Consider the following 72,089-nt stretch of genomic DNA (forward strand, 5'->3'; position numbering starts at 1 on the left):
CTCCACTCTATAACTGGCTCATTAGGAAACTTGAACTTGACAACTCGAGTTCTACAATCAATGGAGGCATAACAAGCATGAAGCCAGTCCATACCCATAATGATATCAAAATAAACCATGTCTAACTCAACTAAATCAGCCATGGTGCTCTTGTGATTGATGAAAATGGTACAATCACGATAGACTCACTCAGCTAGAATAGACACCCTAACAGGTTTAGAAACACAAAAGGGCTCACAAAATTTCTCAGGAAGAACATCAAATTTGATTGCAACACAAGGAGTCACAAAGTTAAACTTGCTCCTGGGTCTAGCAAAGCATATACATAAAGAGTAAAGACTTTAATCATACCAGTGACAACATATGGAGAATTCTCTTACTCTTGACGACTCGTGACAACATATAGGTAGTTTTCTTTTCCACCTACCCCTGAAGTAGCTCCTCTAGATGCAGCTCTGTCTGGTGGAGCAACTGATGAATATTTGGCTCTATTGCCCTGATTCCCATTACATTGTTGGTTCTTAGGGCACTGTTTAATGAATTGACCCTCTTGACCACACTTGAAAGGACCAGTGGAGCCATCACAAAACTTACCCGAGTGGTTCCTACCACACTTACCAAATGCAGGAGCCCAGTTACCTCCTTTTGCTACACTACCTTGAGACTATACAGGTCTAGCTCTGAAGTGCTATGATTTCTAACTATTGTACTCACCTTTTTTTCTGGGTGCAGGTGCACTAGCAGATGATGGAGCAGGTCCCTTTTGCTTTTGTTTAAAGGAAGAACGGTTCACATTACTCATTTGCTTCCCAGACTCATTCCCTATCTTAGCTTTCTTATTTCTAAGCTCTTTCCTATCCCTCGGCTTCTCTTACTCAACCTGCTGCACATAAACAATCAACCTTGTTATATCCATGTCCCCTATTAACATAGATGTCTTACCCTCTTTGCTTGACAGACGGGACAACCCCAACAATAAATATACTTATCGTGCTCCTCATATCTGCTGCCATATCCGGAGCTAAAGTAATGATACAACGTCTTGCCCACGCTGCCAGAACTGTCCTATACCTTGCCATGATATAAAATGCCTCAACTAAGCGGATCCACTAGTCTATGCTAAAAAGTACTAAGGAATCATCTAAAAAGTATGACCTTTTGTTACCAACGATGGCTTCATGGTTTATGAAAACTTGAGTTATTATGAACTTTTCCCCATATCGGTGCTCAATACTATTCCCATCATATACTCAGCTAATATGTTTTAAAAACAAAAACTATTTCAGTGGTTTGAGGTAATTAATCAAAACTAGCTTAAAAGCTCTCTTGGAAATCGGTGTTTCCTTTCTAGTTTAAAAGTGAAAACATTTCAACTCTTGGGAATACTTAGTTCCCATATAATCTTTTGAAGAAATAAACTTTACTCTTACTCTTTACTCAACTCAAAACTCAATCCTTAAAACAAAGTTAAAACATTTGTAAAAGACTTTTGGAAGACTCTATGAACTTCTCTTGACTCGACTCTAAACTTTCATTGAATTGAATTATGGATTCAAGGCTCATGATCTCATGTTTATGGATGATTTCATAATGTTTAGACCTACCTTAGAGTGTAGAAATAAACTAGAAAACTTAGGTACATTTCTAGGGAACTCAAATGGAAAGAAGTGGGAAAAGGTGGAAGACATGGCATCCCTGGTGCTCTAAGTGGCACGGGGTGCCAGAGGGCAAACTTCAGAAGATGGGTTGGGGCAAACTTACAAGCGCGACGCCCCTGCCCAAACTTTAGAGGTCCCTTTGGGCAGCTCTGAGTGGTGCGGCGCCCAATCCCCCTCTCCAGGTTTTTTGATGAATTTTCTTGCTCATTTTTCAACTGTAAACCCTCTAGCTTCAATTGGTTCCTTTCCCAAACACTTAGGTTCGACTATATAACCAAAGTACGTAAGAATATACTCAAAACAACATCTAATCTCATGAATCAAACTCAAGAAACTTCTCAACAACTCCAACAACAACAACACACAAGAATTTAAACAAATTTCCTCAAGAACTCATAATCTTTTCTTTCAAGAACACAATTATGCTGAATTGAATCATGATTGGAGTGTGGGTGAACTAACCCAATGCTATGTGATCTTACATACCTCGTAGGGATCACCCCTTGATGTAATCCACGATCTTAGCTTCAAGAACTTGAGGATTCCTTGTCTCTTCTCCTCTTTTCTCCTCTTCTTTTCTCTTCTCTCAAAACCCGAACTCTTTTTTATTAAACGTAAATTGAACCAAATCAGTATAGACCCCATCTTAATTACCAAAAATGAAATTTATTAATTGGGTATGGAAAAGACCAAAATACCTTTCTAAAATCCAGTTTTGACTTTTCTTATCTAGAAAGTGTTGGAAAGATATTTCAAAGATCTTTCCTACGGTATATGGTAGCACAACTAACTCATTTTGAGCTAGGAGTTATGGTCGTTTGAAGTTGACCCAAAACTCAAACTTAACATAACTTAACCAATTTTCCAAATTTTTCATTCTTTCCAAAAATGACTTTTTCTAATTCTAGCTCTTTCTAGTTCTTTCAAATAGCAATGTGTTACAAGATTATTCTTTGGTCAAATTCAAACAACCATAACGTTCAACACATTAAGAGTTAGGTGGCCCATGAGCTATCAAATTGAAGATCTCTAAGTCCTCTTTCCAATGCCGCTTATTTTGGTAAATTCCAAATTAGAATGAAGGAAATATGCTTGTTTGAGTGCAGCCTGTCTAGTTAAGGCAATCCATCTATTTTAAGAAGGGGTATTTTTGTCTTTTCCTTACTCCCACTAGCCCAGCTCATTTTTCTAAATTGTTTAGTGTTCAAAAGTGATTAGAATCAGTTTTAGTCATTCCTACACATGCTTAGGGTTTTTGAGAGGAGTTCAAGAAGAGAAAAGAAGAGTGTTCATGATTCTTGCGCGGTTTGAGGATTTTCGTCAATAATTTAAATCTTTCAAGGTATGTAAGTTCTCATAGTGTTGGGTTCGTTCACCCACATGACAATCATGTAATTTTGTCCCTAATTTAGTTATTGAGGTTTAATGATTTGAGTTCTTGAGGTTTTGGCTTCATCTTTGTCAACGGAGTCTTATTGAGTTCTTAAGGAGAGGGTCTTGCAAACGAGTGATTGTTTTGGTATGTTTTGAGTGGGTTTTTGATCTAAGTGTGTTTATTAAATTAATCTAAGAGAATTTTGGAGGAAATCATTTGAATCTAGATGAGTTAGGGATGGAAAATTGAGAAGAAATTTTTTGGGTTTTTTGGGAACTGCTTGGGGCGACGCACCACTAAGGCACAAAGGGGGCTAGCGCCCCTCCCCTGCAGTTTGCCAAAAATGAGGTGCTTTAGTTTAGGGGATGGCGCCCTGCGCTAGGGTCGCCTACCTTCATCCCTCTTCCGTCGTTCTTTCTGTCTGAGTTATTTTAAAACACATATTTGCTCTCTTCTTGATTTTAACTATTCAAACTACATCTAATCATCGATAAATCCTATATATCATAATCATGATCCTTGAATTCATAATTCAAATTTGTGGTAGAGTTATAAGTAAAGTTTGAGAATTGAGTCTTTTCGAGGAGTCTTCTACAATTACATATAATTTATTTCAAGACTCAAGTATGTGAGTATGAAAATTAGAAGAGTGTATTCATGAGTCTACATTATTATTGAGTTGAGGTTTTCATCCCCATATTTCCGTATGAACCATATGAGTCGAGCACTCCCGAAATGAGTAGTATCATTAAGTCCTTGAGTTCTGGAGTTGTTGAATTCTGAGTATAGCTTGAGTTCTGGAGTTGTTGAATTCTGAGTATAGAGTTCTATATATCGCTATTGAAAACCTTAAATTAAGTCGTTCACGTCCATAATTAGGCATGAACCATATTTTGAGAAGTCTTTTACAATTATTTTAAATTTCTTTTATGACTTGAGTAAATGAGGATGAGGAGAGTTCAATTTCATATTTTAAAATGAGTATAAGGGAACTAACTATTCCCAAGCATGTAACACTTTTACATTTAAAACAAGAGAAACACTGATTTCTACGTGAGTTTATGAGGAACATTGAGTATCACATCTTTTAAGAGGATCTTTTGAGTAATTATCTCAAATTGAGGAAGACTTATGTTTTTAAAAATATGAGTATATATTATTAGGAGTAGTATTGAGCACCGTTATGGGGATGAGTTCAGACGACTTAAAATCCTCATAAGCCATGTCTGCCAACATGAGTAAAGGATCATATTTTTTAGATTATTCCTTATAGCTTATAAAGAATTCCTTAGTGGATCCACTTAATTGAGGATGTCCAATACTGTGGTAAGGTATTGGGCAGTTTTGGCAGCGTGGGCAAGACGTTGTATCTTCATGTTGCTCATATTGATGGTTATTTTTTAGAGAATCTCACAAATAAGAGTAATGATCTTATTATTGTATTTTCATATACATTTGAGTTAATATCTATTGTTTTAAAAGTTTTATGTATATAGCATCTTTTTTTGTTTCTTTCTTATTGAATTGAGTATTCTTGAGTTGACTTCAACATTCCTGGAGTTTGAGTTGAGTTGAGTTGAGTATTTCTTGAGTCATATTGAGTTAAAACGAGGTGTGTATGTATTTCTTATTATCAGTTCAAGCTTATACTTATGTTGCAGAGTTCCTCTTACATGCTCGTACATTCCATATATTGACGACATTTGGCATGAATTGTTTCATGATGCAGATACAAGTATTCAGGATCATCAACAGGCGTTTCATTGTGGTCAAGTGATATTCCAATCAGCTTTCGTGAGCCTTTTTATATTCCGGAGGACTTCACCTTTACCTTAAATTTAGTAGTTTTGAGATGTCCTAGGTCTTGTCCTGGTATCCTTCTATAATAGTAGAGGCTTCATAAATAGACATAATTGAGGAGTTTTCTGTATTTACTTTCGTTTTGAGTATTGTACAGACTTTCTAAAAGGTTGAATATTTAATTTCAATGAAATTTTAGGTTTAAGCTTATCTATGCTTGAGTTAGTCTTCCGCTTGTAGTCATCCAGGATGAAGGTTTTTTTGGGGACTAGAAATGGTTCTCGAGTACCGGCCACATCCAGGATTTAAACTCGGGTTGTGACAAACTTGGTATCAGAGCACAAAGTTCAAGTGTCCTAGGGTGTTTATGAAGTCGTGTCAATAGGATCTTGTTTATAGTTGTGAGGTTCCCACTTCTATAAATGAGGGACTACAGACATTTAAAAAAAGTTTCCATTCTTACGTACTCTAAATCGTGTAGTAGAATTGTGTCATAAGGAGCTTATTCAAACTCGTGTGTTTCTTAGATTCATTCGACTACCTCTCATACTCGAGATGGTTTAAAATCAAAGTTAGTTTTTTATCGATGAGGTTCTCTCAACAAAAGTCTTGAGGATTCATAAGATTGCATATGGGCTTGAGAGAAGCCTATGAGTGAGTTTAACAGTTGAGATTCGAAAGGATGCACTCATATTAATGTGAATCGTATGTTTGAGCTAAAAGCGAGTTGTGCTCTCTTCTCTAAGCCTTGTTTTAGCTAAGATCTTTATGAGGAAGTATGTTTAGTTCTTAGGTAGTATTTTCACCCAGAAAGGTAGTATTAGTTAGGAGATTATGAGAAGTAGTAGTGAAAGTCCCCAAAGTTAAAGGAAGGTATGCAGATGTTAAGTTATCCAAGAAAGGGAGATAGTGATTAGGTAAGTTATGTTACTATAGTCCTACACCTAGTCAATTATTAATGAGGAGTTTTCCCCTTATTGGTATAGACTAGGAAATGATGAGTTGTGCAGATCTCATGACAGGAAGCAGAGTAAAAGTTGCAAGTTAGGATGAGTTAGACTATGCTTTAACTAGAAATGAGCATATGATGAGGTTCCATTGTGTTTGTATCGACCAAGTGTAGGTGTTGAAATAGAAGAGCAGAAGTATTCATTAGGTGTTAGATTTAAGCATGGCTTAATATTTTAGGGGAGAGCCCATAATATTGAATGTGTCATAGAATTAATTAGGCGATGATGTGTGATGAATTAGTAAATAGGACTTAAGTTATGAAGTGGAATGTGATGGTAATTTGTGAGTATGGAGACTGCGAGGTAGGGATTGACTACCTGTCATGAGGTCTTAGTGGATGAGTGTTACTTAATATGTATCTATTAGTTGTAAGTTAGCATAGTAAGCAAGTAGTAAAATTGATATCCAGGATTCGTAATAAACATGAAGCTTGAATTGAGATAAGTGTTGTGATCAAAAGAATGGAAACATGAGGGTGATGATGTTCCTCTTGAGATTTGATCTGGTAGACTTGACATAGAATAGGTGAGGAATTGAGACATTAGCTACAATAAATATGAATGGTACAAGTGAGTGATCCTAACCTTTAGATAAGGGCAGTGAAGTGTGGCTAAGTCACAAGAGTAACAAGAGCATTAATCGATGTACCGAGATGGTATGTAATCAGACGATGTTCCAATTAAGTTATGATATTTCATGTGTGCCCAGATAATATAATTGAGTTGTCAATGTGGAATAGGATGATGTAAGCAATGTTTTTCTCTAAGAGTTAGATGAGGTGGCCTTATAAGCCAATGATAAGAAGTTAAGAGAAGCATCTTAGAAGGAGGTCTTAAGAAGGAGTCTTAGTATCTTCTTATGGAGAGTTTAGTAGCCATGAGATAAGTTTTTTCTGGAGTATTAGAGTAAGGCGATTGTAGACCAGTTTAGAGATGATGGAATAGATCTATAACTTTCAAGCATCAGTGTTAGACCTAAGGGGGAGATGATAAGATGAGGAATCAAGTCAAGTGTTGAGAATGAGATAGTTATGTCTTCAGAAAGAGTTAAGGAAGAACATCAATCCATTCATACTCTAGCGTATTCCTCAGAGTTCAGTCATTACAACATCATGATGATGTTTCTTATATAAGAATGGTTTCTATGACCTATGCTCATAGTCTTTAGAGAGATTCACATCTAAGCTCAGTTTCCATAATGAGGGGCAAAGACTTTAGCCCATTAACCTCAAGCTTAATCCATGAAGTTATGGATATCACCCTCATGATATGAACCTATGCATATAAGCATTCATGTCTCATAGTATGTTCAATATTGCAAATTCATGACTTACTCTCAATGGCTAGCAACATAATGTTATGCCATACATATTCTTATATCATATATCTCGAATGAATTGTGCTTATGATCTTTCACCCTAAATCTCCTTCAGATACCCTTTTAGTTTTGAGGATGGGGTTGATAGTAGTGGTGTGATGATAGAGAAGATGATTGTTGTTTCTTATTGTGATACTAATGGTGTGTTTATTGCATCTAAGGTTATGAATGCGGAGGGAGAAGGAGATAAGGTTTTACGATAAGTAGTAAGTCAGATTCCTGGTAATAATTAATGCATGAATTTTTTGTTAGTAGAGAAATGAGAGGATGAGTAATTCTTGTAAGAAGTGGTTAGTAGGAGTCTATGGAGTGGTTAAGGTTCTACGCTTGAATGTAGTGTTCTTGGGATGAGATTTCCTACAGAAATATAGAACCCGAATCTTGTGATCTAGATCAAGAATAATCACCTTAACTTGGTGATTTTGAGATAGGCTTGATTATAGTAAAAGTAACCCCTTTCCATTCTCAGTCCAGCCGTCATTCGAGGATGAATGATCCCAAAGAGGGAGATATTGTAACATCCCAAATTTCTAAGTTGAGACTCGAGTCATTCTTTATGGTGAATTAGTTTTTTTTCTGAGTGATTCAAAATTTTCATAGATATTAATGTTGCTAAATCTTCGTAGCATAAAATTGAGTTGGAAATTTTCCTTCCAATTGAATTCCTCTATGAGATTATTCTTTGGTCAACTTCAAACGACCATAACTTTATGCACATAAAGAGTTGGGTGGCCCATGAGATATCAAATCGAAGATCTCTAACCCTTCTTTCCAACGCCGCTGAGTTTGCTAAACTCTGAGTATGGATGATGAAGATATGACCATTTGAGTGAAGCCTTTCTAGTTAAGAGAATCCATCTGTTTAAAGGAGGGGAATTTCGGTCGTTTCCTTACCCCCACTAGCCCAACTCATTTTTGTAAATATTTTAGGGGTCTAAACTGATTAGAATCAGTTTTGGTCATTCCTAAATACGCTTAGGGTTTCTGATAGGAGTTCAAGAGGAGAAAAGAAGAGCGTTCAAGATTCTTGTGAGCTTAAGGAATTTCGCCAAAGAATTTAGTTATGTCGAGGTATGTAAGTTCAAATAGTGTTGGGTTCGTTCACCCACACGCCAATCATGTGGTTTTTATCCGTAATTTCATTTTTGAGGTTGAATGATTTGAGTTCTTGAAAAGTTCAGGTTTTGGCTTCATCTAGGTCAATGAAGTCTTGTTAAGTTCTTGAGGTGAGGGTCTTGTGAATGAGTGATTGTTTTGGTAGGTTTTGAGTGGGCTTTCTATCAAAGTGTGTTTAGTATATGAATCTAACCTAATTTAGAGGAAATCATTCGAATATAGATTAGGTAGGGCTGGAAAATTAAGAAGAAAGTTCATCGGGTTTTCTGGGCATTGCCTGGGGCTGCGCGCCACTAAGGCACCATAGGGGATGGCGCCCCGCGCCTGCAGTGCACCAGAAATAGGGTGATGTAGTTAAGAGGTTGGCCCCCTGTGTCAGGGTCTCCTTCCTCATTCCCCCTTCTGTAGTTCGTTCTGTCTGAGTTCTTTTAAAACATATATTCACTGTCTCCTTGATTTTAACTATCTAAACTACATCTAATCATCAAGAAACCCTATATATCATAATCATGATCCTTGAATTCATAATTCAAATTCTAGGTAGAGTTAAGAATAAAGTTTGAGAAAGTCCCTTTGTGTCTTTTCAAGGAGTCTTCTATAATTACTTATAATTTGTTTCAAGAATCGAATAAGTGAGTATGAGAATGAGAATAATGTATTCATGAGTCTACATTATTATTGAGATCCTTGAGTCAAGTCGAGTCGAGTCGTTCATGCCCTTAATTCCGCTTGAACTCCATAAATTGAGTATCTTTGTGAGGAGTAGTATCTTTGAGTTCTAAGTTCTTGAGTATTGAATTCCTAATCCTTTTGAGATTATATTCCTAATTATGGGACCACCATATGTTATACATGAAGGTCCTTGAGTTGAGTTGTTCATGCCCATAATTTCGCATGAAACCTATAAGTCGAGCATTCTTGAGATAAGTAGTATCATTGAGTCCTTGAGTTACGGAGTTGTTGAGTTTCGAGTATTGATTTCTATATATGGTTATTGAAAACCTTGAATTGATTAATTCACATCCATAATTCGGCATGAGCCCTATTTTGAAAAGTGTTTTACAATTATTCATAATTTGTTTTAATACTTGAGTAAATGAGGATGATGATGAGAAGAGTTGAGTTTCATATTTCAAATTGAGTATAAGGGAACTAAGTACTCCCAAGCATGTAACACTTTTACATTTAAAATGAGAGAAACAGTGATTTCTACATGAGTTTTGAGGAGCATTGAGTATCACCTCTTTTAATAGGATATTTTGAGTAATTATCTCTAATTGAGGAAGGGTTATGTTTTTAAACATATGAGCATGAGTATATATTATTGGGAGCAGTATTGAGCAACGACATGGGGATGAGTTCAGACAACTCAAAATCCTCATAAACCATGTCTGCCAACAACGGTAAAGGGTCATACTTTTAGATGATTCTTTATTGCTTTTCAAGCATATCTTAGTGGATCTACTATGTCCTATAATCCAGCAACGTATAGGACAGTTGGCAGCGTGGGCGAGACGTTGTATCATCACATTTCTCATAGTGATGGTTGTCGGTTAGAGATTCTCCCAAATAAGAGTAATGAGTTTATTATTGTATTTTCATATACATTTCAGTTAATATCTACTGTTTTAATAGTTTCATGTATATAACATCTTTTATTGTTGCTTTCATATCGAATTGAGTATTCTTAAGTTGAGTTGAACATTCCTTGAGTTTGAGTTGATTTGAGTACCCTTTAGTTCAGTTGTGTATTTCTTGAGTCATATTGAGTTGAGATAAGGTGAGTATGTCTTCCTTATTATCAGTTCAAGCTTATAATTATGTTGCAGAGTTCCCCTTACACGCTCGTACATTCCCTGTACTGGCGTCATTTTGCCTGCATCATTTCATGATGCAGCTACAAGTATTCAGGATCATCAACAGGCGTTTCACTGAGGTCATGAGATAATCTAGTCAGTTTTGGCGAACCTTTTTATAGTTCGGAGGACTTCACATTTACCTTACAGTTGGTAGTTTTGAGATGTCGTGGGCCTTGTCTGAATATCCTTCTGTAATAGTAGAGGCTTCATAGATAGATAGGGTTGAGGAGTTTTCTGTATTTACTTTCTTTTGTGTAGTGTACAAACTTTTTAAAAGGTTGAGTATTTGAGTTTAATTAAATTTAATTTTGTTTTGAGCTTAAGTATGGTTGAGTTAGTCTTCAACTTGTAGTCCGCTAGGATGAGGGTTCGCTAGGGGACCAACAATGATTATCGAGTGTCGGCTACGTCCAGGGTGTAGACTCGGGCCGTGACAGTCCGCGATTTAGTAAACACTCTTGATTCGTAGATCTACTAAAAATTTATTCGAAAGTTGACTTCTTGGTATTCATTCTTAATCAACTAGTCCTAAGGTGAGTTCACTTGGAGAGATGAACACGACTCTGGAAATCATACCTCGGGCTATTGGTATGGTTGAGTATTCTACTTTATTTTACTTTATGATCGAGGACAAAAATTGTTTATAGAGGTGGATATTTTAATGTCCCAAAAGTTAATATTTGGATATTTTTTTTGTAAAATTGTCATTTTACCCTCCCGATAGTTGTCAAAAGTATATTTAGATCAGTCGTTGATAATAGTTTGATTTTTTAACTATTCAGTTATTACAAATATTTAATTGACAGGTCATTTTTTGATAATTAATTTCAATGATAGTTAATGGGCCAAATCCATTATTTATTAAATATTTGATGTGTTGTGTCCCTGTACAAAATGAACTAAATTTTATAGGGTTGAGTATTGACTCTTTCGGTTACTAAAAAACAATATAAAATGTCGAGATGACCCCATGCTGCTATGGCGGCAATCTATATCAATAATTGAGTGCTTCAGGTAAGAACCTAGCAAAATCTCAAATATGACACATATCTTTGGCATCAAATGACATCAAATATTGTAATGTTGTTAATGTTGGTTTTTCTAAGCTAGGGGACAAGAGATGGTAGGTCATTTATGGCATTATGATGAGCCAATTAATAAGCTTAAATAATAAATGGGTGGGGTGCATAATTCCTATGTAATTGCTATAGTTTCTGTGTTTTAGCTTCAGTTTGGTAATATACCTTATGAATATCGTGTTGTACCTTCAATTTTTTTAAAATATATATTAAGTGTGTGTAATTAAATACTTGTTGTATTGAATCATATGAATACCATTATAATAATGTCAATTAGAAGCATAGAGACTTAACTCTAACCATGAATGTTTGGAAAATATGATACTTGATATGTTAATTGGCATCAAGATTAGGAACTTAATTATCCATTTAGGGTAAGTCTTTGGGTCTAGGCTAGACACATAGTAATATGGATGTTATTAGTTTCGAAATGTTATTCTGTTTATTTATTTGAATAGATTTCATTGATTTGGAAGCCTAAAAAAAGGGGAAGGCCCAAGTTCTAGAGTGAATTGTTAATTAATTGAGGTAAGTGGATTTTTCGACCCTTGTTAAGTGTATAGAATCGTGTGTTTCCTTGTGGTATGTGTTGGGGAGTAATGGAACTTGGTGATGAGTTGACTTGTCCATATTAAATAATTCTAATGATGAAAAAGAGGTTAAAAAAGGCATTGTGATTAAATATAGGTGAGCGATGTGCTGAGAATGGTTTGAAATTCTTATTGACACAATGTTGATGTTGTATCACGATTGTGTTGTTGCGAATTGTGCATTGTTATGGAAATGGTCATCTCCTCATTAATTTTGTAAACATGTCATTTTCATTGGTTCTAAGACATGGTTATGAAAAGTGTTATGTTAATTGAGGAAGAATAAGAAATTACAGAGGATGTACCATTTCGAAGGACATGTTATGCACCGTGATGGATATTACTATAAGAGGGACATGACGTACGTCGCGATAGATTCTATTATCAAGGGATTTGTCCCACCCTGCGACGGATGCATGGACTGATAAGTCCCCCATAGGTCCTGGACTGAGAACAACAAGTGTGTATCACTAGGTCAGAGTTGAGCTACTTCGGAGTTCGCTTGTTGAGTACCATGTGGTTTGATACTCACCCCTTGCTTCTACATTTTTGTAGATTATGATCCCGAATCTTCTTGATTACTTATTACGACCCAGGGGTATACCCTAGAAGTAACTCGGTGTACTTGACCCCGAAAGGGTCTCATACAAGCCTTTAGCATATCATGAACATAAGATAATAGAAAAGTACGGAAAATTTAAAACTTTTTACAATCGAAGTCATTTTCATAAAAGCAAGCGGAAGTCTTTCTATACTTTGTCTCAAACCATCTAATACAACTTTAGAATAAAACTCTTGGGACACAGCCCATACAATAGTCTCAAAAACAAGAAATGAAAGACATAAAGGAACTAGTGGGTTTGTCATCGAAGCTATGAGGACTCACCAATTCTTTAACTCCTTTGCTCCTTAGAAACCTATCTTCAAGAATGGAACTGAATCTCTGAAACCCTACATTTGATTAGAATGTAGGCAAAGTATGCATTTGTACAAAATGTACTAAATATGTTATCTAGCATAATCATTAGAGCATAAATCAAGGGTTAGTCAATATAAGACATAATCCAAAATCATATGAAATACTTCATGAAACACAAACCATAAGCATAAGAGACAATATCGTAATAATAAGCAAGTCCCAAACATAATCATCATCTAAGCATTATTTGACTCTTAGTCACTTATACCATAATAGAACTACTCTCAAGTAACCTAAAAGCATACTTGTGCAATGCATGAATAGCATCCCATAATACCACCCAAGCTAAGTATCCCTTTTTGGTCATCTTAATTATAGTTTAGATGCGTGGTCAAGTCTTTAGCTTTTCTACCATAAGGGCGCCATACTTCTAAGTAACCCCAAAGCACACTTGTGCAATGTATGAAAGACATCCCATACTACCCTTCACACTAAGCATAACCTTGAAGTCATCCTAGTCATATTTACCATCCTTTGGTCTCATTATTAGCTTACTTTATGTAGACAAGGGAACTATCACCTTTAGTCAAGCATATCATGTCAAGGAAGGCAACTATAGTACAATCCTATCTAAGCATACATCATATAAGAGAAAACATCTCATGAGTCACCTTAAGACAAGCTTGTGCTATGCATGAACAAGACCCCATAATCCTACCAATGCTAAGCAAGCGATCTAGGTTCATATTTTATGTTCATAATCTCATAACATCATAAAGACAATGGTAATCACCTCTTAGTCATGCATGAAATGGAGAGGTATCTAAAACCACCATCCAAACTAGTCATACTCATGTTCACAAGGGCAAGGGGAATCACCTCAAGGTGTACATGTTTAGTTCATCATGAAGGACAAGGGGAATCACCTCAAGCCATATATATCATGGAATCATACAAATAAGGGTAATCACCTCTAATCACACATACAGGTACATTATAAGGACAAGGGGAGTCTCCACATGTCATACAAGTTAATGAATCGTAGGTATTCGCCTCCATGTCCATTTTAAGGTGATATAGGTATTCACCTCCATATCATTTTTAATGTGTAATGTTGGTATTCACCTCCGCATCATCACATAAGGATCATAGGTAATTGCCTCCATGATCAACCTAAAGTCTAATGGGTATTCACTGCTTCCCTTGGGAGTCACACATATATAAAGGGTAATCACCTTACACTCCCCATGTTTCAGTAATTAGGAGTAAGGGAACTCACAACACATTCCTATCATGTAAAGGTCATTTAGGGGAATCACCACAAGCCTCATCACATTTCATAGTCCTAGGACTTAAAAATTCATTTTAGGTGAGAAAGCCTTTCAACCTAGAATCATTCTATGTGAGAGAACTTTTCATGTCATGCTATATTCATGCATAGTACTATATCTAGAATTCTACATTAGACATTGCTATCATCATGACTCAAGTGAATCTATAACTTCACATATTCAAGCATTCATTAGGTAGATTAGGTAGGCAAAGATCTTCCACCATAACTCTATCCATTAAGCTTCTATTTTTCATTTAGATTTTACTCTCAAAGCCTTAGCATCTATGATCACATTATATTGGCTTTACTCTCAAATCCCTAACTATGATGATCACAAGCCTTACTCTCAAGCTTTCTTGATTAATCTCATCAATATACCTAGATTTCAAGGTATTTTAATCACATTCTTCATTACTAGGTGCTTCTAGTGATAATTGATCATAAAGGTTCAATTTCATCTTTACAAGTCATGATTCTTCATATTCAATAAAGTCTACTTCAAATCATGATTATATGTTCCTAACCTTGAAAAATTACTACACATGACATTGATTTAAGAAGATCACCTAAAACCTTCAATTCCACCTCTTATGGCATAAACCCACAAAATATTACATTCATCAAATAGACTAGCGTTAACCATAAACATCACATGAATTCATCATGATATCATAATTCAATGCTAATACAATTATAACTAGGGATTATACACTAGATTGGAACCATACCTAAACCCTACCCACAATGTAGGAAGAAACCCTAGCTAGAGTTGGGTTTTGATTTCACAATTGGGGGAAAACCTAGGGGGCTCAATGGGTGGAAGAACCCATATATGAATAAGCTAATATACCTCAATTCAAACCCTAATCAAGGTTTAAAAAATGGAGGAAAATCTGCCCATCTTCCTTGTTATCTTCTTCCTCTTCTTCTTCTTCTTCTTCTTCTTCACTTCTAGAGAGAGAATTATTTTGAGAGAATTTGGGTTCTTGGAAGAATGAGTTAATTTGTTTAGTTTAGGGGTCTATTAGGCTTATATAGGTGGTTTAATAACTAACTAACCGACCTCCTTTAACCCCTTACTAATTACTAATTAACCCCCAAACCCCTAAACATAACCACAAAAAAGCCTTGCTAGATAGGCACACTCTCTCCCCCTTGGGAGTAAGCCTACTCGGGTTCTACCATCAACTAAACATAACCACAAAAAAACCTTGCTAAATAGGCACACTATCTCCCCTTGGGAGTAAGCCTACACAAATTCTTCTAAACATCTTTCTTAACATAAAGACAACAATGAAGCATCATTCATACTAAAGACAACATCAAAGTCTATCATTTCCAATCTATCAGGTTATAAAAGACAAGCAACACCATAATCTTGATAAAGCATAAAAACACATACCGGTAGCAACATAAGGAGGTCACTCTTGATCACTTCTAGATTGGAGAGCTTAAGATCTATTCTTCTTTGGAACCTTCCCACCCAAGAGAATTGGACCGGAGGAAGGGTAGGGTTGGGATCTCCGACAACTATCCTCTTCATTTCTAGCAACCTTAGGGGAATGCCTTATCTTGTGGCCCAACTCACCACAACCAAAACAAACATTAGATCCCGCTAAGAATTCACCCTCATGATTTCTATCACACTTACTACACCCCGGTAATAGAATCTCACTACAATGTTCTTGAGACTTGGGGTTAGACACTCTCTTTTGGTTGAACTTAGGAGTACTTGAGGGACCTTGCTCGAGGAACTTTTTTCTAAACCTAGGGTGACCATGTCCATCGAACTCATCATCCAAGGACTCATCATCATCCAATCTAGACCTCTTTTTCTCCTTACATTCTTTCTTAAGTTTTGACTATTCCATTCGTTCGGCGAAAACCATAGGACGTGAGATATCCATAGCATCTACAAGCATTGCCACGACATTCATTTTCTACTGATTCGGATATTCCTATCATAAATGGTTCATCTCAGCCCTTGAATTCTCCACTAAGGATGGAGCATACTTAGAGAGTTGAGTTAACTTTAGGGAATACTCTTGAACACTCATGTTACTTTGCTTAAGGTTGATAAACTCTTGCATCTTAATCTCCCTCAACTCTAGGGGAAAGAACATATCAAAGAATGCCTTCTCAAACGCCTCCCACTCTATAGGATGCGTTTCTACCAGTCTACTCCTTTTCCATTGACCATACCATATTTGAGCTACCCCTTTCAATTGGTAAGCGGCTAACTCCGCTTTCTCTACCAAAGTCACCCCTATGATATCAAGAATCCTACACATCTCATCTACAAACTGCTAGGGCTCTTCCTCCACCTAGGAGACATAAAACTCTAGAGGTTTCATCTTAATAAACTCCCTCACTCTTAAGGCTGTGGAATTCACATTAGGGTTCACATGGGGGCCAATATCCCTATTGGCTTGAGCCGTCATAGCTTGAGCCAACAATTGCAAAGAGGACCTATTATTCTGCATGAGTCACATTCTCCACTATAGGGTCAATTGGAGCTTGAGGAAGATCTTGGGGTGGACCTTGGACACGAACCTCTTGATCCACATTTCCTTCCTCACTTCTCCTAGCATTAGCCTTTGTATTAGCCATACCCTGAAAATCAATGGGCATGGATTAGAATAGGGCCTACTAAACCCAAACCCTATAGCACGACTTAGAGAATGAAGAAGTGAGATTTCCTAAACATCCAATAGCCTCCTATGCATAAATGTGACGCGCTTCACATTTATGAAGAAGACTCTACTAGACGTGGTTTGAGACAATCCTAGAACTATTCTAAACCTTTTGCTCAAATTACCAAGTTCGTTAAGACCCAGGGGTATACACAAGAAGTAACACGGCGTACTTGACCCCGAAGGGGTCTCATACTAGCCCTTAGCATATCATGAACATAAGATAATAGAAAACTATGGAAAATTTAAAACTTTTTACAATCGAAGTCATTTTCATAAAAGTAAGCGGAAGTCTTTCTATACTTTGTCTCAAACCATCTAATACAACTTTAGAATAAAACTCTTGGAACACAGCCTATACAATAGTCTCAAAAATATGGAAAAAAAATACAAAGGAACTAGTGGGTTTGTCCTCGAAGCTATGAGGACTCACCAATTCTTCCACTTCTTTGCTCCTTAGAAACCTATCTTCAAGAATGGAACTTAATCTCCGAAACCTTACATTTGATTAGAATGTAGGCAGAGTATGTGTTAGTACAAAATGTACTAAATATGTTAGCTAGCATAATCATAAGAGCATAAGAGAAGGGTTAGTCAATATAAGACATAATCCAAAATCATATGAAATACTTCATGAAACACAAACCATAAGCATAAGAGACAATATCATAATAATAAGCAAAGTCTCCAACATAATCATCATATAAGCATTATTTGACTCTTAGTCCTCTATACCATAATAGAACTACTCTCAAGTAACCTAAAAGCATACTTGTGTAATGCATGAATAGCATCCCATAATACCACCCGAGCTAAGTATCCTTTTTTGGTCATCTGAATTATAGTTTATATGCATGGTCAAGTCTTTAGCTTTTCTACCATAAGGTCACAATGCTTCTAAGTAACCCAAAGCACACTTGTACAATGCATTGAAGGCATCCCATACTACCCTTCACACTAAGCATAACATTGAAGTCATCCTAGTCATATTTACCCTCCTTTGATCTCATTATTAGCTTACTTCATGTAGACAAGGGAACTATCACCTTTAGTCAATCATATCGTTTCACGGAAGGCAACTATAGTACAATCTTATCTAAGCATACATCATATAAGAGAAAACATATCATGAGTCACCTTAAGGCAAGCTTATGCCATGCATGAACAAGACCCCATAATCCTACCCATGCTAAGCAAGACACTCTAGGTTCATCATTCATGTTCATCATCTCTTAACATCATAAAGACAAGGGTAATCACCTCTTAGTCATGCATGAATTGGAGAGGTATCTAAAACCACAATCCAAAGTAGTCATCCTCATGTTCACAAGTGCAACGAGAATCACCTCAAGGCGTATACGTTTAGTTCATCATGAAGGACTAGGGGAATCATCTCAAGCCATATATATCATGGAATCATACAAATAAGGTAATCACCACTAGTCACACATACTAGTGAATTACAAGGACAATGGGCAGTCTCCACAAGTCATACAAGTTAATGAATCATAGGTATTCGCCTCCATGTCCATTTTAAGGTGATATAGGTATTCGCCTCCATATCAATTTTAATGTGTAATGTAGGTATTCACCTCCACATCATCACATAAGGATCATAGGTAATCGCCTCCATGATCAACCTAATGGCTAATGGGTATTCACCGCTTGCCTTGGGAGCCACACATATATGAAGGGTAATCACCTCATTCTCCCCATGTTTCAATAATTAGGAGTAAGGGAACTCACCACACATTCCTATTATGTAAAGGTCATTTAGGGGAATCACCACAAGCCTCATCACATTTCATAGTCCTAGGACTTAGATTCATTTTAGGTGAGACAACCTTTCAAACTAGAATCATTCTATGTGAGAGAACCTTTCATGTCATGCTATATTCTTGCATAGTACCATATCTAGAATTCTACATTAGACATTGGTATCATCATGACTCAAGTGAATCTATCACTTCACATATTCAAGAATTCATTAGGTAGATTAGGTAGGCAAAGATCTTCCACCATAACTCTATCCATTAAGCTTCTATTCTCATTTAGACTTTACTCTCAAAGCCTTAGCATCTATGATCACATTATATTAGCTTTACTCTCAAAGCCCTAACTATTATGATTACAAGCCTTACTCTCAAGCTTTCTTTATTAATCTCATCAATATACCTAGATTTCAAGGTATTTTAATCACATTCTTCATTATTAGGTGCTTCTAGTCACAATTGATCATAAAGGTTCAATTTCATCTTTACAAGTCATGATCCTTCATATTCAATAAAGTCTAGTTCAATTCATGATTATATGTTCCTTACCTTGAAAAATTACTACACATGACATTGATTTAAGAAGAGCACCTATGAACCTTCAATTCCACCTCTAATGGCATAAACCCACAAATTATCACATTCATCAAATAGTCTAGCGTTAACCATAGAAATCACTTGAATTCATCATAATATAATAATTCAATGCTAATACAATCATAATTAGGTATTATCTACTAGATTGGAATCATACCTAAACCCTACCCATAATGTAGGAAGAAACCCTAGCTAGAGTTGGGTTTTGACTTCACAATTGGGGGAAAACCTAGGGGGCTCTATGGGTGGAATAACCCATAGATGACTAAGCTAACATACCTCAATTCAAAGCCCTAACCAAGCTTGAAACAATGGAGGAAAATCTACCCTTCTTCCTTCTCTTTTTCTTCTTCTTCTTCACTTCTAGATAGAGAAATATTTGGAGAGAATTTAGGTACTTGGAAGAATGAGTTAATTGGTTTAGTTTAGGAGTCTATTAGGATTATATAGGTGGTTTAATAACTAACTAACCAACCTACATTAACCCCTAACTAATTACTAAATAACCCCCTTAAGTTAGAATAGTTTCTTGATTAGGTTTCTTTTATTCTTTCCTTGTAAAGGGGAGAGTCTCCCTTATTTATGTTTTCCTAGAATGTTGTATTGAGATGAGTCCTCTCCTTAGGTGCATAGTTCTAGGTTTTTCCTTTATAGTATGGGAATGAGTTGACTAACCTTAGTAGGTAGGTCGACTTATGACCCACCATAGGATCGGAGGTTAGGTTTATGTCCCCCTCCTTGTATATTTTTTGAGCTCTTTTGAGCTTTTATTTATGTTAAGGCCTGGGGGTGTTGCTAAGCCCCTGACCCCCCCAAGGGTCGTTCAAATAATAATAAAAAAAAAACCTTAAAAGCTACTTTGACTCACGACTCACCCATCCACGGACTGTGGATGGGTATACTTCCCATGCTGCACCTCCGTAGGTGGAAGCCTAAATTTTCAGGCATGTGCAGACCTTGATCCTTGACCCCAACCCATGGGGTGTTGGTCCACCTACGGCCAGTAGGTGGCTGCAATTTGACAGTTTTTTGGGGCTGTTTTGAGGTCCACCTCAAGGACCCCTTGGGTGGTCCTTGGGGGGTCGTGCCTTGACTCTCTAACCCTAAAATCCTCATTCTAAGTACGGAAATCATTTTTTTTATTTTTAATGCTCATACAACACTCTAAAACTCTTACGAAAGGCTCTAGAACTCTCTAGTTCAACTTACTAGTTTCCAGGATATTACATTACTCTCTCTTCTCTTCTTGTCTAAGGCTTCCTATGGAGATTTATGAGGTAGTATTTTTCATCTCAGCGGACCATCTTTCTCTTTATTTATGATTTGTTTTATTCTAGAAATAATATCAATAGAGACTTGTAGTTTTCTTTCAAATCAATTGTAATACTTTAGAGGCTTGTACACATGACAACCATGTTTTGGGGTTTTATAGGAGTTGATTATCATTTCCGCTTTATTAGAGGGTGTTTGTCAATTTTCCTTGTTTTACTTCCACAATTAACGTATTAGTTGTGTTTAGGATGACTTATCTTGGTGGGATAAGACAAGTGTGATGAGTTCTATTTTTGGGTCGCAATAGTTATATACGACTAATTATACCATGATAACTCACCTAGTATTTTATGAATTATGCATCTCCAAATAATAACATTTATTGAAGCCTTATGCGGTAGAAACATGATTTGGTTAAATACATATAATTTTAACATGAAATTGTATGGATCTAATAAAAAAAACGCATCCTGATCACAGTCCCATATGAGGATGTACATCACTCACTTATTACTTTATGAATGATTCATTTTCGAATAATAACATTTATTGAATCCCTATGCGATAGAAGCATGAAATTTTAAAGTTTATTATGAGGTGTGATTTTATTATGAATATTTAATGACCCTCCAGGTTGTTTCCTCCACTTACCAATCTTTCAGTGTTTAGATCTACCCTATATTAACCCTAAGTTATTTATAACCTATTGGGACTGACAGTTCGATCATCGGGTCGTTCATTTTATTTTGGATCAAGTTTTTCTCTTTTTAGAAGGACTTAAGTGAAAAGGATGACTTTAATCAACATTCGGAGTTTCGGGTGTCAGATGTGATTTTCATCGGTTCCATCAACTCTGGAAGGGCCTATTTGGGCTAGTGGCATGGTCGGTTTGGGGCCCAGAGACTTCTGGTGTGAGTTTGTGTCATTAGATATTTTAACTTTGAAGTTTTTACCAAAGTTTGACTTCGGTTAACATTTTTACTTTGGTCAACATTCTTCTCAAAAGTTCTCAGTTGAGTTTTGCACAACATTCATTATTTAAGTTGTCCAAATTAGATGAATTTAACTTGTTTGAACTAATTGAACTCTTTGAAATAAGAATTGAAGACTTTAAATTCACCTATAATCTTGATATTATCAAACTCTTTTGTCATAGAGTTAAATCCTGTTTCATATGAGTAAGTTTTAGTCACATATTTCTCTTTCTCTATTTTTCTTCAAATAAAAAACTTGATTTGACGTGCTTCAAACATAGTTTTAGATAAGTTGAGAGGTTCGTATATTGGGTTGCTTATAATTTAAACCCATATTATGATGCTCTATTTTCTAGCCTCTCCAAATGTTTGTTAAATATAAACTCACCGGAACTTAACCAAGCTTCAAACACCATTGTATCATCTAAACTGAATCGGTCTATGGTTTCCCACAAACCTATATCTCTAGCCTTATTCATTTGGTCTAATTTTCCATTTGCAATATTTTCTCTTTCATCAATTTTCTCTTTCATCAAATTCATTAAGCATATCATTGAATTGACTTACTTTCTTGTGTGCTTTTGCAGCAACAAGTCGGTCACCTACACTTAGTTTTGTTATAGGAATTATAAAACGATTGATGAACGTATTAAAGGTTAGACTAATAATGGAATAAGGTATACTTGTAGACAAAGACATAACAATTCCAAGATCGACATCACAATCTCTAACAAGTTCACAAGCTTTTTTGTATAAGCTAGAACGTTGTTTAGAGAATGTGGAGTATCGAGTAGATTTATTCTCTATTTTCACCAATAGAATTTTTTGGCGTCTTGTTTCTTCTTATGCTCCATGATGGGACATAATAAAATATATTAGTTAATTATTACTTAAAAAATATGTGCACTAAAAAAGAGAAAATATCATGCATATTTATATACAAAAATTTCAGAGTGGTCATTGAATTACTAGCCAAATATCGCAATAAAAAAAATATTTTCTTCACATTGAAAGTTATTATAGAAAATTATTATTGAATTTGATATTAAAAATCTGATTTTATTACAACATAAAAAAATCTGAAAGTTAAGTTACAATAGGTAAGTTTTTTAATATACTAGATGAAATTTATCACTTTACAATTAACTATTGTGAATATATTTAGCCAATTACTTACAAGAATCTTTTGGTTATTTTATAGTAACTATGTCAAATTTTGCGCTCAAATAAAAATAAATCTACTATTTAACTCAAAAAGAAAAAATATATGAATGTACTTAAAAATTAAAAATAACAGATCCTTCATTTCGTAAATTGATGTTCATTTAAGAAGAATAAATCTAAATAAATAAAACACTCAAACTAATAATAATTAGTGAATGTATAGTGAGACGTGTAGTTCATGTATTAGTTTTGCATAATAAGTATGTAATTTATATGTATTGTCCAGCAAAAAAAATGAATCAGACCGGTCATTTCTGGAAAGATGCCCTTTTATTTTATCGATTCCAAACTTCTAAGGGGTCGTTTGGTGTGAAGGATAACACCATACTGTTCTGGAATTAAATTACTATGCCACTTAATTTCTTGTTTGGTTTGCCAATTCGAGATAACTTATCGCGTGAATAATAATAAGATTTGGATGTTATCCCTCCCCAAAGGTGGTATAATAACCCCATTATAATTTATCATGGGATAAAATCATTAAATAACAAAATTAACCTTCTAATCGTTTAATTTTTTAAATGTATTCCAGTATGCTTTATCCATGATAATTTCATGATTACTTTTAAAATTGTTTTAGTTGTTTTTCTATTTTCTATTGAATCAAAAGGCTTTTTAAAGAATCTTCATTAGATTTAAATCATATGTATTTGCAAGCTTCCTCTATTTTTTATCATTCTTTTGTTATGTGCAATGCTTCAGTTTGAATGTAAAGCGGATGTAATGCCTATTACTTTGTATCTAATTTTCACTCCCATGTGATTTTTGTTGCTTTTTGTTTTCTTTTGTGTTGCATTAAATTGTTTTTTTTATGTGACTAATATTTTATTGTCCTTATCAAGCTCAATTGCCAAGTCACTAACAAAGTATTACATCGTAAAAACATACTTTATTAATATATATTTTGTTCCTCAAAAACACATATCAATAATTTCATGTGATTATTCATAATCATTGTAACCAACAAATACAAACAAGAGTTTGTAATGGATAAAAAATTGGCATATAGTTGAACACACAAAATATTCATGAATTCATACATAAATATTAATTAAAGTGCATATGGTGGAATAACTAAAGTTCTATTAAAAAAATAGATATAAAAAGAAAAATAAGGTTGAGCGTATTTTTTTATAAACAAACTACTTATTTTTAGGAAGTATGCACTGGATATTATTCTTAGTACAACAAGCGAATTGGCCAATAAAAAATAATAGTGCTAGAATAACTAATTCCAACATAACAAATTTCAATATAACTTATCCCAAGATAAATTGTATTCAAACCAAACGACCCCTAAGTGTACTAGAATTATCTTGTGTAATTAGACAATTTGTATTCTCATTGCTTGCTCAACGAGTAAGATTTCAAAGGCACGAAATGCTAGTATAAATATACATTATTAAAACATCATTTGTGTGTATATTTTTAATCGTCATAGAAAAAATATTATTATAGCAAACATATAATATATAATATGACATGAAAATTCAGTTTAAAAAATATGATATCACAACCCAAAGTAGACCGTAGGCGTAATATGGTGTATTGAATCTTGAAGTTCCCTATACAAGCTACTTAGCATACATCATACAATATAATAGAAGTAAAGAGTTCAAAATATAGAATTTAATATAAAAGAGTTTGACAAAAGCGGAAGTCTAGACAATAATCTCAAAGCCTAGTATTACATCATAAGAAAAGTGATTGTGACGTAACCAATTCATCAGTTACAACGTCTAAAAATGGAAATTACATGAATTCAATAAAAGAATATTGGCCCTCGGATCATGAGGACTCACCAATCTTCAAAAGATCAAAAGGGTCAACTAGCCACGAGTATGGGGAATAAGAGTGTGAGACCCTACATTAGTGAAACAATGTAGGCACAAGTATGCATTAGTACATGGAATGTACCAAGTTTTATAGCAATGCATGAGAATTATGAAATCATGCTAAAAGGACATTATATGATATGCAATGATAAAGCTTTATCATTAAATAACATGTTAGAAAACATAAGTCATAATGATGGTCAATGCAAGCTAAACATCTTATAAAAATATTTGTGAGATATTGTAGAAAGTAACCTTAGTTCATTAGTGTCGGAAGTTTATCTTTAACCGACATAGACCAGGTGACCTATAACATGGAATGGAATCTGATGTCTATCCCACACCAAAAAGAGATGTCCTGACTTTCCACGGTAAGAACCATAAACTTGAGCAAAAGTGAATCCACTAGCTAGTGTCTATCTAAGACCAAACTATGGTGGAACATAATTATAGGACATCGATAATCGCTGCTAATCCACTCGATTCTAAGCATAAATCCCACGGAATAGTCATCAATCATATTCATTTTACTATCCATGGAAAGGAACAATTAAGCAGCCAATCAAAGTTAGAGTGCATTTAAAATAGCTCCTTAATCTTGATTCAACTTAGGTGAGAAAACCTTTCAACCTTATGAATCCTTTTTGTGATGAGAAAAACCTTTCACAATCATATTTTGTGTAGTATATGAGAAATCCATTCACAACAACAACTATAACCTTGATGCTTTACTCTCAAAGAAACCTTAAATCATTTATATAATTTCATAAAGAAACATGCATATCTTCATAAATTCATCTTTCATAGTTCATAAGCTTCATCATACGATCATAGTCTAGAAATCATGGATCATGCATGAGTTAATATGAATTTAACTTGAAAACATATAATTACATCGATTCATGCATAAAAAGAAAGAAAACAATAAGTTTGATCATAATTGAAAAGAACCCATGAAGTTTGAATAAAATCGTAACTTCCATTAGAGAATCTAACTTGTAGAATTGGAGAATTCAAGAACCCTATGGAGGAAAGGATACCATAGGTGAATACTATTATACCTTGATTTTAAAAGCCAATAAACACTGGAGGATTGGAGACTTTTAGTTGAATCCCAGCTATTCTTCTTCTTCCTTTGAGTTAAGAAAATTTGGAAGGATGACTTTGGTTAGTTTTAGAGAATTTTAGAGAATGAGTTGAAAGTGGTTACTTTAGGGTTTAAAACATTATATAGGGCTTAGAGTAGAAAGAAAAATAATATAGTTTAAGCATTAATCTTTTAGGGAAAAGACTTAAAAGCCCTTAAAATAATTGTCTACCCCTATCTACGGTTTGGACCTACGGTCCGTAGGTCCTTTCTCGACCGTAGATCATGATCACAAACTGTTAATTTGTCTAACTTTTTGACGGATCCTATGTAGGCCTAGTAGTTTTTCCTACGGACCGTACATGCCAATCGTAGAAACATATTTTAAGCTTTTACATTCACTAAGTATTGGGTCACCTATGCGACTATCTACGACTTGTACATGGAATGGCAGGCCATCCTGGTGAACTGTAAAAAGGGTACTAGGACTTGTTATGAAAAACAGTATTTTCCAACTTCCTACGGCTGCATTCTACTGCCTGTAGAAGCTTCTACGGTCCGTAGATGGGACCCGTACACACAGACACCAGCCAAAAACTGCACTTTCCTTTCTTTCCAAACCCAAGTTGTTACAATATCTCCCCCTTGGGAACATTCGTCCTCGAATGGAACTCAAGACATCATAAAGAGGGTAGCAAGAAGATCTAACAGCCCAACATTAATGCAATCACATAAATGCACATATTCGATGAGGAAAATCGACTTCACGCTAAAGCATATCCAAAACATTATTTCATATGGCCTATATGCAACTCGTACTCAAATGCACATAATCGTGGAGAATCAATCAATTTAACTCATTTTCTCAAAAATCAATCTTTCATAAGCATGGCTACATGAGGAAAAATGAGAATGCCTAAGACATAAGGATGAACCATGAGGAACTAAATACCTCAGGCTACAGTAGGATTGGAGGGAAAGAGGTGGGGATAACGGGATATCATATTGACCTCGGCCTCCCAAGTAGCACCCTCAACTCCTTTATTCCCCTATAGGACTTTCATAGATGAAACTTCCTTATTTCTCAACTTCTTAACTTGTCACTCCAAAATATCAAATGGAACCTCTTCATAAGAAAATTTTCTTTAACTCCCCAACCTTCCAAGGGAACAATGCATGTCAGATCTCCAACACATTTCTTCAACAAGAAAACATGGAAAAATGGATGTACCGATACTAAATCATTAGGCAATTCAAGTTCATAAGAAACTTTTCTAATACGCTTCAAAATCATATATGGGCCCACATAACGGGGCCTAAACCTCCATTTCTTTCCAAACCTCATCACACCCTTCATGGGTGAGATTTTCAAGTAGACTCAATCAACAAACTCAAGGTATCTCCTTCTAACATTGGCGAAGGACTTTTTTCGACATTGACTAATTTTCAAACTTTCTCTAATAAGCTGAACTTACCCCATAGCCTCATGTACCAACTTGGGCCCAATCAAGGCAACCTTACCAACTTAAAACCAACCTATAGGAGTGTCACGGCCCAGACTGTCATGATTGGCACCTATAAAAACACTCCGGTGGGAGAACCATTACTACAATTCAAACAAACAAATTTTATGAAAACTAAGGCATTTAAAGATACGAAAGCAGGTTTAGATGACTATAAAAATGGAGTCCCCATAAGCTCCAAGGTTTTAACCAACAACTAACCAAACTAATGCGAAAGAACAACCCCTACAACCTAAAAGTCATTGTACCAAAACTCTACTAACGATAAGTCTAAGAACAAGGGGTCCGAAAAGAGTGGACTTAAACAAGAAAGACCCATGGCAGCCTAAAAGAACTGGCTCACCCTTGAATCTGGTCACGCTCAATACTCACCTAGCTGAGGTCTATCAATAGCCCCCTGAAGATGCCCTGCATTCAAAAAAAAACAAGCAAGTGTAGTATCAATACACAACCACAGTGTACTGGTAGGATCTCGCGGCTATCCCACTAAATGCAACATACATAAGTCATTACAACAATATAATAACATGCATACACCGAATATACACAATATCGATATCATTTACGAACAACGAGCAATTTCACATTTATCAATAGATACAGTTAGGCCAAATCAATGGTCCTCTCATGGAACCAACACCCAAACTATTAGCATACCGGAACGTGATACCTTATCCAATGTTTATGATGAAATGTGGCAACCGATCCCATATGTATGTCAGAAGGTGGCAACCGATCCCATGTTTATGCTGGAACGTGCCAATCGATCCAAGTTAGTGTGTTGGAATGCAACACCTGATCCATTCAGCAAGCCACAATCACAATCACAAGTATATGCTTAAAATCATACAATCAAGTCATGATTCATGGCATTCATGATTCATCTATCCTTATCCACAAGTAGTGTGATCAATAGTGCAACATTCACATACATACACGTATTATAACGAAGCAAGAACAAACTTATATCACACAATCATGAAATCACAACCATTACCTACCTCGAATCCAAGCTTGAATCCCCTAAGGCACTTAAATCTTCCTTTCCGGATTCTTCCTAGACAAAACCCAAGATCCTAATACCCAATTTAGGGTTTTTACCACCATTAGTTTCAGATCAAAACCCTTCCCCCATAATAATTACCTGCGAATTTACATTCTACGGATCGAAAAATGGAATCAGAGAGTGAAAACCTTACCTTTTGCCAAGAATGGTGGAAAACTATCAAGAAAACTCATGGGGTCATTCCTTAGCTCTCAAAGTCAAAAAAATGCAAAATAAAACGTTTTGGGGTTTTATTTTTGACTTAAGTCGCGTATGTTCCGCTACGATGGGACCCATTCCGCTACAACAGCAGCCAACCCGCTACGGTGGTATGCACGAAGACAGAATGCTGGAATTTGAATTTCAAGGCCCCATTTCACAACACACCTTCAACCCTTGACAATCAAAAACAACCCGTTCACACTAAGATCATTTTCGGGAGTTTTATTTGCCCGAATTCTATTCCATCAAGTTGTACGTGTTCCTTAACGTCTTAGCTATTTATTCATGTAGTCAAAATCATAATTAAATTACCCACTTGTTACCAGATTTCCCTAGACTTTACTGACTCCGATTTTGTCCAAATTTGGACTAGGTTAGGAAATTCCAAGTTACTACCAAAAGTTTTTTGACCCCAATTCTTTCTCCATTGGCTTTTCCCTAACGATGGAATCAGGTCGTTACAATAGATATCAATTTACCCATCACTTGTCCCCGAGTGATCAACTAGGGAAGACTGGCTAAAGTAAGGGTAGAGTAGTATATGAAACGTCGAATTACTAGGGATACTTGTCTAGCATGTCCTTAGCTTCCGGACATCGTAATTAAGAATTTCAACTGGTTCTTCCTCACATCGAAGGTCATGTTTAACAACACTGAGTCTCACTTTATGATATAGTCTTCGTCCCCAGCCAACCAATTGAATACATATACATCCTCCCATACAATGCCTAAATGAAGTCATCACAATACTCGAGAGATAATTATTATTGGATGTACACTTAGCTAACCACAAAGCTATTCCCAATTACCACCAAAGTTAATCGTTCACATGTCTGCATCATGTTATCAAGGACTTTGACACAAACATCAGGACGAATCCTTTCTCACATAACCATGATAAAATCCTAAATCAAAACTCACCTCAATTAGAGGTGCACCTGAACCAACCAACACACAATCATACTACCCAACCAATCATAGTTCTTATCAACATCTCCATCTCACAACCCAATTTCCCATGAGCTTAAGTTATAAACATTTGATCTTTAAACATTAGATACTCATCGCGGGATATGTTCAAGCATAAAAGCCCTCCAACCACACTATCGAATGCTGGATTTAGCAATTGTAGATTACTTCTTAAGAACAATAGAATTGGACTCAAAGATCCCCACATTCAACCACACATAATCAATACATGACCTCGACGACTAGATGAATGTTAAGATTGTCGGACAACCATAGATTACGCAGGGTAGCTCTTCTATGGATTCTCATAAGAAAGGTGATATACGTAAAACCACTGAAATACTTTAACAACTCCAAGACAACATCACATAAGTCATCTGAAATAACCACGTCTTCCCAAATCATCTCACTCAACAAATAGAACATCGCAGGATCGGTACACCTAATCCAACTCTAGGGATCCACCCACAAAGTGAAAACACAAGTGGGCCTAGCTAGTGAATCATACTCATAACCATCATGAACACTTCGACCATTTACCTTACTCTAAACCGACACTTTAAAATGAAACCCTTTCTTAGATACTTTAACAATCAAAAGTAATAAACTTTACGACTCAAACCAAGTGTAAATCCTTTCAAAGGTTCACTACCTGATACAATTGATCATTTCTCACATTACAAATTCGTACCTTGACAAAATATATCACCACGAATGTAGACTTACAATGAAAACTTTGAATTGTAACTCAATTGTATAACACAATCCCCTTATCTATCAACATTAGCTTATACCTTGAAGATTTTTATGAAATCATAGATCTTTGCTTATCATCAATCGCATCTCTATCGATCTTACAATAACTTTCGCTAAAAATCCAATCATACTCATTACTAAACTCAAAAACAAAAACAGGCACTTATCATCACGCTCAAGCTAATGTCTGCACAATCCTTTCTCAAGTCTTTTTTAATAGTTTTTAACCCATCTAATGGACCCATGACACTATTACCATAGTCACATCAAAACAATGAAATCAGGCGTCTCTGAACCCAATTATATACCCCTCTGAATATACCTATTTAGCATTAAGAATCCAATAAAATATTCTTGCTCTCACCTCTATCTAAAGGTTGTACTGCATTCTACTACATTTTCCTTTATTATAACTCTAGGTCTTTCACATTCTACTCGAGTGGTGTCCTACCATTTGTTATAATTTTCCATACAACAACGTTATTCACCAAGTATTAGAAAAACACGACCTTGGATACTCGCAAGTCGCAATTACTATACAAAAATTTACTTAACCAATAATTTAATTATATAGTTGCATCCAGTCACAATCCATCACAAAATCTTATTGCCATTACGCTCCGTCAGCCCTAACTATCACTAAGAAGTAAACCTTTTTCATCAACACAATGCCTCAAACTCAACTAAACTCATCATATTCAAAGGACTAACCCCATTTTATACGCACCTCCTTGCTAAATACTTCAATTTCCTTCTCCCAAGTATACTCAATGGAACTTTCCTTATCTATAAGCTTGTCATTCCGGTATCAATCAACCCTTTTATGGCTTAAGATAAAATCACTGGTCCTCGTACTACCCTCCTTCTTCTTAAAAAACACGATAAGAGCACCCCACGGGAAAACACTAGGACAGATAAAACCTTTATCATAAAGATCTTGGTTTTGAGCCTTAAGCTCTCTTAATTCTTCTGGAGCCATATGATACGGGGGATGGAAATGGGGCGAGTGCCAGTTTCCAAGTCAATGCAGAAATCTATATCTCTATCAAGAGGCATACCAGGCAAATCCGCAGGAAACACTTCCTTAAACTCAGACACCACAGGAACAGACTCAATAAAGGGAGACTCAACCTCAACATCCCAAACATTAGCCAAATAATCCAAAAAACCCTGCCCTACCAGTTTCCTACCTCGAATGTAGGATATGATCTAAGCTAGCTTAGGCTTGTACACCCCTTCCCACTCTAATCTTTCCCTATCGGGCATCTCTAGAGTTACCAACTTAGTATTACAATTAAGCCTGGTATAATAAGGGGACAACCAACTCATGCCTAAGATTATATTAAGTCATTCATATCCAGCATAACCAAATCAACCCAAATCCAAAAATCCATAACCACAATAGGACAACATGATACACAGGGGTGACTATGATTGACTCTTCAACTGGGGTAGAAACATGGATGGGGGCATCAACTATATCATAAACCACATCAAATCCCAAGGCAAATTGAATGGACAGATAAGAATGAGTAGAACCCGGATCAAACACACATTAGTCGCCTGGTCACAAACAAGCATAGTACTTGTGACCACTACATCAGACACCTCAGCCTCGGTCTTGCCGGGAAGGCGTCACACTTAGCCCTGTCCTCTTGACGGGCAACCTCCTCGCCTGGCTGCACTACTCCTCTACATGTATTGCCATTTCCACGACCTCGCTGATTTCCTCCTCATATTCCCAGGTTCTCCACATTTTTAACACACTTTATAACTTATATTCGATTGTTGAACACTGAATTAGATCGCGGGGGTTAGTTCGGGTACGATTTGGGGTCCATAATTGTGACTAGGGAAAACAGGGGAGATAGGGTTGAGATTTTGTCTCGCCCTGCCCCGCTCTGGTGGGAGAAATCCTCCACTGGCGGTCTCGTCGTGGTGGGAAAAATCCCGCCCCAGTGGCCCTGACTAGATCATTATATATATCAACCTGATAAAGACCCTGAATAGGTGGAATTCATACGACAAGGCCTAAAAAACCCAGAGACTTTCACCCAGGGAGTACGAGGTCATGGTGCGTAATTTCCTGGAAACAGAGTTTTGTTTTTCAACTCGTAACCAGATTTCCTCTCTCTATCAACTAATTTATTATGGCCGGGAGGATCCCCACAGAAACATAACCCCTGCCAACAATTTATGGGGTTCCTCTCTTTTCGATATTTCTCGTAGATTTCCCGGCTATAACTAGGCATTTAATAAAATCCCTTTAGTTAAGGCAATCATTGTCTACCCCCGGTCAACCCAACAAAGTCGCACTTTAGAATCCTTTTACATCGTTTCAACACTACCACACACATATCCCCAGGATACACCCAGACTTTCACACGGTTAGCAGTTGATCGCAACACACGTTCAGATTTCTCGCTTAAAAACCACATCATAATTTATCTAGACCCTTGCACCTAATCTCGTGATGACTTCCTTTTCACGACAAATTTCACGACACTCAAGCAGTTATAACTTGTAGACAAGTCCAAATTCTTTAATTAGTTCGTTCTATAGACGACCATTACTAATCATCTATGCCTTATACGGCCCCTAAGGCCAAATACCAATTGGAACCTTCGCAGTTCCAATTAACTTGCTTGTGTCCCTTCAGCTGGGACTACGGCGTCTAGTTCACTTCGTTGAGATACCAATTGGAATCGGGAGATACCTATTAGACTCAACTCATACCACAAGCGACAATAGTAGCTAGCGAGCCTCACAAAACTACTAATTTCAATCATAGAACTTGGTCGTACCCAATTCTTAACCTCCTCAATCTTTAACTGATGGTAACCAGACCTTAAATCAATCTTAGAGAAAACTGATGCAGCTTGCAATTGGTCAAAAAGGTCATCTATCTGAGGCAATGGATACTTGTTCTGAATGGTGACCCTATTCGACTGTCGATAGTCTATACACATCTTGTCTTGCTAGCCATGGTGTTACCACTTTTGTTGCTCTAGTTCGGACCATAGAGTGAAGGAGGAAAGATACCAATTTGTATTACCTAGATACCAATTGGATTCAAGTCATATCATGAAGGAGTGGAAATAAGTGATTTTTTCCTAAAGTCATATAGCCTCTTGAAGAAAAGTATGGACGTCATCGTACCGTTCCGCAAGACTCTACTAGACTCGTTATGGTACAATGATATCAACGGACCTAGGGGTCTGATACCAACTTTGTCATGACCCAGACCGTCGTGATTGGCACCCACACAAACCCTCAGGTGGGAGAACCATTACTACAACCTAAACAAACAAAATTTATGAAAATTAAGGAATTTAAAGATACGGAAGCAGGTTTAAATGACTATAAAAATGGAGACCCCATAAACTTTAAGGTTTTAACAAACAACTAACCAAACTAATGCGGAAGAACAACCCCTATAACGTAAAAGTCATTATACCAACACTCTACTAACGACAAGTCTAAGAACAAATGGTACAACCCCGAAACTAAACAACACCTTAAACAAAAGTCGGAGTCCGAAAAGAGTGGACTTAAACAAGAAAGATCCATGGCATCCTAAAAAAACTGGCTCACCCTTGAATCCGGTCACGCTCAATAGTCACCTAGCTGAGGTCTATCAATAGCCGCCTGAAGATGCCCTGTACTCAACAAAGAACAAGCAACTGTAGTATCAGTACATAACAACAGTGTACTGGTAGGATCACGTGGCTATCCCATTAAGTGCAACATACATAAGTCATTACAACAATATAATAGCATGCATACATCGAATATACACAATATCAATATCATTTATGAACAACGAACAATTTCACATTTATCAACATATACAGTTATGTCAAATCAATGGTCCTCTCATGGAACCCACATTCAAACTGTTAGCATACCAAAACATGGTGCCCGATCTAATGTTTATGCTGGAACGTAGAAACTGATCCCATGTTTATGCCGAAACGTGGAAACCGATCCCATGTTTAAGCCGAAACATGGCAACCGATCCCATGTTTAAGCCGAAACATGGCAATCGATCCCAGTTAGTGTGTCGGAACGCAACACTCGATCCATTCAACAAGCCACAATCACAGTCACAAGTATATGCTCAAAATAATACAATCAAGTCATGATTCATGGCATTCATCATTCATCTATCCTCATCCACAAGTAGTGTGATCAATAGTGCAACATTCACATACATACACGTATTATAATGAAGCAAGAACAAACTTATATCACACAATTAAATCACAACCATCACCTACCTCGGATCCAAGCTTAAATCCCCTAAGGCACTTGAATCTTCCTTTCTGGATTCTTCTCGCTTGTTCGTGGTCTAAGAATATACAATTAACGCAAGGATAACAATGAAAGGTCTAATTATCCAGATTGTAACAACCCAATAACCCTAGATCAAACCCAAGATCCTAACCCAATTTAGAGCTTTTTCCACCATTAGTTTCAGATAAAAACCCTTCCCCCACAATAATTACCTACGAATTTATATTCTACGGATCAAAAAATAGATTCGGAGAGTGAAAACCTTACCTTTAGCCTCAAAAATGGTGGAAAATTGTCAAGAAAACCCCTGGGGTCGTTCCTTAGCTCTCAAAGTCGAAAAGTACAAAATAAAACATTTTGGGGGTTTTATTTTCAACTTAAGTCGCATCTGTCCCGCTACGACGGGACCCATCCTGCTATAGCGGTGCCGCTGCAGCGGCAGCCATCCCGCTACGACGGCATGCACGGAGACAGAATGCTAGAATTTGAATTCCAACCCCCCATATCACAACACACCTTCAACCCTTGACATTCAAAAACAACTCGTTCACGCTAAGATCATTTTCGGGAGTTCTACTTGCCCGAATTTAATTCTGAAAAGTCGTACAGGTTCCTTAACGTCTTATCTATCTATTTATGTAATCAAAATCATAATTAAATCAACCAGTTGTTACCAGATTACCATAGACTTTACTGACTCCGAATTCATCCAAATCTGGACTAGGTTAGAAAATTCCAAGTTACTACTAAAAGTTTTCTAACCCTAATTCTTTCTCCATTAGCTTTTCCCTACGACGAAATCAGGTCGTTACAAGGAGATCTACGCCTCCTACCATAAAGAGCCTTAATGGAGCCATTCCTATGCTGGAATGATAGCTATTATTATAAGAAAACTCAATCAAAGGAAAATGATCATCTCAATTTCCCTTGAAGTCAATCACACAAGCTCTCAACATATCTTCCAAAATTTTGATATTACGCTCCGCTTGCCAATAAGTTTGAGGGTGAAAGGTCGTAATACGCTTAACATGAGTAATAAGGACCTTTTGAAAAGATTTTGATAACTAAAAGGTGAATTAGGTACCCTGATCAAAGATAATGAATAAGTATTAAGTATTAAGCAGCCAATCCAAGTTAGAGTGCATTTAAATAGCTCCTTAATCTTGATTCAACTTAGGTGAGAAAACCTTTCAACCTTATGAATTCTTTTTGTGAGAAAACCATGTCACAATTATGTTTTGAGTAGTATGTGAGAAATCATTTCACAACAACAACAATAACCTCAATGATTTACTCTCAAAGCAACCTTTAATCATTTATATCAGTTTCATAAAGAAACATGCATATTTTCATAAATTTACCTTTCTTAGTTCATAAGCTTCATCATATGATCATAGTCTAGAAATCATAGATTATTCATCGGTTCATGTGAATTTAACTTGAAAACATATAACATTGATTCATACATAAATAGAAAGAAAACAATCAATTGGATCATCTTTGAAAAGAATCAATGAATATTGAATAAAACCCTAACTTCCTTTGGAGAATCTAACTTGTAAAAACGGATAATTCAGGAACCCTATGGAGGAAAGGACTCCATAGGTGAATACGATCATACCTTGATGTTAAAAGCCAACAAAGATTGGAGGTTTGGAGACCTGTAGTTGAACCCTAGATCTTCTTTTTTTCCTTAGACTTGAGAGAATTTGGTAGGATGACTTTGCTTAGTTTAGGGAATTTTGGATATTGAGTTGAAAATGGTTTATTTGGGGCTTAAAACATTATATAGGGCTCAGGGTAGAAGGAAAAATGACATAGTTCAAGCATTAATTGATTAGGGAAAACAGTAAAAAACCCTGAGAAATCACTATCGGCCCCAATCTACGGTATGGACCTACGGTCCGTAGGTCCTTCTACAGACCGTACTAGTCAACTGTAGATAATGATTAGAGAGACTCTTAATATGGCCAATTTTTTTACGGATCCCATGTACGGCTCTTAGGACTTATTACTGACCGTATGTGCCAACCGTAGAAACTAACTTAACTTTTAAAATTTCACTAAGTTTGGGGGTCACCTATGAGACCTATCTACGACTCATACATGGAATGACGAGCCGTCTTGGTGAATCGTAAAAAGGGTACTGGGACTTGTTTGTAAAAAAATATTTTCTCACTTCCTAAGATTGCCATCTACGACCCGTAAAAGCTTCTACGGTCCGTATATGGGATCCGTATACACAGACACAAGCCTAAAAAACTATATTTTCCCTTCTTTTCAAATCTGAGGTATTACACATGATCATTATAGTGAAGTGTTTCTATAAAGGATGGTCATTATAGAGAAATCTGATTGTTGTAGTTAGGGGCAGAGCTACACCTTAACAAGGGTGGTCAGATGAACAACCTTTGTCGAAAATGTTTTGCGAGTATATACGTTAAATATCAATATTTTTTATATATATGAATTGTTGAAAACATTTTGCATACTAAAGAAAGATACCCTAGTGGTTAAAGCTATTCAAATTCGCCTTGGAGGCCTGAGTTCAAGACAAGGCTTAGGTGTTTTATGAACATCCTTGATGAAAATCCTTGCTCTACCATTGGTAGTAATGAAAATTGATATCATTCCAACTATTGTATCATTATAGATTCAGTGTATTGGATATTCCCTATGTATTTGGAGAAATGAAATCACATACTAAGTCAAAATTTGAATATTAGTTTTTGAATTATTGGAAAAACATTGTTATTGTAGTCTTTTTTTGAGTTATATTTCTTTGCAATACTTATGAAAACTAAAGCACAAGATAAAACGTGTATTCAACACAAGATTGAACAATGAAAATCAAGATATCCATAAGACTATATAACTAATCTCTTAATAAAGCTAATACTACTTAGAATGAAATAAATAGTCAACTGGGAAATGATCCCTAGCTACTGCAAAATAATTCATAAGAACTAACAGAAACAAAATAGAAACAAATTCATGAAATCCCTTAATAAGAGGACTCACCAACTACTGATTAGAATTTTTCAATCTCACAAGCCAACAATCTGAGAATGAATGCCTGAATCTACATCATAAAAGGATGCAACACAAGAAATGTAAGTGGTCAGTACATTGTACATTGAATGTACAAGTCACACCCCAAATCTTTCTAAACTAAGACCCAAATAATTCTATAACGCATTGAAACTCTACTCTTAAAACTTTAATTATTCGTGTAACACCTCAAACCTAGAAAAAGGTTAATGGGCATCTGTATAACCCTAAAAAAGACCATGGACCCTTCACGAAATCCTAAATGGGTCATGAGAGGGACTATTGTCCATTTAGGGAAGTGGCCCAACCGTTTAAGGTCTGCCAAGGGAGGATTCCACCTGGACGAACCCCTAAACGGTCTCTAAAGTCCTAGACAGACCATTTAGGGGAGGAAGCCCAGCCTTCCAGGGCTACCATGCAAGGGGTCTCCAGGACGATTTCCAATACGGCCCGTAAAGGCTTGTACAGACCGTCTAGCCCTCCGTCTAGCGGACCTCAATAGTTTTCAAGCTAAGGTCAACTTCAAACAACCATATCTCTCAGCACATAATGAATTAAGTATCTATGACCTAAAATTAAAGGTCTTTGAGTCCTCCTTCTAACGCCACCAAGTTTGCCTCATTTTGAGTTTTGAGTAAAAAGTTATGCCCATTTACATGAAGCCCTGTCGAGCAGGTGAAACTTGACGACCGGATTAAGGGTTTCACGGATCGTGAAGCCTTAAATGGTCCATGGAACCTCCCTTTTTAGGCACCTTTTCAATTTAAAAATCAAGGTTCGTTTTGGTCTTTCCCATATTACACTACGTCATTTTAACCCTTATTCAAAGCCTAAACCATGATGTTTTACACCTAATTAAGGGCTTACAAATTGTTAATCAATTTTTTTATGCTCATTAACACTTCAAGACATTAGATCGGGATTACAAGAGAAAAAAAGCTAGGGTTCAAGAGTTCTTCAAGTTTCTACTATTTCACCAAGAACTTTGTTCTTCCAGGTATGTAAGGCTATCATAGTGTTTGTAACACCTTAGATATTTGAACTTGGAATGGAAAAGAGAAAAGAGCAGTCCATGGAAAGGTTCACATGTCGTGAAGAGGTCCACGACCCGTTACCCTGCCCATGAAGTTGAACCCAACGACCATGAAGAATCACGACACTTAGACGGTCCGTGAAGCTTCACATAGATTGTGAAGTCATCAGTGAAAGGGACTCATCATTTAAGTTTTGGTTAAACTTCAAATAATGATATCTCACTGCATAAAATGAATTAGGTAGCCAATGACCTAACAAATTAAATGTATTGGAGCCCTCTTTCCAACACCACCAAGTTTGCCTAATTTATAGCCCTAAGTAAAAAGTTATGCTTGTTTTAAATAAGCCATGTCAGACATATGAAGCTTCACGACCATCTATATGGCCTGTGAATCCCCTCTTTTAAGTCACCTCATCAGTTTTTAAGTTAGGGTCATTTTAGTCTTTCCCCTAAGTGTTTGGTACCGAAACTATGTCGTTTTACTTCGTGTAAGCCCAGTTATTTGGTCAAAAATTACCTAAACATTCATTCTCCTAAAATCATCAGACTTAAATAGAAAAGAAGAGAAAGAGGCGATAATTTTCACTCCAGAACAATGAGATCTCTCCTTACTTCTCTAAGATTGACCTTAGGTCGGGTTATCACCAATTGAGTGTGAGAGGGGATGATATTCCAAAGACGGCTTTTAGAACTCAGTATGGTCATTATGAGTTTTTGGTAATGCCATTTGGGCTAACTAATGCTCCAGTGGCATTTATGGATTTGATGAATAAGGTGTTTAGACAATACCTTTATAGGTTTGTAATTGTGTTTATTGATGATATTTTGATCTACTCAAAGAGTGAGAATGAGCATATGGACCATTTGAGGATTGTGTTGCAAATTCTTAAGGACAAAGTTTAGCAAGTGTGAATTTTGGTTAAGGTCTGTACCTTTCCTTGGTCATATTGTGTTAAGAAAGGGAATTGAGGTAGATCCTAAGAAGACGAATGCAGTCAATATTTGGCCTAGACATCTAACTCCTTCGAATATAAGAAGTTTTTTAGGTTTGGTCGGTTACTATAAAAGGTTTATTGAGGGGTTTTCTTTCATTGCTTCTCTGTTGACGGCATTGAATCAAAAGAAGGAGAAATTTGCGTGGTTGGAAGTTTCTGAGAAAAGTTTCCAAGAGTTGAAAGATAGACTTACTTCCGCTCTGGTGTTGACCTTATCGGAAGGTACGGATGGTTTTGTGGTATATTGTGATGCCTCTAGGGTTGGATTGGGAAGTGTGTTTATGCAAAATGGTAAAGTGATTGCTTATGCTTCAAGGTAACTTAAGATCCATGAGAAGAATTATACTACCCATGACCTTGAGTTAGCGGCGGTTGTGTTTTCCTTAAAAATATGGAGGAATTATTTGTATGGGGTTCATGTCGATGTTTTCACCAAACATAAGAGTTACAATATGCGTTTAGTCAAAAGGACTTGAATCTCTGCTAAAGAAGATGACTAGAACTATTGAAGGACTATGATATGAGGGTTATCTATCACCCCGGTAAAGTGAATGTGGTGGCGGATGCTCTTAGTCTATTGTCAATGGGTAGTGTTGCTCATGTTGAGGATGAAAAGAAAGAGTTGGTTCGGGATGTTCGTAGGTTGGTCTGACTAGGTGTTCAATTAGTGGACTCCACCAAGGGTGGTGTCATGGTCCATAATGGGTCTGAATCATCCTTTGTGATGGATGTGAAGGCTCAGCAAGGTCTTGATCCAACTTTGGTAGAATTGAAAGATGTGGTACTTAAGAAATCCGTTGAGGCTTTCTCCGAAGGGGGAGATGGTGTACTTAGATACCAAGGTCGGTTGTGTCTCCTAGTGTTGATGGCTTGAGGGAACAAATTTTGTCGGAAGCCCATAGTTATTGGTATTCTATTCACCCGGGAGCCACCAAGATGTATCGTGATTTACAGGAAGTCTATTGGTGGAATGGGATGAGGAAAGATATTATGGAATTTATGGCCAAGTGTCCAAACTGTCAACAAGTGAAAGTTACGCACCAAAGGCCGGGACATTTGTCCCAAGACATTGCTATTCCTACTTGGAAGTGGAAGACTTGAATATGGACTTTATGGTTGGGTTGCCTCGTACCCGGCAACAACATGACTCGATTTGCTTTGTAGTAGATCAAATGATGAAATCAGCTCATTTCCTTCTCGTCAAGGTTTCTTATTCGGTGTAGGACTATGCTAAGATGTACTTGAATGAATTAGTAAAGTTGCATGGAGTGCCCTTGTCCATTATTTCCGATCGTGGTACTCAATTCACTTCTCAATTTTGGAAGTCTTTCCAAAAGGGTCTTGACACTAAGGTTAAGCTTAGCATGACTTTTCATCCCAAAACCAATGGGCAAGCGGAGCGTACTATCCAAACTTTGAAAGACATGTTAAGAGCTTGTGTGATTGATTTTAAGGTTAATAGGGATCACCACTTGCCATTGATTGAATTTGCTTATAATAATAGCTATCACTCGAGTATTGGTATGGCTCCATTTGAGGCTGTTTATGGTAGAAGTTGTAGATCTCCTATAGGTTGGTTTGAGGTGGCTGAATTTGCTTTGATAGGCCCCGAGTTAGTACATGAGGCTATTGAGAAATTTTGACTTATTAAAGAAAGGTTGAAAATGGCTCAAAGTCGACAAAAGTCATATGTTGATGTTAAAAGAAGGGATCTTGAGTTTGATGTTCATGATTGGGTTTACTTAAAAATATCACCTATGATGGGTGTAATGAGGTTTGTTAAGAAAGGGAAGCTTAGAACCCATTTTGTAGGCCCATATGAGATTTTGAGACGTGTTGGAAAGGGTTGCTTATGAACTTGATTTGCCTAATGAGTTGGCATCGGTGCATCCGGTTTTCCATGTCTCTATGCTTAAGAAGTGTGTTGTGGATCCAACATACATAGTTTCCCTAGAAGGGTTGGAAGTTGATGAAAGTCTTTCTTATGAGGAAGTTCCAGTTGAGATTTTGGACCGGCAAGTTTAGAAGTTGAGAAGTAAGGAAGTTGTTTCCGTAAAAGAATTGTGGAGGAATCATTTAGTTTAGGGTGCTACCTGGGAAGCCGAGGCCGATATGATGTCCTGATATCCTCATCTCTTTCCTTCTACTCCTACTCTAGCTTGAGGTAATGAGTTCCTCTTGGTTTGTTCTATGTTGTGTAGTCATGTATGTTTTATGTATTCCATGATATCCTTAAGTTATGCATGTTCATGAAAGCTTATGTTTTGAAAGAAAAATGAATAATATGATTGATTTTCCTCATGTTGTGGTGCATTAAGTATGATTTGCCTAAATACTTTGTGAGATGAATTATTGATTGAACATGATTTAGTTATGCTTTTTTAGAGTAAATTGCATATTGGCTCCATGAGATTGTGTTGAGCATGTTTTTAAGCTTGGAGAAGGTATTTCCACCTAGAACATGAGAAATGTTAAAAATTTCATGCATAATGGGTTGTTAGATGTAGTTACTACTTCCTTATGATGCATTGAATATGTTTAGTTTGGAGTTGATGTTTCCTCCTTTATTTTGTCCATTGTTATTATGTTGCATGCATGATTGGCTGCTAGTTTTAAGTCTTTACTTCCGTAAGGTGTCTAGAACGTCATTCGAGGACGAATGTTCTCAAGGGGGAGATAATGTAACACCCCAAAAACTAGTAGACCAAACTAGGGCTTAGTGTGTGGGGACTAGAGCCAAGGAAGAGGGCTAGAGCAGCCAATCTTGGCCTACAAACTGCCCCACTAACCACGACCACAACCACGGCTCGTGGTGTGGCTTGTGGTGTCTAGGCAGTAGCCTCCCCAATATTGCCCAAAAACAGTCCCTCTTCATAAGCCACTTCACGTCTCGTGGTCATGACCACGGCTCGTAGGAATGCTCGTGAAGGTGAGATAGATTTTAGGGGATAGGGGAGTGGTGGCCAAGCCACTGTTAGTGACCACGGAGGGGACCAGGGCTCGTGATAGGCACCACGGCTCGTGGAGCCTCTCATGAAGGGAGGCATTGCAGTGTAAGTTGAGGGTTGAATGGTCTTTTCCATTTTTAATTAAATTAAAGCTATGTAGTTTTGCCTAAGTCTAGGACCCCTATATAAGAGATTTTAACTCTAAAACTAACCCATTCAAGTCATTATTTCCAAAACCCAAATAAATCCCCAAAGTTCTTCCTCTCAAAATATTTCTCTCTCTAGATTTTTGAAGAAGAAGAAGAAGGAGATTCAACCTAGGGTTTCAAGCTAGGATTCCAACTCCTCCATTTAAGACTAGAATTTGGACTTAAGGTATGGTAGTTTTCACCCATGGACACCTTCCATACATGGAGTTCCTTTAAAATCTCCAATTTCAAAAAGATAGAAATCCCCAATTGTTAGGGTTCGATTCAAATGTCATGGGTTCCTTTCAAACTTGATTTAAATGATTGAATTGAGTTATATTAAGCATGAATTGATGTTTTCTTGTGGTTTTTATGATGTTTCCCCTTAAGCCCATGAAATTCCCATATTTCTCAATTGTGATCTTATGATGTGGGTCTTTGTTTATGAAAGAGGAATTTTATGAATTAATGCATGAAGTGATAGAATCACATGAATTATAATGAAATCCATATCTAATGCTTGAATTCTAGGTTTGGTGATTGAAAGTAGGTTTTTAACCTTGAAAGAGCAAAGTATGAAATTATGCATGTCTTTATGAAATCTTTGAAATTTCTTTAAGGACACTTTGAGAGTAAAGTGTCAATGATTATGATATTGGTGTTGTGTTGATTGAAATGACATTCTTGTGAACACATATGAACATGATGTGAAAGGTTTCTCACATAATGAATATAATCATGTTGAAAGTCTTCCTCACCTAATTGAATCTAAAATTTATGTAATCATGGACAGTGAAAGGTTTTCTCACGCATGATCTAAAGAGCTATCCTAATGAATTAACTTGGATTGGTTGTCAAGTAAATCCTTCCATGAGGCATGAGTTAAGATAAGACTTAATAAATACTCTGTGGGATTTATGCTTAGCACCGAATGGATATTGTAGTGAGATAGAAGCTCTACCGATAGGAAGTCCAGGTTTCTAGAAGCCATCTCGTTGGATGGAAGCTCCCCCGATAGAAAGGCCGGGTTTCTAGTAACAAACTCCTTATCCCATAAACTACGTTCCCCCATAGGATATTTAGCTAGTGGATCCACCTAAGCTAACAAACCATGGTTCTACCTTAGGCAAGTAGGACAACCCTTTTCGATGTGGGTAACACCGGGTGATCATGTTATAGCTCACATGGTCTCATGTTGGTTAAGGATAATTCCCACAATGAAAAGACTAATAATAAACTAAGGAATGCTTATAGAAGTATCTCGTAAGTGTTCAAAAGTTAGAAAGATGAAGCTAGCTTATGATGACTATGATGTTATGACTTATGTTTCCAACTATCTTTCATATGATGTTTAAACTTGGCAAATTGCATGTCATGAAATGAAATGTCCCTTTTAGCATGTTTTAAACGTTTTTATGCATAGTTATCATACTTAGTGCATTTTTGTACTAACGCATACTCTTGCCTACATTTTTCCCAAATGTAGGGTCCAACAGTCAGGGTCAGTTTCATGGCTAAGTGTTGATCTTGAGATTCCGAGCTTTGGTGAGTACTCATGCTACGAGGACGGATTTTTATTGTTTTAGTTCCTTTTCTTTGTATTTCCCTTTTTGAACATGAACGTATGAGGTAGGCCTAATTTCATTCGATTGTAATAAATGGCTATGATGAGACAAGCGTCTAGACTTCCGCTTTATTTTATGAAAAACTATTTAGACATGAAATGTGTTTTACTCTTATTGTTCTATTTCTTATGTTATGAGGACTAAGTGGCTTGTATGGAGTCCTTCGGGGTACTATACGCCATGTTACATCTAGGGGTACCTTTGGGTCATGATAAAAATTACGTAGCTAGCGTAGGATAGGATAGCATTAACTCATCACGCGACTCCTCACTGACTCTGAGAAAGCCTATTAGATGGATCCATAGTTACAGTACCATATCATCCTATACCCCGGCAAAGTATGGGATGGCCCTTGCAACATGGGCGAAAAATTGTATCATTGATAGGTTCATGATAACAGTTGTCAGTTGGAGAAACTCCCCACAAGTAAAGTATATTATTTTTCATATTGCTTGTATTGCATATCTTATTGGAAAGTTTAAATGGTTTAGACTTCATGTTCACGGATTGATTTCAGTTGAGTTTCTTTTAGTCATTCAGTTAAGTTTTATTTTACTTAGCCATATTACATACTTGTAAATTCAATGTACTGACGTTATTCGACCTGCATCTTTTATGATGAAGATACATGTGTTCAAGATCATCAACAGGCGTTTCGTTGAGATCACCTTACGTTTGTAGAGAGTATTTTGTGAGGCCTCCTTGCTTTTGGGAGACTCAATTTTCATATCTGTTTTAGTAGTATTTGAGGTGTTGCGGGTCTTGTCCCGAACATCTATTATGAACTGTTAGAGGCTTCATCGACAGATATAATTAGATTTTCCATTGCTTCTGAGGATGTTTGTTTAACTTAGGACTTATGCTAAGTATTTCATGGACAGTGATTTAGGACTTTTCTAAATGCCCATCTATTTAAGGTAGAGTCATGTGAGTCATAGTAAGCCAGACCAAGGGTTCGCTTGGGAATCAAAAATGGTTTTTGAGTATCGGCCACATCGAAAGTGTAGGCTCGGGGTGTAACAGTAGTGTAGAGAATAAGTTAGAGAGCACAATAGGCAGCTCATTATAAATTCAACATCAAAAAGATTCGGTCATCACAATTTACAATAGGTGGTGGAAGATATAACCTAGCAATAACATTTATGAAATGATCCTCCAAATTGGTCCTATTTATATAGTCTCGAAAATATGGAAACAGAGGACAACATGTAGCTATGAAAAGAAAACAAACTTTCAACAAAAATAATCCTGTAACTAAAGTGTATATTTTACAAATACAAACATAAAATAACGATCAAACAATGAACAACTATTGCAAAATTTATTAAAGGATTATTTCCAGCAATGAGGGTTAGGGTTAACCACACAGCTTAAACTCCTGGAATTAGTAATCATCACGTGATTCTCTATATCCACCATAGTTGTCTTCATCACTTCCTCTACAACGATCACTTGATTGTCTACGTCTATCATATTCTTCTTCATCAGATCCTCCGGAATCATTACGTGACTTTCTACGTCCACCATATTCTTCTTCATCAGATCCTCCGAAGATTATTACATGATATTCTACGTCCACCATAGTATTCTTCTTCATCAGATCCTCTGGAGTCATGACGTGACTTTCTACTTCAAGTATATTCTTCTTCATCGCGTCCTCTATGAGAACCCGACTGCAAGTATCCAAGATTCACTTTCACATGATCACCTCTCTCAGTTATTATTTCATTAAGTTATCATTCTTCTTGATTCTAATATTCTTTTATATAAAAAAAATAGTGATTGTATGAGATAATAATAGTATTAGTTGACTTGATGACAAATCAATTCCTTATATGTGTTGATAGTGTAAAATTTTTACGCACTAAAAATTTATTTTAACCTATTGTAGCTTATAAATAATTTTATTTTGCAAACAAAAAAAGAAATATCATTAATTATATGCAATTGTATGTATTATCTTTAGCGTTGACTGATAAAGTACTCTGCCCCTCTCAATTTATGTTATGGTATTCACATTTTGTGATCAAATAAATTTTCTTTTATTATTTTGTTTTATTTCTTTTAAATATTTTGAATTATTATTACCTCCGTTCAATGCCTATATTAAGCTCATAATTGATGTTAAAGAGTTAATATGCATCAATGAAGGCAAGAGAGCAAGGCGAGGACATTACATGGCAAATAGGAGCAAAAAAGCTTTAAAAATTTTAAAGAAAGCAAAGTTGGTACTCGCCAAAGCCACTCGGCGAGTCACCGAGTGGACCTTCAGCTCGCCCAAAGTTCCAGCATGCCAGCCCATGGACAAGACCAACTTGGCGAGCATACTAGTGATTCGGCGACGTGCCAAAGAGATTGGCGATGCCAATATCGATCGCCTAATGTTACGCAACGAGGTGTTAAAAGGCACGCCAAAAAGGTGAGAAGAGGTTCATTCGGTGTATCGCCAACCAGTTTGGCGGTCTTAACCCATTTCGTCAAAAGTTACAGAACAATTTTACTAAAAAAAGCATGCTAAAAAGGTGAGAAGAGGAACACTCGGCACATCGCCGACAAGTTTGCCAAGCCCGACTTATTTCACCGAGTGGTCTTCGTGCTGAAATTCTAGGAAAGTATAAATGCAATTTTGAAAAGAAGAAAAGCAGTTCCTACATTGTTCACTTCTGGGTTTTTAAGTTCTTACATTCTAGAACATTATTTTTACATTTTTGAGCAAGGATTTAGATATTGTGAGATTTTTAGCTTTAATTTGAGCGTTTGGAGACTTGTGGATCGTTGCCCAATCTGATGGAAAACTCCATTGGTAATGATTTCTTGTTCTTTATTATGATTGGCTAAAACCCCAATTATTGAGGGTATTATTATGTAGTTGAGGGCATGGAACAAAAGAAGTGTGGAGGAGAAGCTGTCGAGCTCATTCCCTTCGTTTCCTGGGCCCAAAGCAGTGCAGTCTTTCCTAGCAAAATCAAGGATTTGGGGCTTCTTGCTACGCTACAACACTATAGAAATCCATTTTGATTAGTAATATATATTAATAGAAAGATAGATCCGTTTGGCTGATGTCTACCAGAATGGTCAAACCCTCTTTGACAAGATTACAAACTCGAACACTCACGACTCGCCTATTTCACAAAGAACTTTGTTCTTCCCAGGTATGTAAGCTATCATAGTGTTGGACTAGTTCTTCCTCACTTCCTACATCTACTTTCAAATCAGTAAAAGAGTAATTTAGGGTTCTATACTGAGATTTCAATATTCTTGAGATGAGTTGATATTGAGTCTCTAAATTCTTGAGTTGTTGATTATTGAATTCCTATTCCAAATCATTGAATTGTCATATAATGAAATTGTGATTATGGAGTAGATTGTTGATGACTATTTTTCAACATGAACCCTATTTTGAGTAGTCAGTGAATTCTTATTGAGGATCTTTAAGAAAAAACATCATTGTTTAAACTGAGTTTTGAGGAAGTAAAGAGAAGTTTAAGAATGGATATAGGGGAACTAAGTATTTCCCAAATGTTTCATTTTTACCTGAATAAAAAGAGTAGTTTTTATTTAGAAAAGTTAAAAGAGTTTTCAGAAAGATTTATGTACAGAGCAGTTACCTCTTAAGAGGCCCCTTTTGAGTAATTATCTCAACCCAGAATGTATTTTTACATTAAGCAAAGAGAAACCTTGTTTTCTAAATGAACTATGAGTTTTAGAGACAGTTCAAAGCAGTTACCTCTTTTAAGAGGATAGTTTGAGAAATCATCTCAAACCAGAGAAAAAAATAATGTTTTTATACATTTGAGTAACAGTATATATTATTAGGAGTAGTATTTAGCACTGATATGGGGGGAAAGTTCAGACAACTCACAATCCCCATAAATCATGTCTTGCCCATACTGATACAGGATCATTCTTTTTAGATGAATCTTTAGTGCCTTCGAGCAGTAGATCCACTTAGATAAGGTTTTCTACATCTCGGTATGATATAGGACAGTTCTGGCTGTGTGGATGATAACGCTCAACTACACTTCATCTGAATCTAAGTCTAGGCGATCGCTAACAAGTATTGTCACGGCCCAAATTTTCAAATCGTGATGGCACCTATGTTCTCCACCAATAGGTAAGCCAACCCAATACTTTTACCAATTCAATTCAATATTTAAAGTAGAAAGATAAGAGAACATCATATCGAAACACTAAGTCATTTACAAGTATGAATTGCGGAAATCTAAAATACAATCCCAAGATTTAGTGTCATAAGTCCAAGAGTTTCTAAAGTCAATACGAGTCTCTAATTATTTAACAAGTCTAAACATAAGAAATATCCTATCAGAATACCAACACAACCTAAGTAAATAGCGATAGATGAAGGTATGGGCCACAGAATATCTAAGCATCTCACCACAACTCCTAGATAATTCAAACTCAGACTTAAGCTCCAAGAAATGCCCTTAAATTCAAAATACAATCAGCACCACAAAAGAGTGCAGAAAGTGTAGTATGAGTATGAAACCATGTGTACCCAGTATATCTCATAGATGACAACGAAGAAGTAGTGACAAGAGTTTATATAAGAAAATCAGTCTTTTACTTATACAAGACTATTTATACTTACCAGTCAAGTTTCATCAATAATCAAACTTCACATAATGTACAACCACCAATAAAGCATGTAATCAACGAGAATAAATAATGTAATGAGATGCAATGCAATGTGACACCATGAAATGATATGCCTCAGATGCCAAGTACTCTCTCAACCGTATATACATGATACTCCTCGAAAATATATCTAGAGTTCATAACTCATGGGGGACTCGCGAGGTCCATATACCGACACTGACGTTTTTAACGTGTCTGTGTGGACGATCTCAACACACACTACTATAAAATCAACAGTTTTCACATGGACGATCTCACGTGCCCAAATTATAATCTTAACATCTCACAATCCCCAACACGGACGATCTCCACGTGTTCTACTCATACTCAATTTCATGTCAATGCATGTGCACAATATGATTTCAATAAAATAGAATGATGATGCATCTCAATAAATCAAATATCAGTATGATATATAATCACCTCAGCTATCACAAATATACAGGTTCAAATGAGAACACAATCACACATAAGAAATCAAGTTAATAATACATCAGCTAATGCCTATAAGCTTTGGCATTCTCGGATTACAATCCGCATTCTATAGTAATAAACTTTCCCTTTATAACACAGGTACTCATACCAATGCCCTTCACACCATTGGTAAGAGACCCCCATCTTTCGCCATTACCCGTTGTCTATTCCATTTTTAATCTTTAATTAGAAAAATATCCTTCAACTAACTATAAAAGTCTTAACATACCTTGAATGTCGAATACGTGCCACGAATCCTCAAGATTTTACCTATCCCTTTTGTAAAACTTCTGAATGTCCTCAATCTATCAAATATGCAATATTTGTAAATAAACAGGTCCATAGACACCCATATTACTATATGTCTAGCCTAGACCCAAAAATTCGCTCATGTCTATAATCAAGCTCCATATCTTTACAATTAATATGTCAAGTCTTATATTTCCTAAAGTTCAAGTTTAGGGTTAAGTCTTAATACCTCTAAATAACACAATTCTAAAGATATTCGTGTAATACAATATACTTGATATTTAATTACCTATTTCAATATATCAAAACCTAATTTATAATATGATAAAAAAAAAATCCAAGATTACAACTAAACTACACATCTACACTTTAACCATGAAACAGAAAAACAAAACCCAACCGCTTGATTTACATTCCATAACTTTCCACTCATTATCTAATGATTATCGAATCATTACAACCAATTAATTAACCTTCCAATCAACCGGATCCACTATATTAGTCCTTAACTTAAGATACGGACTGACAACAATTAATTAGACATCACCAATATAACCTTCTCACCAATAACTATACCCTTATGCGTATATTCAAAAGCATAAGTCGGCTGAAAGAAGAGCTTTATACCTGAAGTAGTTCACCCCTCTTTCATCTGTATTCAACGCCTCACATATTAGTTTCTAACTTTTTCTCTTCTTTTTGTAAGGGTAAAGGGTCAAATATGCTCCTAAACTATTTGAAAATGTCTAGATATACCCTCCGTTTAAAGTTTGGCTCACTCATGCCTTCGCAGTCCAACTTTTGGTCTAAATATGCCCTTATGGGCGTTAGTTGGCCTGCTGGACATATCCAACTCATTTTTCATTTCTTTAAATGTCACATGGAATTGTCATGTCATTTTGACTTTACCATAAGGCATTTATATGAAAATTGAAAGGGATCAATTATGCCCCTAAAAAATTCGAACCCATAAACACCTAATCCGACCCATAAATCAACCCCCTTTTTAAATAAACTACCCAACCCGTTTTCAACAATTTTGTTTAAATTTTTATTTTTTTTGATAAATCCCAAAAATAAGTAAATGATTAATAGAAAATAGGAAAAATATGAAAAAAAATATAAAATTAACGCTAAAAATTCACAAATAAATATTGTAACTTTAAATTCAACAATTTTTTAAAATTTTTATTTTATTTCGGTAAATCCCGAAAATGAGTAATTGATTAATAAAAAATATGAAAAAAGTATAAAATTAACCCCAAAAAATCACAAACAAATATAGTAACCTTAATTCAAAAATTTCAACAATTTTTTTTAATTTTTTTTTTTTGGGCAAATTTCGAAAATGAGTAATTTATTAAAAAAAAAAAATTAAAAAAAAATTATTGAAATTTTTGAATTTAAGGTTACTATATTTATTTGTGATTTTTTGGCGTTAATTTTATAATTTTTTTCATATTTTTTATTAATCAATTACTCATTTTCGGGATTTACCGAAAAAAAGAAAAATTGTTGAAATTGTTGAATTTAAGGTTACAATATTTATTTGTGAATTTTTGGCATTAATTTTATATTTTTTTTTTCATAGTTTTCCTATTTTTTATTAATCAATTACTAATTTTCGGGATTTACCAAAAAAAAAAAAAAAAATTGAAAACGGGTTGGGTAGTTTATTTAAAAGGGGGGTGGTTGATTTATGGATCGAATTAGGTGTTTATGGGTTCGAATTTTTTAGGGGTATAATTAATCCCTTTCCATTTTCATATAAATGTCTTGTGGTAAAGTCAAAATGACATGACAATTCCATGTGGCATTTAAATAAATGAAAAATGAGCTGGATATGTCCAGCAGGCCAACTAACGCCCATAAGGGCATATTTAGACCAAAAGTTGGACGGCGAGGTCATGAGTGAGCCAAACTTTAAACGGAGGGTATATCTAGAGCTTTCCGAATAGTTTAGGGGCATATTTGACCCTTTACCCTTTTTTAAATAACGTAATCAGGCTTTTAAAGTGGCACATTCCACTAACTTAATTTAATTATTTTTGCTAAGTGGTAAAGGGTATTAAACAAATTATACACTTGACCCATTAACTATCACTATATTAATTATTTAATAAGTATTTGTTAACTAAATAATCGTAGTTACCAACTATTTCAAAATTTCCCTTTAAAATTTTACGGAAAGCGTCAAAATAGTCCTAGTGTTCAAAACGACCTATCGGGTCATTACAAGTATAAATCCAACTAAGAGTTGAGGTCGATCCCACAGGGAGTGATACGATAAAGAATTCGATTAAGAAGTAAAATAGTGTTCTAATCGTTTGTAGATGTAGAAATTTCACAACAATAAATTAAATCACTTGAATCAAGTGGTTTTGATCTTGATCGTTCTTAATCTTGAATGCTTGAATTCTTGAACTTGCGGCTTGTTGAGAAATATGTGGCTTTTGATCCATGAGCTCTCTCTAGCTTCTTCTTTTGAATTTTGGGTGACTTCTCTGAATTATGAGAACCCCTATTTATAGTTGTGGAATAGAGGAGTTCTGATAGGAATAAGGTTTCTTTCGGCCAATCAGATTTAAGTGATATGACATATGGGCTTTACGAAGCGGGCTTGTCATTTTGACTCATGGCTTGATCCTATTGGCTTCTTTCTTTGACTTGGCATGCCACGTCATTTACCATGTGGCATCAAGATGGGCCTCTAGGATGAGCTGTCATTTGGGCTTAGCAAACTAGGCTCATCTATTGTAGCCCAAATTAATTAATTTGGACTTTAATTAAATTCATATTTACTAGACTTAAATATTTAACCCAATTATATTAATCCATAATATTTATCTATGTAATATATTTATGAATTTAATATAATTCGAATCATTTTATAAATTTATATTTAATAAATTTTAAATGATTACAGTGTTATACGCTTCATTTGATTAGAATTTTTTATACGGTTTAATTTTAAAATAATTATGGTTCAGTTAATTAAAAAATTAATATGCTTTAATTTTAAAATATTTTGGTAATTTCACTTTCAAATATTAATATTATTTTCATTTCTATACTATATAAAATATGTTTTGAACATGTAATAAACCTTCCTCCCCAAACACAATTATATTTTTAACATACTAATGAATACCTTTAAAGAAGTTATTTTTTACATAAAATAAATCTCTCTTTGTTGAAGGAGACAATTAAATTTCACATTAGTAATGACTAGAAATGAACATTTTATCTTACTTCAAATTATACTTAATTATTTAGTAATACAGATTTACTAAAAAAAAGTAATTAAGCGTGGATTCAAAAATTTATAGTTGACTTTTTCTTTCACTTATATCAAGTTCAATGGTTAGTGTGCCGTCTATACAATAAATATTTTTCAAAAGAGAAGATGATGTAATTTGGAAATTAGATATTTTAAATACTTAAGTAATTTATTATAAGATCGACAAATATACCATAAATAAGACATTAATTTATTAAATATCATAACAATTCCAAAAAAAGGAATTAATATATATAGTAATTAGTAAAATTATTTCACAAATTTTAATCACGAAAATATAATTAGTTACTTCTATAATACATATCAAGAGAATGTATTTTTTTTTTTTAAATCACGTAATACCTAATTATTTTTTTGGTAACTAACTTTCCATTAATCACCAATGTATTTTATTACAAAACCATAGCAATACTGCACAGATTGATATTTCTAAAGGTAAAAGAAAATGTTAGTTGAAGTGACTAAGTCTACAAACCAATTAAAACATGAGCTGCTGCATTTTCGTTTTGATTTGTGACTTGGCTCTCACATTACAAGTGTAAGCAATCTCCTTTGCAAAATCTTCACATTGTCTTCTCTTGTCTTCAAATGTCCTCCTATTTCTTTCAATCCATATTGCATATATAAGCTCTGTATACACCATTGTAAGTATTATCTCAGCATTCAGTGATCTCCGCTTCAAACATAATACTAGGTGAGTATCCCAAGTTATTGTAGGATTCCATTGCCATTTTAGTCATGATTCTTCTCCACATCCCTTGTGTAAATTCACATAGAACAAATATGTGATCTTTTGTTTCCTTCTATTGATGATAGAGTTTGCAATTTTGATCAACATCTATCTCCCATGTCCGTAGTCTATCACTTGTTTGTAGCCTATCTATCTGATCCACAATTTGTCTTGCTTGTGAGCTAAGTCCCAACTAATTTTTGCAATAGCTGCTTTGTTTCACAACCGAATGTTGATTAGGTTTAATCCTCCTATGGATCTTGGAGTACATATTATTTCCCAAGCAACTAAGGAGTTTTGGGAAATGGTATTGGTGTCTGGCCACAGAAAACTCTTGCAGTAAAAATCAATGAGCTTAAGTACCTTTTCTGGGATGAGGAAGAGTTGTAACCGATATGACTGAATGTCAAAAAAACAATTTGGATTAATTCCAATCTTCCGGCATGAGATAATTTTTTATCAGTACATCCAAGAAGAGATCTTTGCAACTATTTTCTCTACCAAAGGGGTCCACTGAATTGAGAGCTTCTATGTGAAAAGGAGAATGCCTAAGTATTTGAAGGGTAATTGACCAGCAGAAAATCCAGTACTGTGAGTAATCCCATCACCTTCCATGTTTGAGATACCTCCAAAATAAATAAATAGAGCATTTTCCCATATTTGCTTGCAGGCATGAGGCTTCTGAGAAGGATTTCAAACAATCCATCAATGTTGTACTCCCTCCGTCCCATTTTATATGATGTACTTTGATTTGACACAAACTTTAAGAAAAATGGAAAGACTCTACAATGTCCCGAAAATATCCTTATTAATAAGTCTAAATTGTTAAATAAAATAAAAAAGTACTATATCTGACTTTTCTTTCTCTCATAAGTTAATGTCACATCAATCATTAATATAAATCCAAAAGAGTCCAATATATTTATTTCTCTCTCTTCTTTCTTCTCCACTCTCCATTCTCCATTATCTCTCCCTTAATCTTTCAATGAAGAAGAAAGACTCCAAAATAATTGAGTTTTTGCCATTGCAAGTAAAAGTAATTTTTTTTTTATGATTTTAATTATAATTTCAAAAAATTGATAACATAAAAAAAAAAAAATTGGGAAAAGATTAAAATTTTCAATTTCTAGCGCCAATTTTTTTGTCAAATTTTAAAATATTAGCTAATGGACTCCATATAAGTAGAGATACTTCATCTTTAATTTTTCAATTCTTCCTTTTACGGTTTTTTCAATCAGTGATCTTAAAATGAGTGTTGAATTTTCAGAAGACCCAATTACCACAAAAAGGCAATTGAATCTGAACGACCGTCGAGCAATTGTGGAGTGGCTTTTGAAAGAAAGTAAGAATGAAAAACTTAAACATGATTCTGTAAAGGAAGCAAGTATTTTGTTCAACACATCAAGAAGTACCATTGATTGTATTTGGAGACAAGCTAGATTATGTGTTGCTAATGGTGACATGTTAAATGTTTCTACTAATCTTGAAGGCAGAGTTGGGAGAAAACGCATACAAGTCGATATCAACCAATTCAAAGAAATTCCACTATGTCGTCGAACAAATATTCGATCTCTTTCTTTTGCAATAAATATGGCAAAATCAACAGTTTTTTGACGCGTGAAAGAAGGTGCAATTAGGCCACACACCAATGCCATCAAACTGCATTTGACCGAAGAAAACAAAAAGGCGAGACTTCGATTTTGCCTCTCAATGATTGATCAGAGTACACTTCACTCAAATCCCATGTTTATAGACATGTTTAATTATATCCAAATCGATGAAAAATGGTTTTACTTATCGAAAAAATCTGAAAGGTATTATCTTCTTTCCGAAGAAGAGGAGTCTAATCCGTATCGTTCTTGCAAAAGTAAAACTTTTATCACAAAAGTTATGTTTATGGGAGCTGTTGCACGTCCTAGATTTGACGTTAATGGAGTTGAATTATTTTCGGGAAAAATAGAAATTTTTCCGTTTGTAGTTAAGGAACCAACCAAACGGAAAAGCAAAAATCGAACAGCAGGAACTATTGAAACAAAACCGATTTTATCAGTGACTAAAGATATCATAAGAGCTTGTTTGATAGAGAAAGTTCTTCCAGCCATTCGATCAAAATGGCTAGCTTCAACGTCAAGTGCACCCATTTTCATCCAACAAGATAATGCAAGACCACATATTGGTATTAATGATTTGGAATTCATGGAAGCAGCTCAACGAGATGGATTTGATATTAAGTTATGCTTTCAACCCCCTAATAGTGTTGATCTTAACGTTTTGTACCTTGGATATTTTAGAGCAATTCAATCTCTTCAATATCAAAATGCTCCTTCAAATGTTGATGAATTAGTGGAGATTGTTGAAAAATCATTCAATGAAATGAAAATAGAACGACTCAATCATGTATTTTTGACTTTGCAATGTTTATGATTGAGGTGATGAAAGATAGTGGTGGCAATAACTACAAAGTGCCTCATATGAACAAAGAAAGACTCGAAAGAGAAAATGATCTCCCACTTCAAGTTCATTGTGATGTTGATGATGTTAATCAAGCTTTAACTCTACTTCAACAGTGATGAGATTACAAGTATTAAAACAACTTGTGTTTTTGTACATTTTGATGTTTATATTAGAACTTTGCAAATTTAATTTAATTTTTGGATCGTTTAATGTTTATGTTAAAATCTTGCAAAGTGTAATTTACTTTTGAAATAGTTTAAAGTTTTTGTTGGGACATTGTAAATTCAACATGTTGAAGTAAAATTTTCATTTTGATAAATGTAAGAAAATTTTACTTCTTGAAGTTTATATTTGAAAATTTTCATTTTATTTTTATTGGAAATCTTAACTACAGAAAAAAGAAGAAACATTCATTAAAAAAAATTTAAGTGAGGACAACTTTTGATTGTACATTTTTTAATTTTTAAAAATAAAAAATTATATTCATGTACTTCACAATTCTATCAATAGTGTAAACGAAAGAAAGAATATGATAAAGTGGTGAAAAGAAAGAATAGGTTATGACAAAGTATTGAAAAAAGTGTTAAAGTACTGTTGACTATCAGCAAAAAGAGAAAAGTAGTTGTACTTTACTGCATTTCAATAACTTTTTCTTTAAACTAAAAGAGTACAACTATTGAAATAATGAGATTCAAGAAGGGTAAAACAGGGATAATATCATTAAATATTTACCAAATAAGGAAATATGTCATTCTTTTTGGGACTAACCAAAAAAGAAAGTGAGTCACATAAGCAAAACACTAATACCTAATTATCAGTAATAATATTTGCGTATATCTACCAAGCTAGCATAATTCTTAATTAAATAATCAATTAACTCTATCCAACTTTTTAAATTATAAGAGTATATAACTTAAACAACCAAATGATTACAAATACACACATCAATGTATAATTCTTAGTTTGACAAAGAATCTAATTGTACTCTATAATTATCATTTTCTTGAGAATCTTTTTTGCATTTTGGCAAGTTAATATATCAGTCAAGTATAAATTACTTAATATTAACCCCTAGTTTTAATAATTAATATATAATTTTTTATTGGTACATTGAGAAATTTATAAATTTCAATAATTGGCCTCTTTTATATATATATATATATATATATATATATATATATATATATATATATATATATATATATTTATTGTGTTTATTAGTTTAGCTATTAAAATTAGACCAGTAATATTAATTTTTCTCCCTACCTCAATGTTGGTATATTCATCACTCATGAAAACTTAAAATTTTATAATAATTTTATAATAAGATTAGTAATTCATGACTAGAGTGTGACTACAACATCAATGTCTGACTCTCTTTGGTTGTTGTTAATATGGATTGACATTATAAACTATATGATTCTTATTATTATTATAATGTATGCGTACCATATCAAAGTGTTCTCGGCTTGGATTGTCGTTATTGAAATACTTTTAAATTATATTTATAAAATTATTTTAAATTTTAGTTTAACTTAATTTAAACATAATAATTAATAAAGTACTTAATTAGAGAAATATAAATAATGATTCGCAAGTTATCATATGTAACACCCCGACTTTTCAAAACATCTAAATTAACTTGTATCTTCGTGGAAAGACAAGAAGGGTGGGTAATAAATTAAGAATGATGTGGTATGTCATATTTTAAGTGTTCAAGGGTTGTATCTCAAGTTTTGAAGTTAGGTAAATGGTAAAATAAAAGTTATCGTAAGTTCCTTTTTAAAGATTTATCTTAAATTTGGGTGAAATGTCTTGGATGTTTTCTCCCAATACATAAAGATTTAGAAGGCCTATCACCCATTAAATTGAAGGCCTACGAGTCTATAGTTTGCAACGCACAAAACCCCGTATCCAATTGACATCAGAGTAAAACGTTATGAGGGTTTTACTACGGAATGCCGGGGCAGAATCCGGGTCCAATAAAAAATGTGGTATGTCGGCTTACTCAACGTTTTAAGCCATGAAAACATTTCTTTTCACTTCCAAACCAGAAAGAAAGCTTAAGAGAGGGTTCTTATGGAGTTCTTTCATGATGAAGGTTAGTTTTTGACGATTTCTACCATTAAAGGTTATCCCCGTGCCTAGAAACGTGATCTCTACACGTGGCAATCATTTTTCGCTTCTATTTGTTGCATTTGGAGCTAGTTTTTGAAGATATAAATTTGTAGTTATTGGTGTTTCTTCAAGGTTTACACTTGGTTAACTAAGGTAATCATCTCGGGACTCTTTTATGATTGTTTTATGAATTTCTATGGACGTTTCGACAAGTTGGGGAAATATGGCAAATCTGCCGATTTAAGATTAATTATGAACTGTTTATAGATGCGTACTAGCTGTGTATATATAGTGTATTTGAAGCTTAGGACATAAGGAACAACTTTCATGAAGGAACTACGGTCTTTCGAGTGTTCATTGGAAAGGTATGTTAAGACTTTTCCCTTCGTTCGGCATGTTTCCTTAAAGCTTGGGAGTGATATAATAGGGTACTTAATGTTGGTGATCTTGTAGATGTAATTGTTAGTGGTTAGCTGTTTGAGTGGTTATAAACCCTCATTTTAGGGTCTCATAATATGTTAAGAACGACCCTAAGTTAAGAATGACTTGGAGACTATTCATATATATTATTTATAGCTAAATTGCTCGTCTTAGCCTATTCAATTGTTTATTGTCGTCCTTGGGGCTATTTTGGTTAGCTGTTGAGCTATGAACTGCCTATGGGAGCTATGATGTTGACTAACAGGACTATGTTATTGCCAAAGAGGGTTATGTGTTGCCCACGGGGTTATATTAATGCCAAAGAGTGTTATGTGTTGCCTACAGGGCTATTTTGACGCCAAAGAGGGCTATGTGTTGCCTACAGGGCTATATTGATGCAAAAGAGGGTTATGTGCAACCCACAGACCTATGATGTTGCCTAAGAGGGCTATGCGCTGCCCACGGGGCTATATCGTTGCCAAAAAAGGGATATGTGACTTCTTACAAAGAGAAGGAGCTACCGATAGGGATATGTAGATTGATTTGGCACCTTCTAGGCTTATGGGGGCCTAGGTAGGTGGTATGTTGTTTGTACTTGCCGAGCTTATGGGGCCTTGGTTAGGTAGCAGTTTGATCATTTTTGTATTTTTAGATTCATTAGTGGGTTAGCATGCTTATCAAAATTTTGATTTCCTTACCTGATTGCTTTTGGTATATTATGATACTTACTCATTTAGTCTATAGCCTTTCATACTATGTACATTATTTTATACTGATACCCCATTGCCTGGGGGGCGCTGCATTCATGCATGTAGGTCCCGACAAATGACCTAGTAGACCTCCTCAGCAGCAGGATTGACTTCTATTCGGTTTGCTAGCCCCTTTCCTTCGGAGCTGCCAGAGTTGGGAGGTTTGTTAGCTTTTGTTGTATATATTTTTATGGGTAGGCTGGGGCCCTGTCCCGACAATCTTTACTACTCTTAGAAGCTTGCAGACTAGTGTGTGGGGTGTATGGCTATGTTATGTCCATGCTGAACTAGTTTGTTGGTTTGCTGAAGCTTGTGAGTTGTTTGATGTATTGTCTTTATATATACTTGCTTTCAACTTTGGTATAGAGATCATGGTGGCCTCGACGGCCCAATCAGGACTTATGTGCTAGTTGGCTATTTCTTTATATGAACTCTTGGGAGTAGTTGTTTCTTTTCTAGATCTGTTGACGGGGGTCTAGCCAGCCGAGGGCTTAGTTTTAAGCCGAGATATACTTGTTTGTTTTCTTGATTGCGTATGGCTACCATGCGCTAGTGGCAAATGGTTCAGCAGGGTCGGCTCGAGCCTGAGTTTTGGCATTAGGAGCCAGTTGCGCGCCCCTTGAGTTTGGGGCTTGACATCATACCGGCGTAGCATAAGGATGTAAGACTACAACATTAATGTGTGACTCTCTTGAATTGTTGTTAACTAGGGTCAACACTTATCAAACAATATGATTTTTTTATAATTTATGTAATATGTCAATGTCTATCATATCTAAAAAAAAAATTGAGTTTTGAGTGTTGTTATTGAAATATTATCAATTTATATTTTAAAATGTATTTAAATATGTAGTATAAATTTATTTTTACATAATAACGAATAAAAATTACTTAATTAACTATTATATTAATAGTAAATATAAATAGTGATTCACAAGTTATTGAATTGGCGTAACATAGGGCCACAAGACTATAACAGTAATGTATTACTCTCTTGGATTGTTGTTTACAAGGTTTGAAAATTATGAATTGTATAAATTTTTTTATTTATATAGCGTATCGATGTCTACCATAACAAAAGTATATTTTTTTTTAAAAAATTGTTTAAATATATAGTATAAAATTATTTAAACATAATAATTAATAAAATACTTAATCAAAGGTTATATTAATAACAAATATAAGTGATAATTACAAGTTATCAGATTGGGAAAGACTACAATATTGTGTCACTTTCTTGGATTTTTGCTAACTAGAATCGTCACTTATACATTACTCATATATGATTTTTATAATGTGTCGATATCTATTATATCTAAGATATCTTGAGTTTTGACTATTATATATTTTAAAAGAATTAATATAATATTTATAGAATTATTTAATTAAAAGTTATATCAATAAAAAAAGTTAAAGTAAAGTGATTTATGATTAAACTTCAAATATTACAGCAAAAACACTAGGGAAGGGGATCAAAACATAGTCAAAACATTTTGGTACTAATTAATACTATAAATTTGTCTATGTTCCATACATTGAAAAAGTTCCCATGAAGGTAAATGAGGGAATTTCAAATTTGGAAGTAAAGGATAAAATGGTCAAAAGAAAATTTATTCAGGGTGTGAATTGTCAATGTTATTATATTTGGGTCATTGTTGTAATACTTTGGATTCGAGAAAGACTAGAAAGGAGGATGGTGGGAAACTCACTAGTCAAAAACTAGATCGTGGAACCCTTCATGGAGCTCCAGACGGGTCGTGAAGGGGACCACGGTCTGTGAAGGGCGTCGTGGTAAGTTCCCAAGACCTGCCTTGAAGGATTCCCTCCCATGGAGGCCTAGACGACCCATGGTGAGGTTGACAGGATGTCAATGGCGCCAACAAAGAAAGTCATTAAGAGGTGGTCTTTCCCCAGCCACTGGTCAAGAACCACAAACGGCAAATGGTTTGTGGTACCCTTGACGGGCTGTTAGGGCCACCGTGGTAGTGGCACAGGAAGGCCCTAAGTCAAAGGCCTCTTCACGACCCAAGTCCATGAGTTGTGGTGCCTTAGACGGGCCGTGAAGGCTACTGTCAAATGTGTCCATCAACTTTTAAGTCAGGGACTTTTGGGTCTTTTCCTAATTATTTTAATTCAATACCAGGTCATTTTACCCTTTACCCAAAGCCCATTATAAAGGTTTTTACCCCCCAAAAATAACTCAATACAATTCATTCTCTCAATTTATAAAAAGAAGAACAAGTTCATCCTCTCCAAATATTTTCTCTCTATAGAACCTTGAGGAAGAAGGCTAGGGTTTCAATCCAGTCTCCAACTCCACCACTGATGGTAAGCTTTTGGCATCAAGGTATGATAGTCCTCATCTATGGAGCCCTTTCCTCCATAGAGTTCCTAAATTTCTCAATTTTGAAGCTAAAAATCACCAATTGAAGTTACGGCTTTCTTCTATGTCATGGGTTCCTTCCAATGTTGATTTATTTGATTGTTTTATGATCTATTATGCATGAATTCAAATAATTCCATGTTTTTAAGATGATTCCCCATGAACCCATGCATTACCCATGTTTTCTAAGTTATGATGATATAATGTGAGTTTTGAACAATGAATGATGAGCTTATAAAGATATGCAGATTCTTATGAAATTGATGAAATATGATATAAGTTGCTTTGAGAGTAAAGCATAAATGATGTTGATATTGGTTGATTTTTGTGAAAGGATTTCTCACATAATTACTCAATAAATGAATGTGAAAGGTATTCTCAATTCTAAGGTTGAAAGGTCTTCTAACCTAAAATGAATGAAAGTTAAAGAGCAATTCTAATAATAAGGCAAGTGGCGATTACCCATGACCTCCAATGTTAAGACAAGTGGCGAATACCCATGTCTCATGAATGATAAGAAAAGTTAATAATAATCAATATTATGTGGGACTTATGCTTAGCACCGAGTGGACAAGTGGTGATTACCCATATCCCATAAACTAAGTGCCATCATAGGTTGTCTAGATAGACATTAGCTAGTGGATCCATTAGCTAGTGGATTCATGTAAGCTAGAAGTTTATGGTTCTTACCTTGGCAAGTGAGAACACCTCTTTTCGGTTTGGGGTAGACACTGGATTCCATGTTAATAGCTCACATCATCTTGCATGTCGGTTAAAGGTAGATATCCCACATTAATGAATCAAGGTTACTTCAAGAAGCATATCACGAATGTTTTGAAGATGTTAGCTTGCACTCACAATGTTTTTATGACTTATGTTTTCTAACTCTTTTATCTCATGTTTTAGCTTGGTCATTGCATATCATGAAAAGGTCCCTTTTAGCATGACTTTCATACTTTATGCATTTCTATCATACTTGGTACATTTTTGTACTAACGTATGCACTTGCCTACATTCCCAACGCTCTAGGTTCGCATTTCCGTGGCTAGGAGTCACCTTGATTATACTTAGTAGTGGTGAGTTCTCGTGTTTCCAAGACTGATCCTTTTATTGCTTTCAGTATTTACTCTCATATTTTGTATGTGATGCCAAGGTTATGTCCCAGTCACTCTTGATGTAATATATGACTATTGAGAAAATGTGGACTTCCGCTTCGTTTTATAAAACTCTTATGTGTGAAATGGTCTTGTAAATTCTCTTGAAATTCTATTATCTTGTTTATGTATGCTAAGTGGCTTGTGTAAGGCTTCTCGGGTCCTCTACGCCATGTTACATCTAAGGTCTACCATGGGTATTGACAAACTTGGTATCAGAGGAAAAGGTTTAGAAAGTTCCTAGGAAGTTTCATAAGCCACATCGAGTAGAGTGTTGTTCATGAGTGTGAAACGTGTCATGATATACCGTGAGTTTATGGTATTTCTAATATATTTCACTTACAAGTTGTGTGTGTCTAGGGCCTTTTTATATTGGTTTTTATGTGTTTTTATCATGTTTTGTAGGAAAGGTGTTCAGGCGTGGAAGTTTAGAGACAGCTGAAAGAAATGCAAAAACAGGGCATTCACAGAGGTGATCTACGGACCATAGGTCCATTCACGGTCCGTAGGTTATGACCGTAGATCAGCAGGCATGGTAATGAGGACAAATCAGGGAAATCTGACCAAGTGTGGAACCACGGTGCCCATTGACGGTCCGTAGAGTGATCTACGGACCGTACTGTTGACCCGTATAGTGATACTGCGAGGGTTCCAGTACCTAATTTTTGAAGATTCTAAGTATGGAGCTACGGAGGGGATTGACGGACCGTAGATCGATCTACGGTCCGTACTGCTAGTCCGTCGTTTGCTTCAGAGAAGCTGATTTTTTTGGAGGTGGAAATATTTTCCAAGTCCTGGCTGACGGAAGGGACTTACAGACCGTAGATCCATCGACGGTCCGTAAGTCAGTCTTGTGGATTGAAGACGCGTACCTGGTTAAACTTTCCTTAATTTGTTTCCCTTTTAATTTAGGATTTGTTTTCTATAAATAGGACATGTAAACCTCGTTTTTGGGAGTTACACACTATTATTCTAGTTTTACTTTGTAACTTTGGAGATTAATTTGCAACTCTAGCAATTATTGATTTCCCAAGTTCGTTTTGAAGATTTTGGCTTTGCAATTCAAGTTAAATTTATGGGTTTATTATTTTCTTTACGTAATTCATGATTTCTTCATCTACAATTATGGGTTGTGTTCTTGCCAATATGCGTAACTAAATCCACAACTAGGGTTGTGGGAACCATGAGCGATTAACAAAGTATGAATAGTAAATAAGCAATTCTTGAATAATGTGTTGCATGTATTGATAATTCTTTCGTTTAGAAGTCTTTTTAACGGTGGCCAACGTTAGAACTCACCTTGTTGCTACTTGCCGGACCAAGGAGGTAATCAACAAGAAAAGAATTATCAACATAGATTTAGTGTGATACTATCTAATAGGAATTATCAACATAGATTTAGTGTGATACTATCTAATAGGCTAGTGTCGATTGGTGCGAAGTAATAACTAAGCCAAACATCGATTATGATGTCTAATATGAGGTAAAAGTAAGGGTTAGTAAATTATACACACGTAGCCAGACCAACGTGCGGGTTGAAATTCTCTAGATGCCAGACCAAGGATTTAGAGATACCTAACTTATCACTTTGCATGTATTACACTAGAAAAAGATTGTTGTTACTAGGATTACTGCGTTATGAGATTGTGGGGAACACGTATACCCTAGTTATTTCTCTTATCTTGATAACAACCAAAGTTGAGTTTGATTATTGATTACTTATTAAGTTCTTACTATTTGTTTCACACAAGCACAACCCCCCTTTTATTACCTGTCTCTGGAAATAATTTGACTAATTGAATATAATTGTTGGTTAAAGTAAAGTCTAAACCATTTTCCTCGTGGGATCGATCCCAACCTACAAGTTGAGTTCTTTACTTGATAACGATCGCTTATACTTCTGTAAGGAGGTGTAATGTGAGCGTATCAAATTTTGGCGCCGCTGTCGGGGATTCTGGCTTTTAGATTTATTTTTAACTACATTATTGAATGTTAGTCAAATATTTCCTAATTTTACTTTTTTTTCCTTTGTTTTTGTCTCTCTCAGGTTCCGACTCTAGTTTATGCCAAGTACACGGAGCCAAGGCGAACCACTTACTCCGTACGATCCAGAGTTGAACAGAACTTTGCGAAGAATGAACAATCAAGGACTTCCAGTTAATCCTATCGGAGGAAATCTAGATGAAGCAGTTGAGTTACAACAACCAAGAGTAGTTGGTGGGGAAAATCGAGGTCTAGCTGAAAATCAATTGGGAGATGCAGTGAGAGTGCATGGTCCACCAGGCCCACAACAACATGACAACTATCGGGGCAACATCGATATAGCAGACTCTGATGGACCTATTTTCCTACCCCCTCTACCTCCAGGGCACACATTTGTGGTGACTAGTAGTTTGATGCAGATGCTTATAGCAAGAGACTTATTTTCAGGATCGCCATCGGAGGATCCACATGCTCACTTGGCCAAGCTAAGGGTGGTTTGCAAAAGTTGTGTAGGTAGACCAGACTTGGATATGAATGTCATTGGATTACGAGTGTTCCCTCTTGTCACGACCCGAGAGCACCCCCAAGTCGTAACATGCGTATTCGACCTCTCGGAGGTCTCATACAAGCCCTTAGCATTCATCACATTAGATATGAAAAATAGTGCGGAATTAAAAACTCTTTAAATAAAATCCCATAAGACTCAAAGGTCACTTTTAAAAACATCATTCAAAAGTACACAAGCGGAATACTAAGTCTCTTAGCCATCTTAGACATAAACGTGAAAACATACTAGGGACACGGCCCTTTACAATCAAAAGAAGTCTATTAAGTCTATTACAAGAATCTTATCATAAAACTAGAATAGAAAAGTCTTGCCCTCGACATATGAGGACATACCACAAAATCTAGGAAGAACTTCAAATCCCAAGTTTACTACAAAACCCGCTCACTTGCCGGAACCTACACTTGTAGAAAATAGAGAAATATGGAATTAGCACAATTAAGTACTAAGTATGATGACCATGCAAAAACATGCTAAAAAGGACATTTATTTGAAATATGTGCTTTCATGCCATTTTTGATAAAACCTTCATATCACAATTATAAGAGACACATTTCAAGTTATCATCCACATATAAGACAATACCCACATAATAGACATACTCAACTAGTACCAATGTACAATACATGAATATAATTGACAAGTAAGCCTTTTCATCATTTCATGACCTCTATCTCAAGTTACCCAAAGCCACACTTAAGTGAAACATGAAGTGACCGCCCATACAATCTCTTTATATACACCTAAGTGTTCCTAAGGGTTACCATAGATAAGGAATGTACCATTACAATATAACATGCTAAGTCAAAATTCTTTAATGAACCACTTTAGGAGACATTTAAGTACATAATGGGACTTTCACATAATAGTCGTTAGACTTAGGGAACTCACTTTAGTATCTTCAAAGCCTACTCGTGCCATGTGTAGATAGCATCACATACTACTACCTACACGTTGTAGAACCTATCCAATAACTAGAGTGCACATCCCACATGATGGGAATAGGCATAACCGACATAGACCATACTAGCTAGGTATGGAATCCGGAGTCTATCCTACTCCGTGGAGGTTTTTCTACTTGCCAAAGGTAGAACTAATAAGCAACCCATGTAGGCACATGGTTTAGGAGATGTCCAAGGAAGTTCATTGTGCCTAATCTCATACTCAACTAGGCCACCTTCCTAATCACATCCACTCGGTGCTAGCCTTGTTTCCCATAGAGTATTCAATCACATATGTACTTAGAGAGGGTTCCTTTTCTAGTTCAACCAACTCATAGTACCTCTTCCCAAGAAAGGCCCCATTTCTTAGTCATGGCCAATCAAGGTTCATAAGGATAGCTTATTTGACTTTCTTAGATAAGGATTTTCATGCCGTTCCGGCTCCATCCATCTCTAAGTCTATCATCTCACTCAAGAAGGAAACTTCGCCCTAAGGCCCATCCTTCAAGGTTATACATTTACTTAGGAAAGCTAGACTTATGAAAAGGCACCATTTCTTAGTTCTAGCCCACTTCACACATTCATGCATTCAAGACTTTAAGTAACAAGGAGAGACACTTTAGTCTACCAACCAAGTCACAACATTATCATCTAAGGATACTTCATAATCCAACATCATTTCATATATACATCATGAGAAAAATCATACTTTAAATCACAATGCTATCCACTTTACATAGGATCATCACAAGATCACATAAACTCATTCACATCATACCTTCACACATAAAGCTTCACATAAAACTTTACATATAGCTTCATATAGGACTTTACATATAGCCTCATTTATATATATAATATACAATACAATAACACTTTGTACAAGATCACCTTATAACCATAAGAATACCTTCACATAGTACAATAACATTTCATAACTTGATAATACTTTAATTCAATAGATAATGCCTTCAAGGCCATATTCATAATACAATCCATAATTAAACACCTCCACCATAAGTGGATCAAACCAAGCAAGAACAATTATGTCAATAATATGAGATTAAATCAACTTACCATCCTCCAAAGCCATCCTCAACATTAATCAATAGATATAGAAAATCATAAACATCAACAATACAATCTATTCTAAGCATAAATTCATCAATACCCAATCATTATCAACAAACCCATTTCGTAAGTCAAATATAGAAATTTGTGAAATCAAGGGTTCATGAGATTTTTCACTTGAATACATCAATTTAATAATAACAATATCACAATCCATCATTTAAAACCATTTAATGCAAGAACCCTTGAGTAGAGTAAGAAATAGAAGTTTTTCATAACTTTTGAGAATTTGAAAACCCTTTGAAATTGGTTCTAAAGCGAAAACTAGCTTTAGATAAAGAGCCACCATACCTTAGTATTGAGAAAACCACGAAAATTGATGCAAGAAACCTTCAATTCGAAACCCTAGCTCCAACTTGACCTTTGCCTTCAATGGTGTTCTAGAGAGAACCCTTTTTTTTTTGAAGAATGAATTAAAACAAACCTTTTTAAAAAGTTTTAATACCATATAGAAATTAGAAATAATATAAAATATACCCACTTTTTAATTTAACTAAAATTAATATTTACGAAAATGCCCCTTAAATTTCCGGACGGACTCCTTGCCAACTGCCCAACTTTCAAAGGGCATAACTCACTCATACGAACTCGGAATCGAGCAAACTCGGTGGCGTTGGAAATATCGTTCCAAGGGCTTTCCAAAAATAACTGGAACTACTCCTGGATCATCCTGAGCTAGGAGTTATGACTGCTCAAAGTTGGCCAAAAACTCACTGATTTACACACTTGGCAGAATTTCCAGATTTTGAACTTAGCCAATTTCCAGATTCTGAACTGTTTTTTTTTTTTTCAAAAGTGACTACTTCCAATTTATGCTTAAACTTTAAAAATTCATACGTTAGGCTCTAGTTTCACCTATCTATTTTTAGGGTCGCTACACCTCTGTCACTGACAGGCGATGCTACAGTATGGTTCACTGAGCTTCCGTATAACTCAATATTCACATGGGACCAACTGGCAGAAGTGTTTAAAGCAAAGTACTATCCGGTGTCTAAGAAGCTCAATCACAAAGATAGGGTCAACAATTTTGTAGCATTACCTGGGGAGTCTGTGAGCAGCTCGTGGGACAGATTCACTGCATTCGTAAGAGGTGTTCCAAATCACCGTATTGATGATGAGTCACTGAAGGAATATTTCTATCGAGGACAGGATGATAACAATAAAGCAGTACTTGACACTATTGTCGGAGGTTCATATGGTGATTGTACATATGCACAGATTGCTGAAAAACTGGAGAGGATCTCTCGCAACAATAAAGCATGGAGCACTCAGAGGTCAGATACTGGGAGAAACACATTTGCCATTCATAGTACAAATAACAACTCTGCAGACGATATTCGTGAAGAGATGGCCTATATGAGGACCGAGTTGGGGTTGGTATTGAAGCATGTGAGCGGAGGACCAGAAAAGGTAAATGCTGTGAATTATTTAACTAGAACTCCACCACCACCAGAAGAATGTTACTATGAAGAAGATGCTTATGCTGTGAATGATCAGACGGGGGGTTTCCGACCAAATGCCCAAGGATCCAACACGGAAAATTGGCGCCAAGGTCAAGGAAACCAAGGTCGGAACTATGGAAATTACAATCGAGAGGGTCACTATGTCCGGGATGGAAACTTCAATCGCGACAACAACTACAACAGGAACAACTATGGCAACAGAAACGATCGGGTTGGACCTTATATTCCCCCTCAAAATCGGGAATCTGGTGCTAGGGAAACTGGAGGCAATATGACGCGTATTGAAGATATGTTGCAGAAGATGATGAGAAGGTTTGATGCGACTGATGAGAATGTGAAGGAGATGAGAAACGACTTATCTGGTATTGGTCAAAAGGTTGATGCCCATGCAGTATCAATAGAACATCTAGAGCAGCAGATGACGTAGTTGTCTACTACAGTGAACCCGCGTCAACCTGGCACTCTTCCTAGCAACACCATTCAGAATCCAAAGAATGATGGTCATTGTATGGCAATTACTACTAGAGGGGGGTAAGCAAACCATAGATCCACCTATGCCGTCTGTGGTGGATACTGAGATTAGAAAAGAAGATGATGTGGTGGAAGTTAGAGAGGAGTCGGAGGCTGTGACAGAACAAGAAGTGGAGATATCTCAGAAAGTGGTTCCCATACCTAGACCTCCACCACCTTTTCCACAGAGGTTAGTGAAGAAGAATGAAGATGGTAAATATCGCAGGTTTATCACCATGTTGAAGTAGCTTTCTATCAATGTTCCTTTGATAGAAGCCTTGGAGCAAATGCCTGGGTATGCAAAGTTTATGAAAGATATGGTGACATAGAAAAGGTTTGTGAGTTTTTGAAAATAATGATAGATTGCAGCATTGTAGTGCTATTGCTACAAGATCTCTGGTGCAGAAGAAGGAAGACCCTGGTGCTTTCACGATCCCATGTACTATAGGGTTGTTACACTTTGCTAAGGCATTGTGTGATCTTGGTGCTAGCATCAACCTCATGCCTTTGTCTATTTACAAGAAGTTGGGTCTGGGACCTAAAGCCCACTGCAATGCGGTTACTAATGGCTGATCGGACTGTGAAGAGGCCCATAGGTGTGCTCCATGATGTGCTAGTGAAAGTAGAGTCTTTCATCTTTTCGGCGGATTTTGTGATTCTTGACTATGAGGTTGATTTCGAGGTCCCCATCATCCTTAGGAGACCATTTCTTGCCACAGGACGTGCGTTGGTTGATATGGAAAAGGGACAGATGAAGTTCAGACTGAACAATGAAGAAGCAACTTTCAATATCTGTAGGTCCATGAAGAAGAATGGTGAGCTCCAAACAGTATCTGCTATAACTTACAGAGTGGAGAGTGGGTCAGAAGTGCAAATTGAAGAGCGACTAGGTGTTGAGGCACTAGCAGCAGTCATGATGAATTTCAGTAGTGATGGTATTGAAGAGTATGATAAGTTGGTAGCCTCACTTGATAAGTGTGAATACCGGTCCAAACCAAAGAAGTATGAGCTAGACATGAAGAATCGCGAGTCCCCACCCATAAGACCATCTATTGTGGAGGCACCGAAATTGGAGCTTAAAGCTTTACCACCGCACTTGAGGTATGTATATTTAGGCGAAAAGAATACTTTGCCGATCATCATTGCAGCAGATTTGAATGCAAGGCAAGTAGAGTGTTTGGTGACTGCATTAAAGAGGTTCAAGCGAGCGATTGGGTGGACTATTGCAGATATTATTGGGATTCCCCCCGGTATCTGCTCTGACAAAATTCAACTCATGCCAGATCATAAGCCCAGTGTTGAGCACCAGAAAAGATTAAATCCACCTATGCAAGGGGTAGTTAAAAAGGAGATCATAAAGTGGCTGGATGCATGAGTCATCTATCCCATCGCAGATAGTAGTTGGGTATGTCCTGTGCAGTGTGTGCCTAAAAAAGGGGTATGACTGTGGTTCCAAATGAAAAAAATGAGTTTGTTCCAATAAGGCCCGTTACTGGATGGAGAGTTTGTATGGATTACCGGAAGTTGAATGCGTGGACAGAAAAGGACCACTTTCCTATGCCATTCATGGACCAGATGTTGGATAGACTTGCAGGCAAGGGTTGGTATTATTTTCTTGATGGGTATTCGGGCTACAATCAAATTTCTATAGCTCCAGAAGACCAAGAGAAGACCACCTTCACTTGCCCATATAGGACTTTTGCTTTCAAACGGATGCCATTCGGATTGTGCAATGCTCCAACGACCTTCCAGAGATGTATGATGTCGATATTTTTTGATATGGTGGAGGACACTATTGAAGTGTTCATGGATGATTTTTCAGTTGTAGGTGATTCGTTTGATCATTGTCTAGAATATCTGGCCGAGGTGCTTAAAAGATGTGAAGACTGCAACTTGGTGTTGAATTGGGAGAAGTGTCATTTCATGGTAAAAGAAGGTATAGTGTTGGGTCATCGAATTTCAGAGAAAGGTATTGAGGTTGATAGAGCTAAAGTTGAGGTAATAGAAAAGCTTCCACCACCTATCTCTGTAAAAGGTGTTAGAAGTTTTCTTGGGCATACAGGTTTTTATAGAAGATTCATTAAAGATTTCTCCAAAATTGCACATCAGTTGTGCAAACTGCTCGAGAAGGAGTGTAAGTTCTATTTTGATGAAGACTGTCATAGAGCATTTGGAGAGTTGAAGAAAAAGTTAGTTACAACACCAATCATTATTTCACCGGATTGGGGACAACCGTTTGAGGTAATGTGCGATGCGAGTGGATTGGCACTTGGTGTAGTATTGGGACAAAGGCGAGAGAAAATTCTTCACCCTATTTACTATGCCAGCAAAGCTCTAAATATGGCTCAGAAGAACTATACGGTGACCGAACAAGAACTTCTTGCGGTGGTTTTTGCATTCGAAAAATTTCGATCCTACTTGCTTGGTACTAAGGTCATAGTGCATACTGACCATTCTGCATTGAGGTATTTGATGGCGAAAAAGGATGCAAAATCGAGATTGATTAGATGGGTATTGCTGCTGCAAGAGTTTGATTTTGTAGTACAAGATTGAAAGGGGACTGAAAATCAAGTTGCCGATCAC

The 72,089-nt window shown here is 35.9% G+C and overlaps 1 protein-coding gene and 1 pseudogene across 1 annotated transcript; one reads left to right on the forward strand and one right to left on the reverse strand.

The window, feature by feature from the left end:
- Nucleotides 1-21,760: 21,760 nt before the first annotated feature.
- On the reverse strand, nt 21,761-45,876 carry LOC125807182 (agamous-like MADS-box protein AGL29; annotated as a pseudogene).
- Nucleotides 45,877-55,390: 9,514 nt separating this feature from the next.
- Nucleotides 55,391-56,059, forward strand: LOC125807183 (uncharacterized). Its single transcript, XM_049486915.1, has one exon. The coding sequence runs from the start codon at nt 55,391-55,393 to the stop codon at nt 56,057-56,059; it is 669 nt and encodes a 222-aa protein (XP_049342872.1).
- Nucleotides 56,060-72,089: the final 16,030 nt, after the last annotated feature.

This window comes from Solanum verrucosum, unplaced genomic scaffold (genome assembly GCF_900185275.1).
Source record: "Solanum verrucosum unplaced genomic scaffold, falcon-dt-bn FXZP01000250.1, whole genome shotgun sequence".
Classification (NCBI taxonomy): Eukaryota; Viridiplantae; Streptophyta; class Magnoliopsida; order Solanales; family Solanaceae; genus Solanum; species Solanum verrucosum.

What these genes read in the sequence shown, in the direction of transcription:
- LOC125807183 (XM_049486915.1), top strand. Translation starts at nt 55,391, where the DNA reads ATGTTTAATTATATCCAAATCGATGAAAAATGGTTTTACTTATCGAAA.